Source organism: Paramisgurnus dabryanus, chromosome 7, assembly GCF_030506205.2.
Source record: "Paramisgurnus dabryanus chromosome 7, PD_genome_1.1, whole genome shotgun sequence".
Lineage (NCBI taxonomy): Eukaryota > Metazoa > Chordata > Actinopteri > Cypriniformes > Cobitidae > Paramisgurnus > Paramisgurnus dabryanus.
The window spans coordinates 47,796,128-47,857,885 of NC_133343.1; the positions used below are offsets into that span (position 1 = coordinate 47,796,128).

Here is a 61,758-nt window from a genome sequence, read left to right on the forward strand (position 1 = left end):
GGAGGCAGCCTTTTTGGGCTTTACCTAGCTTCCTCTTCTATACGTTGCCTTAGTAATACGTGCAATTATAATATTGAGTCATAGCCGCAGCAAATTTAACTGCTCATGCTATCATGTATTCTGTTGTGCTATCTGTCATTTTCTGTGCTTTTCACTGCTTCTATTTTTGTAAAGCTGCTTTGAAACAATTGACTTTTGTGAAAAGCGCTATATAAATAAAATTGAATTGAATTGAATCCCCCTTATTATTTATTTTATATACAAACTCTTGTGTGAGTTCTTTTAAAAACAGACACATTGTAAAGTATGCAGATGACACCGCTTTAGTGAGTCTTTTAAATGATGGGGAGGATGAACACGGCCCTGTTCTTGACTTCTTTATAAACTGGTGTGAAAATTCAAATCTCTTTCTAAATATTTTAAAAACTAAGGAAATGGTTATCGATTTTAAAGAGAAACAGTTAAGTGAATTTCATCCTACACTAATTAATGGGGAGCAGATACAGTTAGTAACAAATTATAAATACCTTGGTGTAATGCTTGACAGTAAATTAAAGTGGGATGCATGGTCAGACTGTGTAAGTAAAAAGCTACAACAGAGAATGTACTTCTTAAAGAAATTACTGATTTTTAATGTCCATAATAGAATATTGTTGATGTTTTATGAAGCTTTTATTGAAAGTATTGTGTCATTCTGTGTAATCTGCTTGTATGGTAACGCCTCTGAGGCCCAGAAGAGATCATTGGGGAAGGTGGTAGTAACAGCAAGTAAATTATTAGGAATAAAGTTAGAGAGTCTGAGTGAGTGTTTCGCTGCAATTAGTGATGCACCAATCCACATTTTTTCACTTCCGATCCGATCCTGATACCTGAATCTGGATATCGTCCGATACCGATACTATTCCGATATCAGCACTGTATTTGCTGCATTTAATATTATCATTATTGTTGACTTTATATGATACTGAAATAAACTCCTCTCAACAGGCAAGTATGATATGTATGTGTATGTATGCATGCATGTATGTCCCAAAAGGCAACTTGAGGTAAATTTAAGGTCAGAAAAGGAAGTCAGAAAAACAGGGAATCCTGTTAACAGGAAAAATCCCATTCTGAAAACAAATATGCAACTGTAAGGGTTTCAAATTGATTGTCAATATTTATTACATTTCATAAATTACAAATACTTTCGTCTTGAACATTTAGGAATGAAAAGTGCAAGTGTAAACATCTTACACTATCAATAAAACGATGTGCATCTGAACAGTAAAAATCAAGTACACACATCAACAAATTTGATGTCAAAATATCTGAAGAACAGTGCAATAACTGTAAACATCTTACACACACACACACACACACACACACACACACACACACACACACACACATATACATACAAATACTACAGTATATTATACTACAGTACTGTACATAGAAAACACTATAAACATTAACAGAATATACCATATATAAGTAAATAAATTTTTTGCAATGATCACACAAATGTGGTGTTCAAACACTTATTATCGATGTCACAAAGATATGTAATATAGGCAGGGTGTTTAACAATAAACTTTATTATCCAAAATCAGTCTGATATCATTGCACTAAACCGTAAACTTGACTTAATATAAGTGCTGCCTCACAATTAGTTCCGACTAATCATTTGCGGATGAAAAGTTTTTGTTTACATGATTTGGTAATTTTCATATTCGAATATATTTGGATACATTGCATGATATTCGAAATCCGTTCGAATTTGATTTTTCTCTAAAGTGACAGCCCTAGTAGGGTTAGGCCATCTTAGTAGCGTCCGCATTTAGGAAGAGTGCTTACGCAGCCTACGGAGGCTACTCTGCTGCTGCTCTGTGCTCCCGCCCTCCCAATTTGTCATACGTCACTAAGAAAAGTGCGTACACTACGCTAATACTCTCTCCTGAATACAGAGGAGTCTAAGATGACGCCACTACCGGAAGGTAGTTATTTACGTTAATAAAGTTTTAAATATGGATATTTCTACAACAACACTGCGCGTATTACCCTCAGAAGACCTTTGTTTATCATCCTGGAGCCGTTTGGATTTCTTTGGGGAAGGATATATGCTCATTTTTTGGACTTGAAGGAGGTGGACCCTGTAAGGTGCTGTTTACCAGCTGGAAAATATAAGACATTTTCTAAAATAACTGAAAAACTGTTAGTCTGAAAAATGTGGACATATGCATCTCGGACACCATCGGGGTGAGTAAATCATTGGTTTAATATCATTTTTGGCCAAACTATCCCTTTAATAATTTCATTATTAATACAGATAATTTTCTTCTTTATATAAATTTATTTTACTTTACAATACTCTTAACATATATTTGCCTTACTGTAAACCATAAAACATACAATCAACTTTTTTCTTTGTTGTAAAAGCTTTAGACTACTTTAACACAGATTTGATTAAAGAAATCACATTATTGTGCTGTAATCACTACAAAATGTCTCCATACACTCTGAATATATAATTTGGCCAGGACTCTTTTTCCTTTGACAGCCACTTTCTCTGGCATCAGGGGCAGTTTACACTTGGTATTAAAACGCGTTTTCGTCGATCCGATCACAAGTGGACAACTCTAAAGACAGGTGTAAACGATATTCAAAATGTTTTGAGCTCGTTCACTTTCGGCCAAAGTTCAGAGGTAGTCGAATACACATTAGACGGGATGGTTTTTGTGATGTAGACACGCATGTGGTCGAATGTGTTCGAATAGCCACACAAGACCGCTTTCTCTCCGCTTATTTATCTAATCTGAGGTACTGAGCACAATGTTTTTTTCTGACTTCTAGCACGAACACACAGTGTACAGTGCTTTCTTTAAGTATTCATTGAGAAAACGAAAGCAGCTGATCTCCGCGTCTTTCATTAGTTTCATTTTGCGAGCGTGTGGAAGTTGCGGGACCTTCTTTCATCAACTGCGCTGAAATATCAGAGAAAGCTCTTACATGTATATGTACAAAACACTGTGCAGCATGTTTACTTACAAAACAAGCAGCGGACTCTGACATAATATTAGTTTGCATCCATTTAAACCTGTCATCACTCCCACTCGCGTATAAATGACAGCAGAGAGACTTGCCCACAGTCTCCACAGACCACCCCACAAAGTAAGTGGTCAAAAGTGGACAAAAGAGACGGATTCAAAAACCAGGTGTAAATTGTTGGGCACGCTTCAGACCAGCCTTCCATCAAGCGTTAATTCTTTCACACCGTGTTAATTAGGGATGGGCGATATCTTATCGTTTGCGATATACCACCAAAAATTATCCTCGCAATGAAAATCTGTCACCTCACGGTAACTATCTATATCTATATCTAGTTGATGAGGTTTGTGTGCGCCCAGTTCACTGTTCATGTGCGGAGTGAAAACAAACATTGCGGAAGCCGGATGTGGGGCTGAGGAGGTGCTTGTTGTTATTACCATGAATTTACCAGAATGCATTTACCAGTAAATACAAAAACGTGCTGTTCACACATGCAGTGAGGTTCCGTCTTTTTACCAGTAAGACATCATTCACATGTATCAAAATACCAGTAAACTCAGAGAAAAAGCCAAGTTACCTGTGGCGCGCGGCCAGTTAGCTCAGTGTTGTATTTGTAAACAATGGTGGGTTATGACTTAATTTCCACAGTCCGTATTTTGTTGTTCTCACATCTGTGGCAAACGCTGATGGTCGCAAAGTTACTCGTGACCAAACAACATTGCGTAAGCCGGAGTCAAACAGAACGTCTCGGTTACGGATGTAACCCTCGTTCCCTGAAGGAGGGAACGGAGACGTCACGTCGTGACCGACGAATTGGGAACTCGCTTAGAGAGACCAATCTGCTTCGAATACTACTAAAACGCCAATGAACTTGGCATTGAGATATTTGCATAATGCTGGCGCCGCCCCGCCAGGTGCGTATATAAGCAGCAGGTGCAAATAGGGAAATTAGCTTCTTTTTCGCTGAGAAAGCCGGAAAGTGTGACCAGCCGTAACAGCAGGTGGCAGCACCTGTGGCGACGGGACGTGACGTCTCCGTTCCCTCCTTCAGGGAACGAGGGTTACATCCGTAACCGAGACGTTCCCTTTCAGTCGGTCACTACGACGTCACGTCGTGACCGACGAATTGGGAATCCCTACCAAAACGCCACTAGGGGCTGACCTCTTCCAGTGTCTGCAGAAAATCCTCCAAAATCCCCTCGGGGAAATTGGAGAAATAAGATAGAGCAGAAAGGCCGGGCACTAGATGTTCCTTTAACCCACAGAAGTTCCAGCGACTGGGAAGCGCCCTACCTGAGCGGGATAGGAACGCTGCGGAAGCCACCGCCCCTCTTAAGGGCTAATGGTGGACGATAAGAAATAAAGACAGCCGTGGCTGTGTAAGCAAAGCAGTGCTCTGCTAAGGGAAACGTGGGCTGGTAGGATTAACCCCACGGAAAAATACTCACAAAGGAACCCGATGGGACACAATGTGGAGCCCGAGCCAACACGTAGGTTCGCGAGGATACAGCTAGTGAAGGCTGACAGCCAATGCTCCGCAACAAAGGCTGCCAAGGCAGCGGAGGAAGAACAATTCAAACCATTACGCATTTTTGTTCTGAAGGCCTTCCATACTGACACAGTTATGAAGCATCAGTTGGAGGCTGCAAGCCGACCTGCGAGTCTGTTCTCCGTGTCCTCCCTGGTGAGGAAAGAACACGAGAGGATACAGGCTCGATACGAACACTGTAAAATCTAATGAACGTATTAGGTGTCGCCCAACCAGCAGCTCTACAGATGTCTGTTAGCGAGGAACCACGAGCTAAAGCCCAAGATGAGGCAACGCTCCGTGTGGAGTGCGCTCTCAAATTAAAGGGGCAAGGAATACCCTGAAGATTATAAGCCAGGGTGATAGTATCAACTACCCAATGAGACATCCTCTGCTTAGTGACAGCTTTCCCTTTCTGCTGGCCACCATAACAAACAAAGAGCTGGTCTGAGGTCCTGAGGCTTTGCGTGCGCTCCACGTAGAGTCGCAGTGCGCGTACGGGGCACAACAAAGCCATGGTTGGGTCTGCGTCCTCCGGAGGCAGCGCTTGCAAGCTCACCACCTGGTCTCTGAAAGGAGTGGTGGGAACTTTGGGCACGTAGCCTGGTCTGGGCCTCAATGTTACACTCGAGGCGGCAGGACCAAACTGAAGGCACGAGTCGTCAACAGAGAATGCATGTAAATCCCCTACTCTCTTCACTGAGGCCAATGCTAGCAGGGTCAGAGCTTTCATTGATAAAAGCTTCAGACTCGCAGACTGCAAAGGCTCGAACGGGGGGGCCTGAAGGGCTTTCAGCACCATGGACAGGTCCCAGGGAGGAATAGAAGGAGGAGGGCGCGAGGGGTTTAGCCTACGAGCGCCTCTTAAAAATCTAATAACCAAATCATGCTGGCCAACTGTTCTGTCGTTGATAAGTGAGTGATGAGCAGAAATAGCAGCGATATCAACTTTAATGGTGGAGGGTGACAGCCTACCTTCTAACCTATGTTGAAGATATAAAAGCACGATGTTAACAGAGCATTCTCTGGGGTCTTCGCGTTGCGAAGAGCACCAGGTGATGAAAAGGTTCCATTTAAACGCGTAAGCCCGTCTTGTGGACGGAGCTCGAGCCGCGTCGATTGTGTTAGATACTGTGGTAAATCACCTAAACCTTGCGCGCGCTCAACGACCACACATGGAGATCCCACAGGTCGGGGCGCGGGTGCCATAATGTGCCCCCTCCTTGAGAAAGAAGGTCCTTCCTCAGGGGAATCCGCCAGGGAGGGGCTGTCGCGAGGAGCATTAGCTCTGGAAACCAATTCCTGCTCGTCCAATACGGGGCGATCAGTAAAAGGCTCTCCTCGTCCTGCCTGACTTTGCACAGTGTCTGTGCGATTAAGCTCACTGGGGGGAATGCGTATTTGCGCATCCCCCGAGGCCAGCTGTGTGCCAATGCGTCCACGCTGAGGCTGCCCTCGGTTAGTGAATAAAATAGGCGACAGTGGGTATCGTCCGGCGACGCAAACAGGTCTATCTGCGCACGACCGAACTTCTTCCAAATTAGCTGGACCGTCTTGGGGTGGAGTCGCCATTCGCCGGGGCGCGCAGCTCGAGAAAGCGCGTCCGCCGCTGTATTGAGCGAGCCCGGAATGTGAATGGCACGAAGGGACCTCAGATGCTTCTGACTCCAAAGGAGGAGATGACGAGCGAGATGCGACAGGTGACGGGAGCGCAAACCGCCTTGACGGTTGATATACGCAACGGTCGCAGTGTTGTCGGTGCGTACTAGTACATCCTTCCCTCGCAGCTCCGTAGCGAAGCGTACAAGTCCCAGATATACTGCCCACAACTCTCGGCAATTGATATGCCAGTGCAACTGGGGTGCTGTCCACACGCCTGAAGCTGTAAGCTCGTCGTACGTGGCACCCCAGCCCGTGTCGGACGCGTCTGTGTGTACAACAGCATGCCGGGAGATTTGTCTCATGGACACACCGGACCGGAGAAACGCGGGGTCCGACCACGGGGGGAATGTTAGGCGACACGCAGGTGTAATAGCTACACGATGGATGCCGGCGCGCCACGCTCTCCTCGGGACTCGATCGTGAAGCCAACGCTGAAGCGGTCTCATATGGAGCAGTCCGAGCGGTGTCACGGCCGCTGCTGCTGCCATATGCCCCAGGAGCTTCTGAAATTGTTTCAGCGGGACCGCATTCTTCCCTCGAAATGAACCGAGGCAAGTCAGAATTGACTGGACGCGCTCTTCTGTTAAACGCGCCGATAAATCGATCGAGTCCAGTTCCATACCGAGAAAATAGATCCTCTGCGTGGGGCAGAGTTTGCTCTTTTCCCAGTTGACCCAAAGACCCAAACGGGCGAGATGCCGAAGCGTTAAATCTCTGTGTTCGCAAAGCGTCCGTCGAGAATGCGCTATTATAAGCCAATCATCGAGGTAAGCCAATATGCGAACGCCGCTCTCTCGGAGGGGTTTTAACGCCGCCTCTATTACTTTCGTGAACACACGGGGAGAGAGGGATAGCCCGAACGGTAAAACTTTGTACTGGTATGCCCGACCCTCGAATGCAAACCGGAGAAACGGTCTGTGACGAGGGAGAATGGACACATGGAAGTACGCGTCTTTCAGGTCTATAGCCGCAAACCAATCTTGGGGGCGAATTGAATTGAATATTTGCTTCGGTGTTATCATCCTGAAAGACCTCTTCTGCAGAGATTTGTTCAGAACGCGCAAATCCAAGATCGGTCGCAACCCACCGCCTTTTTTGGGTACTATGAAATACGGGCTGTAGAAACCCGCCCTCATCTCGGTTGGAGGGACCGGCTCGATCGCGTCCTTCGCCAGCAGGACTCCGACCTCTGCACGCAGTACATGTGCATCGGACGCTTTCACCGTGGTGAAACGAATGCCCGAGAATTTGGGTGTGTGCCGGTTGAATTGTATTTCGTAACCGAGGCGGACAGTGCGTAAAACCCAACGAGACGGGTTGGGAAGCTGAAGCCAAGCCCCCAGGGACCGTACGAGAGGAATTAACGGCACTACCGGTGTACCCGCGGTGGGGCGGCGAGGCGGGACAGGCGGAACTGCCGGTATGTCTGCTGTGACAGCTTAAGTATCTACAGTATGTGTGTGTGTGACACTGACCTGAGCCCGCTGAGGGTGACGGTCGTCTGGTCTCCTCAGCGGAGAGCACAGACTCCGAAGAGGGTGCTGGTGGTCCCGTCTCCTCAGCGGAGAGCTGGGACTCCTCAGGACACCCGCTGGCGATAGAGGAGAGGGAGGAAGAGCATGTGAATGCCCGCTCACATCTCTCTCGATCCTCTGGAGACCTGGAGAAGGAATAGGAATGCACTCCTTTTGTGGTTTTGTGGGTGCCGGCTGAGAAGCCGGCGGAACAGAAACAAAACGAAACCAAAGATTCTCCACCCGGCCCTCTACCGGTGGAGGGAGCGATGCCATCACCGTCTCCCGTAGAGTGATCTCATCCAAATCCAGGTCGCCCGTCTCAGGGCCGCTTTGATTTCCGTTTACCACGGGAAGCGGGTGGGGCGGGCTGCCGACGGCTGTTCCCCCTCCGTGGCCTGGAAGATGTTCTAGTGGGGGGGGTGGAGGCAGCCGCCGCAGGGCGCCCTCGGCGAGGAGCAGACGGGGCCGCCGGCGCTGGAGGACGAGATGCAGGTCGCTTGCGCCGGGGCATGATCTGAGCGATCGCCTCTGTCTGCTTCTGGGCGGCGGAGAACTGCTGGGCAAAAGACTCCACCGACTCACCGAAGAGGCCAGCCTGGGACACTGGAGCGTCCAAGAACTTGTTCTTCTCCGCATCCGACATGTCCGCCAGACATAGCCATAAGTGGCGTTCCTGGACCACCATCGTGGACATGGCACGACCAATTGCCTGCGCTGTCACCTTCGTAGCGCGAAGAGCCAGAGCAGTGGCAGCCCGGAGCTCCGAAAGGACAGGCGAGTCGTGTCCTCCCTCTTGCAGATCCCTCAAGGCCTTCGCTTGGTGAACCTGCAGCAACACCATAGCGTGCAGGGCTGAAGCCGCCTCTCCACATGCCTGGTGGGCAGCGCCCGTTAAACCGGAGGACTGTCTGCAGGCACGAGAGGGGAGGGTTGGGCGGTCCTTCCAAGAGGGAGCGTTAGCCGGACACAGCTGCATCGCGACCGCGCGCTCCACAGGAGGGATCCCCGTATAACCCTTAGCGGCTCCGCTGGTGAGGGAGGTGAGGGGGGAGGGCTGAAACGGCCGTAATCTCGTAGAAAACGGCGACTTCCAGGTTCTAGTCAGCTCCTCGTGCACCTCGGGGAAGAAAGGCACCGGTGGAGAGGGTTGTGAAACCTGGGCAGCTCCAAAGAACCAATCATCCAGGCGGGACGGCTCGGGCTGAGGGGGGGGAACCCACTCTAACCCGACGGTCTCCGCCGCTCGAGCGAGCACGGCCACCATCTCTGGATCGAACTCCGGCGTCCCAACCCGACCAGAGGGAGGAAGGGCGTCGGGGTCCACGTCAGGGGGAGGAGGCCCACCCTCGGATGCTGCGGCGTCGGTGGACCCGGAGGGCGGCACGATGGATTCTAGAGTCATCGTAGAACATGACGCTGAAGTCTCCATCGGCACATCAACCGGCTGTGGATGAGGAGGCTGAGAGCTGGAGGACGAATCCCCCGACCGGCTCAGCACAGTGATGCGGAGGTCGTCTTTAGAGAGCTTCACAGCCGCACCGTGGCGGCGTTCAGCACTCGCATGACGAGGGTTGCGCTTTTCCCGGAGGAAAGACAACCGTCTCCGCAAATCCACAAGGGACATGATCTCGCAGTGAGAACATTTACCCCCAGCGAACGCTGCCTCTGCGTGCTCGATGCCCAAGCACGAAAGACAACGCTCGTGACCGTCCTTCGGACCCATGTATTTGCCGCACCCAAGATCGCACGGACGAAAAGCCATCCTGAAAAGGACGCTGATGTCCGGATATACGAGAGAGTGGCTGCCTTTAACAAGGCACAAAGCTCTCTCGTATCACTCTTTTAGGGAAATTCACTCAGATGCTCAGTTGATGATGCGCACAGGGAAAGGCAACGCACACACTAAACTCAAAACAACAAACAGATGAAGAGTCGTGGAATTAAGCGAAGCGTCCGCTGTGGTACTGCTAGTCCAACCAACTTCAGCAATCGAATCCCAACAGAGTAAAGTAGCTTCTCAGTAGCAGATACTGCCGGCTTTCGAAGCGATAAAAAGCTAATTTCCCTATTTGCACCTGCTGCTTATATACGCACCTGGCGGGGCGGCGCCAGCATTATGCAAATATCTCAATGCCAAGTTCATTGGCGTTTTAGTAGTATTCGAAGCAGATTGGTCTCTCTAAGCGAGTTCCCAATTCGTCGGTCACGACGTGACGTCGTAGTGACCGACTGAAAGGGAACCTGCGTTTGCACATTAGGCTTCACAGAGGAGCAAGGTAAAGTTAGTTTTAGGTTTGATATTCGCTGCATATCCGCCTATAGGCTGCTTTAGGGGCCGTCTGCAAATCACAGAGGGTGTGCTAAGGACATTGGCAATTTGGCAAATATATGGTAAGCTGTTTGAAACAACTTTGGTGAAGAAATGTGGATGTTAACTTCAGGTGTGCTCGACTTTTAAGCAGCACATGTGTGGAAACGTGCGTAGGTAAACCACTGATCTATATAAATGACTGGATTGCGCATAGAACGCTTGACGTAACTGCGTGAGGTGAAGCCAGCGCAGAGTTCGAGCCGCCATCTTGGTATTCCCAACCGGCAGAGAGCGTCATTGACTTCCATTCATGATCAAAATTTATCCCCCTTAACAGCGTATCAGTTACACACTGGTAATTTTTAGGATATGTGTACGTTAATTAATTGTTAATTCTGGTGTTATTTGCAATGTTTATGTTTTAATCGGGCAGGATAATGGATTTATAAAAACCGTTAAGGTGAGTGTGTCTGTTGCATTTGTTAATGACACGGGTATAAATAAAGTTTTATTTATACCCGGTCAGCGTTATTTCTCTAAATATGTTTAGGTAACTTGTAAGTTTAGATAACATAATTACAAAACTAGCAAATTATTGCATGCACATACGGTACAAAGCATGATTATTTATTTAGATTTCAGAATGAGCACATTTATTGTCATTAATACTAAATATGCTGCCGTCTGTCTGCTGATCTGATACTGTAATAAAGATGAATTAATAGTAACTGATTAAAACGCAAAATGTACAACTTTCAGTAAATAACTATTTACATGCTTTGGACGTTTGTGATGTAATATTGTACATGGTAACTTCACATATAAAAAATGAAGACGAGTAAAGTGATGTTTTATCATTAAAATCTGATAACGTCCATTGATTTAATAGAATGTTTGGGTATACCAACATGGCGGCGCGGTGGCTTCACAAGTGTGACGTCATGTGCAATCCAGTCATTTATATAGATCAGTGGGGTAAACGCGTCATCTATAAAAAAAAAAATGTTCTGATTGGCCCTAAGCCGAAGCTGTCAGCACGATCTGACGTCGTCTGTTCTAAATGCCTATATTTTTGGTTCACAAATAGCACTTACTGGTAAATTACTGGTAATCTTACAACCTGTCTTACTGGTAAATTGGGAGTACAGATTTACCGGAAAGGTTCTGTTCACACATTACCTGTCAACTGCAATTTACCAGTAAATTACCAGTAAAGACTGTATGTGTGAAAGGGACTGTTCCACACAACCCAGTCTCACCCCATTTCGTCAATATTTGACGACACTTGACCATTCGTCATATGTTGACGTGAAGGGTATACCTTTCGCGTCATTTTTTGACGAACTGGGGACTTTAATACTATTACGTCCGTTGCATTCTCTTTCCTATTTTATTACCATTTGCGCGTCGGTTTAGGGTTAGATTTACATAATGACATCCCTACCCAAACCTAACTCTAACCCCAACGCCAGGTGACAACTGTTTCTAACCCCAACGCCAGGTGACAACTGTTTAATTTCGCGTACACTGTTTAATTTCGCGTACACTGTTTAATTTTGCGTAATCTAACCCTAAACCGACGCGCAAATGGTAATAAAATAGGAAAGAGAATGCAACGGACGTAATAGTATTGAAGTCCCCAGTTCGTCAAAAAATGACGCGAAAGGTATACCCTTCACGTCAACATATGACGAATGGTCAAGTGTCGTCAAATATTGACGAAATGGGGTGAGACTGTGTTATTCCACACTAAACTTCTTTACTTTATCAGGTTACTTTAACATGTTTGTTACTTTATCAGGGTTTATTTGCAGTTGTACTCTGTTGTAACACATCTAAAGACATTGTTATTTTTCCTTTTTGCACTATTTTTGCACCATGAGAGTATAAATACAGAATCTGTGTTTACATTTTAAACTTGTAATTGATTTGAATTATTATTGTGTAATTGTTGTTGTGTGATGTTTTTCAGCACAGTCACTGGAATACAACTTAAAGGGGCCGTGAATTGGTCGATTTTATTGATTTATTACGTTGATTAATGTCTACTTATGCATTTCGCGTTGTTTTTACATTTAAAAACATCATAGTTAATTAGTAATAAGCTGTTTTTTACCGTGGTTCTGAGGCAGTCTTGAGAAACAGTCGGATCATGGCACTGGGCGTTACCTTCCTAGTCTTCGACGTGGCCCGCCCCACGTCGAAGACTAGGAAGGTAACGCCCAGTGCCATGATTGGATGACAGTTTTGCAACGTAACCTAACTTTCAACGTCACTACACGCATGGAATTTTTTTGAAAACCACCTACGGTATATTGAAACATGCTAGCCGGCAGGATTCTCCCTTATATGTTCGAGCCAGAGTCTGATCCAGAATATCAAGACGACGAACCCACACCTCAAATAAGGAGGATGCTCCAGCCTGTTACAGCGTGGTAAATCTTTATTACTAACTTTTTATTTTGCAAATATACTCGTGAGGTTGCTGTGCCTCTAATGTAACTGAAGATGTTACTGGAAGTTATTATTCAAAATTCAAATAGTTATCATCAAAGTTAAAGCTATTCTTACTACAAAAGCCTAACAAACCACATAAACCTTATAAACACGTAATGTTGTAATTTTACGTATCTCCGTTATATTATAAAAAATGCGTTGTCTTTTAAGTTCAGCACGATTACGATTGGTTGGTTTTTTTAGTAAATTTTAACAAAGTTACATAGTCAGTTACACTGCATGTAAAAAAATAAAATCACAACTAATCACTTACTATCAATATTCTGTAGGTGTACCTGTGAAAAGTGTGTTGTCATGCCAACAGAGCAAGAAAATATTTGCTGTATGGAGATTCCCAAAGTAAGTCAGATGCACAGAATTATTATTTTCATTAAAAGTGTGTACGTTATGTAATTACTGTTCTTGTTTTTTAGGTCGTTAGAAGGATGAACCAGGTACCAGACACACTTACCTGCATGACCCATCACCCAGGCTTTGAACCAGTATGCCTGAATATGTATTCACTACAGAATGCATTAAATATTTACAGAGCTGATTATGGTCCCCTAAGACTGAGGGGAATAGAACAGTAAGATTCATATTATGTCATAGAAGTCTTACAATTACTGTGTTTTCAGTAAAATAAGTTTTTAATCAAGACACTACAAGTAAAAGTAAACACACTTTATTGTCTTAAAAATATATTAAAAAAGCAGCAATGTTTATTAAGTTTTATAAAAAATTAACAAAATATAAAAACTCTGTAAATTACAACAATAGCTTAAAATAATGCAATGCCTCTGACTTTGTTTATATCTTTTACTGTAGGCGTTACAGGCACTTGGCATACAGAAGTTTGTGAGCTGGTGCTGGGGCTATTTGAGCAGGAGTAACAGGGTTGTTATCCCATCTTGCGTCGTCCAACGTATACGGCAAGAGTTTCCTGACGCGGCAGGCAGTTACGTTGGATTTAGACCTCCCCTTGACTGAACCGCGATTTATGTCTCGAGATGGCTTCTTCCATGGAGGGTCTCTCATACTGGGATGAGAGTGTTTCCGGGACCTTGATTTTGTGAATCTCCTCCATGTAGGGAAGAGGATCCCTTACGAAAATTAACCATGGTTTTACTACAGTAACCATAGTTTTACTATGGTTTTTGTAGTAAAACCATGGTTTTCATTTGGGAACCATGGTTTAATTATGGTTGTTGTAGTAAAACCATGTTTTTTTATAAAGAAACCATGCTTCAACTATGGTTTTTGTGTTAAACCATGGTTTTAATTTGGGAACCATGGTTTAACTATGGTTGTTGTAGTAAAACCATGTTTTATTATACAGAAACCATGCTTCAACTATGGTTTTTGTGTTAAACCATGGTTTTCATTTGGGAACCATGGTTTAACTGTGGCTTTTGTAGTAAAACCATGATTTTTTATACATAAACCATGCTTTAACTATGGTTTTTGTATTAAACCATAGTTTTAATTTGGGAACCATGGTTTTTATATAGATACCATATACGCCTTTTGTAGTAAAACGTCTCGGGTTACGAATGTAACCATTGTTCCCCGAGAAGGGAACGAGACGCTGCGTCGCTGAAGCTACGCTATGGGAACGCCCTCTGCGTGATTGCGTCTGAAGCACGTATGTCAAATCAGTCCAATGGTCAAGTGACACGTCATAGGCGGGTGACGTGGGAACCAGGAAGCTATAAAAAGAGCACCCAGCAAGCCAACTTCAGCTAAATTGTGCCGAAGCAAGGCGAGACAGGGATGCAGGGAGTATGGCAGGGAGACGCAGCGTCTCGTTCCCTTCTCGGGGAACAATGGTTACATTCGTAACCCGAGACGTTCCCCTTCGAGGGAACTCGAGCTGCGTCGCCGAAGCTACGCTATGGGAACGATGTACCAAACACCATACTACCAAATGCCTGTCTGTGTGTAAAAACGCGCACAGCTTAAGACATGAGCACCTGGGCTCCAGGCGTAGCACCAACATCTAACTCGTAAAACCGGACGAATGTGAGCGGAGAGGACCAGCCTGCCGCATCACAGACATCCTGCATTGAAGCCCCTAGCCACAAGGCCTTAGAGGCTGCCATACCCCGGGTAGAATGAGCCCTGACGGCGATAGGTGAAGGCCGTCCAGTGGTCTCATAAGCCAGGGAGATAGTCTCAACTATCCACTTACTGAGTGTCTGCTTGGTCGCCGGCAGGCCTTTCTTGGGCGAGCCAAAGCACACAAACAGTTGCTCAGACCTCCTCCACAAAGAAGATCTGTGAACATAGGCATCCAGTGCTCGCACTGGACACACCAAGTTAAGCTTTTCCTGATTCCTATCCCTAAATGGGGGAGGACAGAGGGCCTGAAGTACGACAGGTCGTGGCACATTAGTCGGTACCTTAGGCACATAGCTGGGCCTTGGGTACAAGAAAGCCTTAACCATCCCCGGTGCGAATTCAAGGCACGTAGGGGAAACCGACAGGGCCTGAAGGTCACCCACTCTCCTCAGAGAAGTGACTTCCAACAGAAGTACTGTCTTAAGTGCCACAAACTTGACTGGAACGGTCTCAATGGGCTCAAACGGAGCCATGGACAGACCTTCCAGCACAACGGCCAGGTCCCAAGCTGGGACCCTGGGTCGGACTACAGGCCTCAGCCTCCGAGTGCCACGAAGGAAGCGAACCACCAGCGGGTCTCTCCCAAGGGATTGCCCGACCAAAGGAACATGGTAAGCCGAGATGGCCGCCACATACACCTTCAGTGTAGAAGGAGATAACCCTGCGGTGAACTTTTCCTGCAGAAACTCCAAGACTGTACCAATTGGGCAGTTCACAGGGTCATGCAGGTGTTTGCTGCACCAGGAAGTAAAGACTCTCCATATAAAGGCATAAAGCTTCCTCGTGGAGGGAGCTCTGGAGTGAAGAATGGTCTCAGCAGCCTCAGCTGAGAGACCAGATTCTATGAGTCTGGCCCCCTCAGAGGCCAGACCCACAGTTTCCATAACTCTGGGCGGGGGTGAAGAATCGAGCCACCCGCCAGAGAGAGAAGATCCCTCCTGACGGGTATTTCCCAAGGTGAGCCGTCGAGGAGGGACACCAGGTCCGAGAACCATATTCGGTTCGGCCAGAGTGGGGCTACCAACAACAAGCGGACGTTGTTGCGACGAACCCTCTCCAGAACTCCCGGGAGCAGAGCGATCGGGGGAAAAGCATACAGCCGTAGCCTCGGCCATGGCTGAACCATGGCATCCAGTCCCAGCGGTGCTGGATGTGTGAGAGAAAACCATAGCGGACAGTGTGTCGTCTCTCTGGACGCAAACAGATCCACTTCCGCCTGGTAAAATCTCGTCCAGATGGACTCCACCACCTGAGGGTGGAGCCTCCACTCCCCGGGCCTCAGCCCCTGTCTCGACAGGACGTCTGCTCCCTGATTCAGACACCCAGGAATGTATACTGCTCTGAGGGACAGCAACTTCCCCTGTGTCCACAGAAGGATATGCCGCGCCAATTTGTACAAAGGGCGTGAACGCAAACCCCCCTGGTGGTTGATGTACGCGACTACTGACGTGTTGTCTGTCCGGACTAACACGTGATGGCCCCGCAGGTGAGGGATGAAACATCTCAGGGCGTAAAACACTGCCATCATCTCTAGGCAATTTATGTGCCAGCTGAGCTGTCTGGCCCCCCATAATCCATGAGCCAGATGGCTCCCCATAGTTGCTCCCCAGCCTGTGAGGGAAGCATCCGTTGTCAGTGTAACTCGACGGTACTGAGCCCCCAACATCAGTCCTTGGGAGAGAAACCATGGTCTCTTCCAAAGATCTAAGGCACGAAGACATCTGCGCGTGACCTTGATCAGACGGAACGGGTTGCCCCTCGGGGAAAACCCTTTGGTTTTGAGCCACCACTGTAGCGGTCTCATGTGAAGCAGCCCAAGGGGTATCACATTGGACGCTGCTGCCATGAGCCCCAACAACCTCTGAAATTGTTTTACAGTGTGTGACTGGCCTAACTTCACTCTGCCTACAGCCAAAAGAATGGATTCCACACGAGCAGGGGACAGATGTGCCTGCATTGTTGTTGAATCCCATATAACGCCAAGAAAAGCTGTCCTCTGTACTGGAGAGAGCATGCTTTTCTTTGCATTTAGCCTTAACCCCAGTTCTCTCATGTGGGTCAGCACAGCATCTCGATGCTGCGCTGCCATACTCTCTGATTGGGCTAAAATTAGCCAATCGTCTATGTAGTTTAAGACACGGATGCCCCGGAGTCGTAATGGAGCCAGCGCTGCATCCATGCACTTTGTAAATGTACGGGGTGACAGAGATAGACCGAAAGGGAGAACCCGATATTGGTAAGCCACGCCCCCGAAGGCGAACCTCAGGAATCTCCTTTGTTGTGTTGCGGGAGGATAGATATGTGAAAATAGTCCTCGGATCTGATTTGTGTGACGATCAGCTTTATAGTTAACATCTTGAACTTTCGTTTTGCAACAGACCGGTTCAGATGACGTAGATCTAAAATCGGACGTAACCCCCCGTCTTTCTTTGGAACTATGAAATAGCGGCTGTAAAACCCTGACTCCCTGTTGTGAGGAGGAACACATTCTATGGCTTCCTTGCACAAGAGAGTTTCTACTTCTTGTTCCATTGTTAGAGTCTGCCCAGCACCCACTATGGTAGATAACACGCCGTTGAATTGGGGTGGCTGGTTGCAAAACTGAATTTTGTAGCCCTTTTCTATTATTTGCAGAACCCACTGAGACACGTTTGGCAGGAGTTTCCACGCTGCCAAATTTTCTATAAGGGGGACCAGCCTCTCGAGACTGGCTTTTTGTGTACTGCTTAAACTTTTCCCGGTGCCCTGAACCAAACTGGCAGGGTTCAACCTGGGTGATATTAATGCCTCCCTCCTCGGAGAGAGGTGTTGCGTGCCCCGCGCACGAGGCACACAAGAATATGAAGCCGCTGTGCCCCGAAACACACACTGCGGCGGGGTTAACACACTGGCATCCCGAGGGCATCGAGGAGAGCCGGGCACCGTGTTGTGAGGTGACTGCCGGCTCTCCCCGATTGGGGGCTGCCCTCGGAAATATGACACTACGTCCCTCAGGACTTCTTTTTAGCCGACGCCTTCCTCGCCATAATAACAGCCCTCAGGTCTGTTTTCTGCTTGGATGATGTCTGAGCGCGACCGCCCGAACCCCAGTTTTTTTGAGGGGGACCACGAGTGGCAACACTATGCTTTTGTGATGCTCTATATGATGTCGATGGCTGCTCCCGCCCAGCAGCCCTATAATCAAGAGCACGGCGGGGGAGATAGCGTTCGAACGCCGCCGACTGCTTACGAGCCTCCGCAAATCTCTCGACGACAGTATTAACGGCATCGCCGAAGAGACCGGAGGGCGCAACGGGCGCGTCTAAGAGAAAAGCCCTATCTGAGGTTTTAAGCTCGGACAGATTAAGCCATAAATGGCGTTCCGTGGCTACGAGAGCTCCCATCGATCTACCCACGGCTTTCGCAGTTTCTTTAATCGCCCTGAGTGACACATCAGTGACTCGACGAAGCTCTTTAAATACATCAGACGTACCCCCCGCCTCGGTATCTAAATCTTTAAGCAGTTCTGCTTGGTACGCCTGTAAGACAGCTAGGGTATGCAGTGAAGCCCCAGCCTGCCCTGCAGATTTATAAGCTTTACCCACTAAAGATGAGGTTAACCTAACCGGTTTCGTGGGAAGCGAAGGCGATTTTAATGATGACGCCGCAGCGGGGGAGAGATAGCTCGCAAGCGTCTGCTCCACCCGGGGCATCGTTAAATATCCGTGCTCACCCATCCCCACAATGTTGGAATACATGGTGGCGTGAGGGGTATGAACACGGGCTGAATACGGAGCTTTCCATGATCTCGACAGCTCGCTGTGGAGATCAGGAAAGAAAGGCATGTTGCGCCGCGAAGGTTGAGGTTTCTGTTTTAAAAAGCGCTCATCTAACATACTCTGAGGACGCGCGCTCTGAGTCTCCGCCGGCCAGTCTAATTTTAAGCGAGCCACGGCATTAGTAACAACCTCCATCAAATCATCAAACGCGGGGGACGAATGAGAAGGCTCCTCAGCGTCCACCACGTCGACAGACATAATATCGACTTCCTCGGACGACGATAAATGCAAATCTGGGCTCCCGCCCTGGGCGAAAGAAACCGCAGCGCGTGCTTCCGAATCCAGAGACGGGGCACTAGATCCCGCGGGTGAAGGCTGAGAAAGGGGGAGACCCGTCTCAAGCTCGTCCGCGAGATCTAGTTGTGATCCCCACGATCGCAGCTTCCGCTCTGCCTCGGCAGCAGCGGGGCCAGAACCGTGGGGAACACGCGGCTCACCACCCTCCTCGAAGAGTGCGAGCCGCGAGCGCAACGTACGGAGCGGCATCCTATCACAATGTGCACAACCACCCCTCTCATGAGATGATCGTGCGTGTTGTGCCCCGAGGCACATAACACAGAGATGATGCGAGTCCTCGCTCGTAATGAAACGAGGACACGGGGAAGCAAACTCCTTAAAACTTTGTTTGGACTTAGACATGATAATGACACACACTCGCTTGCTGAGGCACAAAGAGCTGAAGTTGGCTTGCTGGGTGCTCTTTTTATAGCTTCCTGGTTCCCACGTCACCCGCCTATGACGTGTCACTTGACCATTGGACTGATTTGACATACGTGCTTCAGACGCAATCACGCAGAGGGCGTTCCCATAGCGTAGCTTCGGCGACGCAGCTCGAGTTCCCTCGAAGGGGAACCATGGTTTTCACAAATTGAGCATGGTTTAACTATGGCTTCTGTAGTAAAACCATGGTTTTCACTGTGGTTTTTGTAGTAGTTTATGTTGTATTAATACAGGAATGTAGTACAACTTTATGTATCAAAGAGAATCATAGGTAAGGACACCTATTTAATCTGTACAAATGAAATTTTTTAATTCCATGTCAACAATACATTACTTAAAATACATAAAAATAGTCCTATACATTCTCATAATACATATGTAAACTACAAGGTCTATATTCAATATAGTAAATCAAGAAACATTACATCACATTATCAATTAAAGTCCACATGTGATATTATCATATGCGTTAGGGTACACATGAACAAGCTGTAATAAACATATTTATTACAACTCAATCTGTTTCAGTTGTGTTTACAATGGGGATCACATATCTCTTTTCTCTGACCTTAATGAAGACACATTTTTTTCGAAGAAATGAAAAAGGAACAGCAATTGTTTCAAAGCTTTCTGTTACTTCTGTCACAAAATCCATACACAGGTTTAGCTGTCTGTCTCTAAAAGGTTCTTGGGCTTTCTTGTGTAGGGGATGTCCAAGAATTACAGGCACTTCTGTACAAGAACAATTACTAGATGCACAGTGACACTGACTCCTAAGCAGGACTAAATGGTGAATTTGCAAAAAATTTCCATCTTGAAGCATTGCAACTGAATTAATACGTTTTTGTGTCTGTGTGTGTGCTGCAGAAGTGTATAAAGTGCCTGCATGTAAAAATCTTTTGTAAAAATGCACAGGGCCTAATACCATGATATTAAAAGTTTGGTTAATAGCTGCAAGTTGCCTTGGTGTCAGTGCTTGAAATGTAGGTGCACCAAATATATGTACATCATTTAAAATTATCATTTTTTTCACCCGTCTCATCCTTGTAATCCTCATGCAGTAATCGAATGCCAGACTGCACTGCTCTGTAATTGTCTGTTTAAAGATATAACGCCAAAGCAGAAATGTGCGGCATACCTGTTCAGAAACACACTGGGTGCCATGAAAATACAGCATGAGATTGTGATTGTTACTTTCAAATGTAAATGCAGATATACACCACAATGGACCCCATAACTTCACAGAATCTGCTAAATGTGTTAGCTGATGAACATTAAAGCTGATGTGTTCTCTACCATATAATGCTGCAGCCTGTATCACAAATTTATGTAAAGCAAGATCAGCCTTCTGTATAGCCTGCCGTGAGATGTTATCCATAAGGAGCACATACAGGGAAAAAACCAAAAGCAACCAGTGGTTTAGGTATTGTGTGGGTAAGACACCTTGAAGAACAGCAAATGAGTAGTACAAAAGCCAGTTTTTAAATTCTGAAGCTTTCCAAAATTTTAACTTGTCCAATGATGAAGGAGTGCGTGTGACCTCCTTGGGTGGCTTAAGTGACAGCAACCGACTATTAAGGACTTGTTTTCTTGTTCCAATATACCAAGGCTTGCAATGATATGAGCTGTCTAACCACAGGGTCATGAACTGACGAACAACACCTAATAAGACAGCATGCATGTACTCCGGCACGAAACCAGTTATAATATTAAAACATGGCAAAAACGGAAGTGGTGAGATTCCTTTTACTCCCCTCACAGGACAGCCCTCATGTGAGGCCTTTATTGCATCATCCTCCCATTGTTGTTGCTGCCTTGTTGCAGGGGAATCTTCTTTACAAGGGTAAATGTTCACAAAGCCATTTCCTTTTGCTGTACGCTCACCAGGGTGAAGGCACCAGTCACATCCATACTTGCCATTAAACTGTATGCTGTCTTTTAGTATTGGTCTGGCAATAGCATCACAAGCACTTACAACTGCAAAAACTCTGCTAGTGCGAATGTCATCACCATCAGTCCATTGTAGTCCAATGTCTTTTAAAGCTCCCATCTCTTCAACAAATGGTTTTAAAAAGGTCTGAATGACTGGCTTTGACTTGCCGAACCAAAGTGAGGACAATAGGACATGTTCTTTTCTCACAGCTGGTGGCAGCTCATTAATAGTTACTTGTATTGGCCAGAGAGAACATTGAGATGATTCAAAAACCGGAATTCCGTCACAATTCCATAGTAATGTCAAATCCCACTGGCCAATTGTGTTGTTCTGAATATGATCTCTCATGATGTCACCATCAAAAATATCACGAATTGTGTCATCCCATACCCATTCAGCTTTGTTAATGAGATGTTGCGAGTTGTTTTTTAGACTTTCCAGGACATCTTTAAGTGAGGAAGACAAAGGCAAATAGATCATGAAGGACCCATTTTTAAGGTTAGATGCAATGCTGAATGCCAGATCACAGTGAGGACATTTGGTGAGATTTGTCTCTTCCTTACAAATGTATCCTTTGCAGGACTCACAGTAAAAGTGAATTTCAAATTGGTTTGTAATGGATATAAAGTACTTATCAAATAAGTATTTTGTTGCTGGCAGGATGCTTGGAAATAAGATGTGCAGGGTTTACACCATCCGGTTTGTGACGTCACGCTGAACAGATCGTGCATCGTAGCTCCGTCGAGTTCATCTTCTAAAAGCTTTTTTTTACCATCTTATTCCTATTTATATAATATAACTTATTAGTTTTACATAGGAATACTTTACCGTGACGATTATTGAGCAGTACTACCACGTGAAACTATTTATCACTAATAAACACCCAGTGTTGTTAGCATATAGCCCGCTAGCATCCACACGGTGGAGGCTGAAGCTAGCATTTTCCGATCTAATGGCGGATTCATCTGATATATGCTTTTCTGACCTATCCTCACCTGAGCGGGAAGCTGTGGAGGAGTTGTTTCCCGGTTTTAGCAGATCCAAGGCGAGGTACAGCGCCCACTTCACCCTGCCTTCCGACGTCCACAAGCGAGCAACAAACATGCATTCCACGCGATGCAGCTTCACGGACCGTGAACGACATGAAAGCGATCGGGAAGCTGTGGAGGAACCGCTGCCCGGCCTTCGCAGATTCGGCAAGCCAAACATCACCCTGGCCCCAGACGTTCGCAGGCGACCGTGGCGTGTCACAACCGAACACCCCACGCGATGCAGCTCCGGGGACCGCGTTCGGGTAAACGAAGACGCCATCGCTCAGCATGAAAGCGGTAAGACTCCGCTTGTTATTGTAACATGTACTACTTGCCACATGTATAGTTTAGCTTCTGCTGTTAGCATAGAGGGGTTTACATGCACTAAGTGTATTGAAGTATTAAGGTTAACTGAGAAGGTTGCTGAACTAGAATCGCGCATCCGAACGCTAGTTGAGGATAGCAAAACCGCTAATGTTACTGTCGCAAATAATCTATCGAGCGAAAAGACTAATGGCTCGGTTCCGACATCAGATGCTAATATAAATATTACAAATACTGTATCGAGCGCGCATAGTGTTTATCAAAATACACATGGCTCGGTTCCGTCATCAGAGTCAAGTCGGCGGTCAAACTGGGTGACTGTTAGGCGCATAGTCATATAAGGCGTCCTTCTAAGACCCATAACGTAACGACAATTTCTAACAGATTCGATCCCCTAAGGAGTATACCAGCTGAAACACCTTTTAAAAGTGCCCTGGTCATTGGAGATTCTATACTCAGGAACACTAACATTGAGGCTCCAAACACCATAGTCGACTGTATACCGGGAGCCAGAACGTCTGACATTAGATCCAAACTTAAAGTGCTGGCTAATGCTAAGCGGAAGTTTTCTAAGATTGTTATTCACGCCGGCACGAATGACACTAGGCTCCGCCAGTCGGAAATCACCAAAGATAATATTAAGGAGATGTGTGAAATTGCAAAAACAATGTCAGACAATGTAATATGCTCTGGTCCCCTCCCCGCCTACCGGGGAGATGAAACACATAGTAGATTAGTGTCTCTCAATGGATGGATGTCAAAGTGGTGCCCTCAGCATAACGTAGGGTTTATAGACAATTGGAAGCATTTCTGGGGAAGACCATTTCTCCTAACCCGAGATGGCCTTCATCCGTCATCGGAAGGAAGTGCTATACTCACTAAAAATCTGATCAATAGTCTTAATTCTGATATAGTATGACTATCCAGGGCCCAGGTCAGGAAACAGACGGATCGGCTTAACCGTCCATCTGTTAGCTGCCGTGATATGTCAAGATCACATATATCCCAGCACTTCGAGTCAATCTTACCGAAATATCAGCACATTACAACTGTATCTGTTCCCCGAACAAATAAATACAGGGCACCGCTTGTTACATCTGGTACAAATCTGATTAAAATAAAATTAGAAAACAATACATTAACAGATGAATCTCGAATCTTAAAATTCGGCCTTCTTAACATTAGATCGCTTACCAATAAAGAACCTATTGTCAATGAAATAATTACAGACCAAAACTTAGATGTACTCTGTTTAACAGAAACCTGGCTTAAAGCAGACGACTACATTAGTTTAAATGAATCCACCCCACAAGACTATTATTATAAACACAAACCTCGATTAAAGGGGAGAGGGGGTGGTGTAGCTACAATATACAACACAATGTTTAAAGTAAACCAAAAATCTGAGCTAAAATTTAAATCATTTGAAGTAATGTTGTTAAATATGGAAATAACTGATCGTAACCACAAACAGCTTTCTTTTGCTTTAGCGACAATCTATAGACCACCGGGCCACCATGCAGATTTCCTTAATGAAATAGCAGATTTCCTATCTGAGCTTGTAGTCACTGTAGATAAAGCTCTTATTGTTGGTGATTTTAATGTCCTTGTGGACAACCCAAAAGACGCATTAGGACGTGCGTTTATAGATGTTCTAAATTCTCTCAATATTAGACAAAACGTGACAGGGCCAACGCATACTCGTAATCACACATTAGACTTAATTCTGTCACTCGGACTCAATATTAATGACGTCGAAATATCACCTCAGAGTGATGCAGTTTCTGACCATTACCTTGTGTCATACACTGTACTTCTAGATAGGATCACTCAATCTACAAAATGCTACCGACTAGCCAGAACAATAATTTCCACCACTAAAGATAGCTTTATTAGCACTCTTCCAGACCTGTCCCAAATGAAACATGTAGCAGATAACTGTGACGATCTAGATATTGAAATAGAAAACCTAAACAATGTCTGTTCTAACACATTGGATGCCGTTGCTCCCATTCGAAAAAAGAGATTCAAAGAAAAACCGCCAGCTCCATGGTATGACCATCACACAGCAGCCCTTAAAAAGGCAGCTAGAAAAATGGAAAGAAATTATAGAAGCACAAAGTTAGAAGTATGGCGCGCAGCATGGAAACAGAGTGTTAAACACTACAGACAGGCTATTAAAACCGCCAGATCTACATATCTTAGCAAGCTTATAAATGAGAATCATAATAACCCTCGTTTCCTCTTTAGCACAGTTGCGAAACTGACTAGAAACAAAGAACAAACAGAAACCAATAGTAAACTTCAACACAATAGTAACGACTTCATGAACTTCTTTTCTAACAAAATTTCGGCTATTAGGGAAAACATCGTAGCTACCCAGGCAGCCACCACTCTACCCATTAGTTCACTTAACACTAGACTACCATACGAACATCTTGATTCCTTTAAACCTACTACAATAGATGAGCTCTCTAAACTAGTCACATCATCCAAATCATCGTCCTGTATATTAGACCCAGTTCCCACAAAACTACTTAAAGAAGTATTCCCTGTAGTGTCAACCCCGGTTCTAAATATCTTTAACTCATCGCTAGAAATAGGATACGTTCCAACAGCTTTCAAACTAGCAGGTATTAAACCGCTGATTAAAAAACCACAGCTTGACCAAGGAGAACTTAATAACTTTAGACCAATCTCAAATCTCCCTTTTCTTTCTAAAATATTAGAAAAGGTAGTGGCAAGCCAGTTACGCACATTCTTGACAAATAATAGTACATATGAAAAGTTCCAATCAGGATTCAGGCCCCACCATAGCACAGAGACAGCGTTGCTTAGAGTTACAAATGACCTCCTATTAACATCCGATCGTGGTGAAATCTCAATTCTTATATTACTAGACCTTAGTGCAGCATTTGACACAATAGACCACAGAATCCTACTCAATAGACTAGAAAACTATGTTGGTATCAGTGGTCAGGCGCTAGCCTGGTTTAGGTCATATCTAACCAATCGCTATCACTTTGTTTATGTAAATGAGGAAGAGTCATATCACTCCCTGGTTAAATACGGTGTACCGCAGGGATCAGTTTTAGGTCCTATCCTGTTCTCGTTATACATGTTACCCCTAGGAGACATTATCAGGAAACATAACATAAGTTTTCACTGCTATGCGGATGATACCCAGCTTTACATCTCCTCGCATCCCAGCGAAACACACACGTTTTCTAAGCTAAAAGACTGCATTAGCGATGTTAGTGACTGGATGGCACATAACTTTCTTAAGCTCAACTCCAATAAGACAGAGATACTTATTATTGAACCAAATCGCTACAAACATAATATGTCAGATTACAAATTGCACATAGATGGCTGTACTGTGGTGCCATCTTCCACGGTTAGGAACTTAGGTGTGATGTTCGACAGCAACTTATCCTTTGATAGTCATATCGCCAACGTCTGCCGCACAGCATTCTTCCATCTTAGAAATATCTCAAAAATACGCCATATACTGTCTACATCTGACGCAGAGAAGCTTATTCATGCTTTTATGACCTCTAGAATAGACTATTGTAACTCGCTACTCGGGGGATGCCATTCAAATCAGGTCAACAAGCTTCAGCTAGTTCAAAACGCTTCTGCAAGGGTACTTACTCGATCTAAGAAGTATGACCACATAAGCCCAATTCTGGCATCTTTACACTGGCTACCAGTTAAATATCGCATCCAATTTAAAATATCACTAATCACCTACAAAGCTTTAAATGGCTTAGCACCCTCATATCTTAGAGAATTACTATCAGAATACAATCCATCACGCACACTACGGTCGCAAAATTCTGGCCTATTGATTATCCCTAGACTATCAAAAGTGTCTAAAAGTGGAAGATCCTTTTCCTACTTAGCCCCTAAGCTCTGGAATGATTTACCAACCGATGTCCGAGAATCAGACACAGTCGATCATTTTAAATCTAGACTTAAAACTTTTCTCTTCAACAAAGCATTCGCATAATTTGTCTAGTAAAGGTTCTTAACTCGCAATAGCTATTTTCACGGAACAAAGCACTCACGGTCATAACACAGACCAACCAAATAAATAAATAAAAACCTTTTCTGCATGAACACTTAAAATGAATTGCATTAAATAGTTTGCCACCGTTTGCCACTGAACCTGCATTAACGACGACAGTGGGGCTTCCGGCCTTAGTCAAACGGTTTGGCACGTATGGTCGGGTTGCGATTTTGGTGCTTTCGTGTGTCTTGTGAATAGTATGCCATACAGACCCGTTTGCCACTGAACCTGCATTAACGACGACAGTGGGGCTTCCGGCCTTAGTCAAACGGGTTAACACGTATGGTCGGGTTGCGATGTTTTTGGCGTTTTCTCCTGGTCCTGTAAATGGTATACAATATAGACCCGTTTGCCACTGAACCTGCATTAACGACGACAGTGGGGCTTTAGGCCTTAGTCAAACGGGTCGTCAGGTTTCATTTTCTCTTAAAGATCGGAAGGTGACCCTTATTTACCATATATACCCTCGCATTGGGCCCCCAATTTGCTAAATCCTCAACTGTGGATAACATAATTATGCCGCAATATTTAGTCTGTCTGGAACTAAGCTGAGTTAAACCACATCACTGTGTGACACTTCAATACATATGAACGGCCGCTACGCTAATACGATTTTGTTTTTCTCTCCCACCCGAGGACGAGACAAACAGACCCAGTCCCGGTAGATGTGAAAGTCGGCACACCTCTGATCTACTGGCTGTCCTTCAACGTTATGCCCAGCTGATACCTGACCAACGATCACCGGCAGAACCGCTTAATCTCCGCTAAATCTCCATTTCCGTTCTCCCAAGGGTTTTTCCCTCCTAGGACTTATTTTTCCTCGGATAAAAGCCCGGGGTTTTTTTTTCTCCTAGGGGGTTTTTCACCCCGGGGAGGCAGCCTTTTTGGGCTTTACCTAGCTTCCTCTTCTATACGTTGCTTTAGTAATACGTGCAATTATAATATTGAGTCATAGCCGCAGCAAATTTAACTGCTCATGCTATCATGTATTCTGTTGTGCTATCTGTCGTTTTCTGTGCTTTTCACTGCTTCTATTTATGTAAAGCTGCTTTGAAACAATTGACTTTTGTGAAAAGCGCTATATAAATAAAATTGAATTGAAAAAATTGAATTGAAGTAGTGACAGGAAGTCTTTCAAACCCTCTCCGCTTATTTTGTGACGCAGGACAAATGTAAGAATCATCAAAATAGTCTCAGCCTTGGTGACATCACTTCCTGGATATATAGGCTCATCTCCATCGTCCAAGTTTAACGGATCCTTGAAAAAAGACAGTAACAAACAATTAAAAAGTTTAAATGTGTATGTGCAAATTTTTTATATTGTGTGACCCTCTTTAAGACTTTTCCTTTCACTACTTAATAATGACTAATAGTTAACACCTTGTCCCACGCATACAATATATTATGTTCAAACAGAAACACACCATAGGGGCAGTCTCAGGATGTACATCTTTGTTCCACTCAGCATTCTCGAGGTTAATGAGGTCCTACAACAACATAAACATTGCATTTTTCTTGTTAGCATCTTTAGTTGCTATAGTGTTTCATTTATGTGCTGTGCCCATGTGTAATTAGGGTGACCATACGTGCCATTCTTCCCGGACGCATCCCATCCAGGATTTCGGTGCGTCTTCCGGAAGTCGTATTTGTTGACCGCATACGCCATTCAGTTAAAAACATAAGATATAGCCTACAATCGTAGTTTCATTCTTACCTTAAAATGTAACGGTTGCTTTTCTGTAATAATAATAATAATTCTCTATGACATATGCGGTCAACAAATACGACTTACGGAAGACGAACACAAAATCCTGGACGGGATGCGTCCGGGAAGAATGGTACGTATGGTCACCCTATGTGTAATGCAAATTTGAGGTGTGCATCAAATTCATGGCTTAAGTCAACATAACAATCATTTTGCGTCACAACAGGCAATTTATGTAAAAACAGTTAATGACAAAAACATTATGATTTTACAAATTGCTATAACAAACTTTAAACAATAAATTTCTTACTTAATATTATGCTGTGCCAAGTGCACAAATTAGATCACCACCTACCCACTCCCATTTTATTCCAAACCTGTATGACTTGTACTCCCAGAGACCACAAAATAACCCATTTCAAAGAGTTTCCAAGCAAGTAGTTTCAATTCACATTGGTAAATATGACATGTTCATTATTCTGTCATATAGCAATGTTGGTTGATGTCATGCCACACATGATGCAAGAGAGAAAATGTTGAGATGAATGCTTTTAACCAACATGATCTCACAAAGTTCCGTGGGATAGTCACGGAATTTTGTGCTCATTTTTCCGTGGCATTCTCACGGATCTCTGCATTTTTCCGTGGCCCTGCTACGGACTGTCTTTTTCCGTGGCATTCTCACGGATTGGTTACTCAACTGCTTTTTCCTATTTTCAAACCATTTTCGCTTCGGTTTAGGGTTAGATTTGGTGTTTGCATTAGTATGTCACTTTAACTATTGGTTTATATAATTTTTTCTGATTTATTCTTTTATATTTTCTAAACTTTAAACAATTGTCGCCTGGCGTTGGGGTTAGAGTTGGGTTTGGGTAGGGATGTCATTTCATGTAAATCTAACCCTAAACCGAAGCGAAAATGGTAAGAAAATAGGACAAAACAGTTGAGTAACCAATCCGTGAGAATGCCACGGAAAAATGAGCACAAAATTCCGTGACTATGCCACGGAAATTCGTGAGATCAGGTTGCTTTTAACTTAGCTGTACTGTAAGTGATATTGGACCATAATAAATATTAAATATTTGCAACTTGATAGGCTAATAACTTAAAACAAATAATAATAATAATGCAAAAGAAAGCATCAGTATTCTTAAAATTTAAGAAAATTTAAGATTTCTTGTAAACCAGTGTGTAATCTTTTTGCATCAAAAAATAATGCAGGTACGGAACAATATGAGAGTAAATAAAAGATTACAATTCATTCTACACACCTCAGATTCCTCATCTGAACTGTTACTTTGCTCAGGGTCCAATAAAATGTTGCTTTCCTGTAATATTACACATGCAAAACAAACACAAAAGATAAAGTAAGACACAGCAGAAAGGTGAAGTGTGCCATGGCTATGTCATTAGAAAAACAAAACAAAACAAAATTTTGTAAGACAGATTGTATGCCTTTGTTCAAACAAGAACACTAATGCAAACGTTGTTGTGTGGCTGACCCTAGCCAGTGTAATACACATCATATTTTTGCAAACCTCCTGTTCAGCTTCCGGATAGTCATCCACATCATCAATCACCTCTGTGTCTGAGTATTGCTATAGACCACATTAATGTTATTGCATGGCTAAGACTTTTTATTTAACAAAACAATACTGTGAAACTAAATCAAACATTTAATACTGACCTCACATAGTGTTTCTGTACATTCCAGAATATCTTCTACATCTGACTCATTTGCTGGTTCCTAAGAAATATTGTAAGAGAAAGGTATCGTTCTGTAACCTTAATCATTTATGTCAGATCAAACATTTACAAAAATGTTTAAATAGATGAACACATTAAAGTATGGCGAATTAGTAGGGGTGTGACGACACACTTAATACATGAGACGAGACACAAGATTGGGTTCACGAGAACGATACAAGACGAGATTTTTACATGTTTTTAAGAAATCCTCAATGATAAAATAAATGAATGGGAAACTGAAATCACATTATTTTGAAATGTTTTAACTAATCTAGGACTGTCCCTAAAAATTATTTTCCTAATTGATAATGAAGTAATTTGATATTTTTTGGCAATAACCTTTAAAATTAAAGAATGCATCATAATGACGATGCAATAATAATTGGTTCAAAACAAACCCTTTAAACAAGTAAACACATTACAGTTATATAGCCTTGTATAAAAACCAGCATTATGTATTATAACAAATGCCGGCAGGGTGTGCCAACCATAGACATTATATACGTAGACATCTCATGACGTGCTGGAGCGCATCAAGTGTCGGCGCCATATTGGATGGGTCTCCTCCCTGTACGCTAGCACCAGAGTCAATGTGAGTTAACGGAAAGAAAGCCATACTATGGCTGTATTTTGTGCAGCTTACGGTTGCAATAACCGGCGCAGTATTGATTCCAGATCACATGGGATTACATTTCACAAGTAAGATTGAACAATCATTTTGGTTATTTAACGTTATTATTTATAATATTATGTCAATGTTCAGCAGGAACTGGTACTCTCTCTCATGATCTATCGCTGTTTTTTCTTCACATTTGAAGGTTTCCCAGTGATACAGGCATGAGGAGGCAATGGGAAGTTGCTATTCCAATATGTCGATCGCGATCGCAAAGGCAATGCCGGTAGATCGCACATAAGTTAACTGTGTATCCTCATGGTGCTCCATGCCTCCAAGAGTAATTGTGAAACACGTAAGTCTTTTTTGCATTGTTGTGCCTTTCTTCTCAAATGTGTTTTTATAAATCTTATGCCTGCCCGCTGCAGCTCAGTCGTGTAAACTTCCGAAATTTACCAGGATGCAATCGCATCGCATTCGCGCAGGCACTGATGCACGTACCCAGTGTGTGTTTGTGTCTGTGTGTTTGTGTGTGCGCGCGCGCGCGAGCGAGCGAGGGAGAGAGAGCGGCAGAGTTGTGCTGATTTATATGCTTCTAATACTATTGTCATTTTACTTCTAGTTTGTTTCACTAAACCGTATCTCCGCTATTTTAAACAGTACTCGACATGTACTCCAGGAAACTCCTAAAAAAATAGAGTAATGGTGACAGCCCTAAATCCAATGTAGAGATATATGCAGTATAGTCCACGCATTTAAAGTGTTTTTTAGCATGTAGATCCTGTCGGCTTTATCATTTTAAAAGTAGATCACCACACAAAAAAGTCTGGACACCCCTGCTGCTGTATGCAATGAGAGTGAGGGCTGGGTGATGCGAGGGGGAGTTCAAAATTGTTTAATACAACCAATTTAATCACCCACTTAAAAAATAAGCATCCCGAAGCTTACAAAGAATATGGGAAATCAGCTAATTGATGACATTTTGCACATGGGTAAAGGTGCCCAATCAGTCATTTCTGGAAATAAATTACAAAAGTTTAAAAAAAGCGTTTTGGAAAATAGCTCTTTATTTGATTATCATAAAAAATTTGTTTTCTATATCGGCATCGGCAAATATCGGCATCGGCCATAACAGACAAGAGTCATATCGGTTATCGGTATCGGCCAAAATTTTCACATCGGTGCATCACTATTCCAACCATAATCAAACACACCTGAACAAGCTAATCAATGTCTTTAGGATTTAGACATCGGGTTAGATTATTAGTGTTTAGGCTAAAATATGCAGGACTGCGGCTCTCTAGAACCGAACTTGCCTACCCCTGGTATAGATGAACAAGAGGGGAAACTCTGATTCGTTTTTAGCAACAGCCACTAGATGGCGCTTCAGTAGCGCGGCCGCTATTTGGAATGAAAATTCTTACAGCCAATTCATTGTCAATTCATTCATATTAAAATGTATTTAATACCTAATTACATAAAATACCTAATTACCTAAAAATTACATAAAAATTGTGTACTAAAGTACTTTTAAGTAAAAGTAAAAAAATAGTAGATGTTTAATGACCTTAAATATAAACCAAAAACTTTATATTATGAAATGTAGTAGAGTAAAAATTCTGATAATATGCTTTGGAATATAAGTTTTCCAAAGACAAACACTGATAAAATACAGATATTTGAAAATGTACTTTTATGTAGAAACTAAAATACTTAAGTAGTGTCTGCCTCTGTCAATATGCCATACTTAAAGAGCATAATACAAAGTATTTTAGCATGAAACCAGTATTTTTCAATGTGTGACAGCATCCTGTATCAGAACTAAATCTCTGCCGCTTATAAAAACTCAAACCGTGTGAAAATCCGGAAAAAATTAGGGGAGTTATGATTATTCCTCATTAGAAATGAATGCAAGGGAGCACACTGGAGACCCATCCAAGATGGCGGCCGCGCGATACGTCAGCTCGAATAGGCAGCTCAGTCTACGAGGTGTCTACGTATATAATGTCTATGGTGCCAACGGACCCGCTTCTGTTACTTTCCAAACAAACAACGTTTAAATCTTTAATATTTGTCAAATTCTTTACAATAAAAATGATACAGCCACTGTTATTCTTGAGATAAAACATGAAGAAATTAAGGGGTGGTTTCCTGGTAAGGGATTATTTTAAACCAGGACTAGGTTTTAGTTTAAAGGTTTTGCGGAGGATTTTCGTTTTCCGGGTGGATCATCAAGCCTATTGGTCCTCCTAGTTGTCAATCAGGAGTGTTGCGCAATTGCATTTTTTAAAAAAGTGAAGAAGGCGGTTCTTTTCTAAAATTCGAGAAAATCCTCCGCTATATCTTTAAGTAAGATATATAACTAATTTTAACAAACATGCCTTACTAAAAACATTACTTTTTCGCAAGTCATAAGTATATTGCAACAATTTATGAATAACTACATATTATAGTAAATTGTTAATATTCTGTAATAAGATCGTCTTTATGTGTGCAGTCTACAAATGCGACCTCCAAAGGATGCAGCCTTTTGTTTGATAAACGGCCAGCATTTCACCTCCACGAGAAAGCTTGTGACATAATTAATTTCGCGAGATCTCGTCACAGCCCTATGAATTAGCTTCTCTGAATTAATTCTTAGCACAATAAAGGTAAAAAAAGTGCAACAAACCTGAGATTCCAATTCAGAACATGTACTGTCATGTAGTGCTTCTGCATCTGTTGCCTGTTCCTATAAAGTAAGAGAGTGACACGTATTTGTCCACCGTAAATTAAGACAATGCAAGGTTATGACCATATTAAAGATTATAATATAAAAGCCCAAAAATTTATGTAAAATTAATGCCTAGACGACATATAACCTCAAGCGTTAAGACAAATATTAATCTCTTGGGCTTTTGAGAGTAGGTGGCCATTTCGCATTTTCAGATTTCTAGGCTGCATACGTCATCAAGATATTTCAGAACAATTAAATTTGACTTTTATTCTTAGTTAATCGTAAATTGTTGTGATATGCATATGACTATGCATATGGAGTGGAACTTGATGTGGTCTCAGAATTTAAATATCTCGGGGTAGTTCGTGATTCGACATTTAGTTTAAAAAGTCATGTTAAAAAAATAGCACAGATAGTTAAATTCAATATTAGAAATTTTCAACATATTCGAAATAATTTAAACATGGATGCTGCAAAAACTTATTTTTATTCTACGATTACTTTTCATTTTGACTATTGCTTGACCACCTGGTCTCTTGCTTGCCCCACAACTCTTGCAAAAATGAAAAGTCTTTATAAAAAATTTTAGATAAAAAACGCTATCCCATCACAGACTATTGGATTTTGATAATATGATTAAATTGAAAATGGCCTGCTTGATATATAAGGTTTTAAACTCTTTAGCCCCACCACCTTTAAAAGACTTTATTAAGTCTAACGACAATATGCATAGAACCACTCGTGCCTCCACTAGAGGAGATTTGATAATACCCCACAGGTGCACCACTTTTGGTCAGACGGTTCCGTCTGTCCGTGGTGGGAAGCTATGGAATAGTCTGCCATTAACACTGAGAGAATGCCCCATCTATAGTTCTTTTAAGGTCCAGTTGAAAAAATGGTTGTGGGAAAACCAAAGTTGTACACATTAGTGGTTATGATGTATCTTTATTGCAATCTCTATTTTTTTTCTTTTTTTTTTCTTTCTTTCTCTTATGTCTTTCTTTTCCTGTATATGTGTATATGGACCTCTGAAGTTGTATGAGTTTTTAAGTCATATGTTTATATTGTATAGGTTTTAGCTAATATTATTAAATGATGTATAATTGTAGATGTAAATTATATCATGTAACGTTTTGAAACTAGTGTGATCTTAGTTCTTGGGACTACGGATGGAAATTAGCGTTTCGCTACAATCCGGCATGTTTACATGTATGATTGTCATGCTTGTTCATTAACATGCACTGTCCCAATCAAATAAATAAATTATTATTATTACTTGAGAATGTAATGCTTAACTTAAATCAGGCTTGATGATGACGCATGCAGAGCCTGCATATGCGACCTCAGACATCCCAAGTCTCCCGGAAGTTCCGGGAGTCTCCCGCATTTTGATAGCGGCTCCCTGATGCCCGCAAATGAGTTAAAATCTCCCGGAATCTAGAGCGAGCAAGAAAGAGTAGCATGCGCACGGCAGAGAGGGAGGGGGAGATTTTGCGTGTGTGTGCTAGAGTGCCTCATTAAGCGCATGTAAGACAGAGAGCATCCTGATTGGCCTGCTCCGGTAAATCAACCAATCAATTGTCAGTGTGGGCGGGCTTTTATCTCTTCTCCCGAACTGACATTGAGGTGAGTTCAACAAGTTTAATATCATGTGCATATTTTTCAGGCTGGCTATTAGTTGCCAAGGCTACATCAAAACAACAAACTCCTTAGACCTGTTTAAAGTTGCAATAGAATATAAATAAAACAGTTTATATAAATATTATAAGCAGCTTATATAAATAATCAAAGTAATCTACATATTGTAAAATAATTAACAAATAATTGGGTAACACTTTAAAATAAGGTTCATTAGCTAACATTAGTTTACTACATTAGTTAACATATAATAATGAACTGCATTTATAAAGCATTTTTTATCTTTGTTAATGTTAATTTAAACATTTACTAATACATTATTCAAATCTTGTTAACATTAGTTAATGCACTGTGAACTTACACGAACAAACCATGAACAGCTGTATTTTTATTAACTAACGTTAACAAAGATTAGCAAATACAGTAACAAATGTACTGCTCATTGTTAGTTCATGTTAGTTAATACATTTACTAATGTTAACAAATGAGACCTAGTAATGTGTTACCAATAATTGCATAGGCCTCTAGAAATTAATATTATGCTTTTATATCTTGAAATGTCATATCCTTTTCCTCCTTTATTTTTTATTTTTTAGAGGGGGGGGGGGGTAGGGGGCTTCGGGATACCTCCCTGAAATGACTTTTTGCAGGTTGGGATGTCTGCGACCTCCTTATTTTTCCTTTAACTTAGCTGTAACGACTTTTCGTCTGGGACCCCTAATCGGCCATTGAATTAAACAATCGCTATCAACCTTAAATATTATGCCACCTGCAGTGGAATGGATTACTTTTGTATGGTGGACGTATGCGCTGTTTTGCTTAAACGTTACACCAACAGGACCTCGCTGCGCCATTTCAGGCCAATTTGATATAGCAACTCCTTACAATGAAAATAAATAAAACAAATGTTTTAAGCAAAGGCTTTCGTCAGTAAACAACAGTTAACCTAAAATGTCATCATTTACATACCCTGAAGTCGATGTGAATTCCGTGAAAGACTCCACCGTTAAGCCCATATTAGTTGAACACGGTTAACGTCAGCTTTTTGGTAAATGAGGAGTTGTAAAAATTCCTTGTGTTATCCTGTACTTTATATACGAGTAACACAAAATTAAAAGTTCATGAATTGATGAAATTCCGCTTGTTCGAAACAATCCACCAGCAACGCTGGGAAACTATCATGCACGGTAGGGTTGCCAGATATGCGCCAGGACAAAACCAGCTCCGACCATGTCACCATGTGCAACAAAAAGTAATAAAATAAAATAAAAAACAGCAACTCGATCAATGCAATATACATATAAGGCAACCAACAAGCAATATACACACTGTTAACGATTTCCCTGTATTTTTACAGTACGGTACTGGCAGCACGGTTGCCAGTAAGTTACTGTATTTTGGTTTTACAGTACTGTACTGTAATGCCATTTTACAGTACACAAACTAGTACTGTATAGTTACAAAGCAGTATTTTTACAGTAATTTACTGTAATGTCTATATTGACCCATAAATACTATTTATTACTTATTACAGTTAATACAATAATATTATATATAATAGCTAGATATTTAGGTTTAAATCTATAGTTATTAATATGGTAAAAATGCTACATTAAAACATAATGAATTAAAAGGCAATCCAAGCAATGTATGTATCAAAATTTTATTTAAAAAAAAACATTTAATTGAAACAAAACATATTTAAAACAAGATTTTAAACAATAATAAACATATAAACAAGTTAAATAAAATAAAATCAACAAGTATAAACAAGTTTGGAGACACCTGCTGTAACATATTTAACTCTGACAAATAGAACACTGGTCCATAGTTTGAAGTTTTCAGTTTAAAGTCCATCATCGACTAAAAGGTAACATTTCACTGTGGTAAAAAGAACACTGGCCCATAGTTTTAAATATTCTACTTGAATTTCATTGAACACTAAAAATAAATTAAAAATTAAACTGTGGCAGACAGACCACAGTGGCCTTTACTTTGAAGTCGTCCATTCGAACTCAATCAGGGACTGCATGAAGCTGTTCACATGGGGGTTAATGGCCACAGCTTTTCTCTGCACCAAGTTCCTTGTCTTTTTGCTTGCTCCTTGTCTGGATGTGCACTTTTTCCCATCTTTGGAATTAATTCTATCCAGAAACCTGTTAGAAAAATCATAAACATTAAGTCAACAAATATAAGATAGAAAAAGATTTTTAAAAAACTAAACTCAGCCTTGAACTTACTCCTATTCTGAAACCTTTTGCTCTTATTCTAATGTTCCAAACCTAATTACATTAAAATACAGAAGATTCACTTACCTCGGAACAAACTCTTTCCTCAATGGACAGCATCCACATGGATCATGTCATGATTGAATGTCCTGAACAGAAAGTACAATTGTTACTGATTTGGACACAACTTTTTATTCTGAAAACAAAATCTTTTGTCAATAAAGTCCAGGGACACCTCTGCTAAATAAATACAATTATTAAATTACATTTCTTATAACCAAAGTCTGAATATTTCTGTTTGTATATTTCTACATGGCAAACTAAGACAATTGTGTACATGTTGTGTATGGTCGTGTTACAGTGTTGTGTGTGAATGAGTGAATGAGTGTATACATGGGTATTTAAAGAAACTGTAGTGGTAAAGTGCAAACTTACCGAACATAATGTGCTTGGTGTGTGTGTGGTATCACCCGTTGTGCCTCCACATCTGCCTTAACTCCTGAAAAGTGCAATGACACTCATGTAAACTACAAATAAAAAGTGATTACCCAGATAGCACATGTACATCTCAGATACGTCTTGTAAAGATCTTTACATCTGCTGACGATCGTCCTTGAATAATACGTCTTCCATATCTCTACAAGACGTATTTAAGATCTTAAAAAATTCTAAATCCTACCTGCCTGCAATGCATCTCCGTTTGGTCTTGAATCCGATCAAACGCAGACGAATCAGCAAAGACCTCCAACTTATTTCATTTTTTAAATAAATGTCTTGTTTAATTGTTTTAAAAATATAGTGAACAGGTTTTTAAGGGTTCGCATTAATTTTGAAGCAAAAATATAATTAAATATAATTAATAAAAGCCCATATCACGTATAATAAAAAAGCAATATAGACATTTTGCGTTTAGTCCAAAACGTTAAAAAGGCACTTAGATAAAGCACCATGCCCAAGAAAAGGTGATCTCATACTCTTTCTGACTACAAAATATTAACAAATACAAAACACACAAGAACATCATTGCCAACAGCCACTGCCCCTCTGACTGTTGTATCAGTCTGACATGAAAAAAGTTATACATTTAATTAAATAAAACAATTGCCAACAAGCTGATTATCTTAAGGTGACCCTGCTTACTGCAATTCCTGCTTATTATAATTACTGGGTGTGCCTCACATTAAGTGTTTGTCAACAGTTATATATCTAAGGTTTAAACTTTTGATAGTTTTGACCCCACGCCACCCATTGAAATTGTGTAACACACCTTGCATTTTCACAGCATTTAGTTTTAAAAATCATCTGAACAAACTCTGAGCAAACCAAAGGTGATATTGAGAATGTTTATATAGATGAAGAAACCTCATAAAAAAATTGAAAACACAATACACAATCATTTGACCAGGTTTAATCCAGCATCACAGCATGAATTATATTGACTAGTTTGTTTACCAAATTTTGAATAAAATGTTTAACCTATGTGTTAATATGATTACAGCCACAGTGTAACAAAAATACTGCAAAGCTATTGATCACATTTTCATTAGATTACTTCACAAGACCCAAAGCTGATCAGGACACTTTAAGAGCACTGTAACGTAGTAACTGCTGAAAGAACCATGTAATACGGTGAATATAATGACAAACTGCTCCATAACACTTAGATGTGACTTTAATTACAATACAACATACTCTTTCTCATACTCAGGGTTTTTAAACTGTGGGTGAAGACCCACTTGTGGGTCGCACCGTAAGATAGTGAGTGTTGCATTGTAGAGATGGTTTGTCCAATTAATTATTAGCAATGGTTTTGATATACTATAAGATTACACCTGTCTAAAGCCCATAACACACGGCACGATTTTTGGCTGTCCCAGATGAAAGATTACCAATCGTGAAACAATCGTGGAGATTTCTGTGATCGTGGCTCTTAATTGGTGGTCCTACGATAGTTTTATGACAGTGTAAGAAGTTCAGCATGATCAACGCACATCAACAACGTGTTTGCTTCTACGACCTGCATACCTGTATTTGTTTACCACTAGCGCATGTTGATGACAGATGTCGCAGCTTCAGATGCAATAGGTGTCTTCATCGACAGTCTACTGCTGAAGTTTAAACAATCCTTGTCACACAGTGTGATAAGGTCTTATTGGATAGCAAAAATCCTGCTGTGTATCCTGGGCTTAATATGTTGTGGAATTTAAAGTTTGGAAACCCCTGCTTAACACAAAGTCTCATTTAAAATTTATAAGAACTTTTGCAATAGACCAACACTAAACGAAACTGATGGCAGATGAGGTGTTGGGATGGCAAAGGGCCAGAGTTGAATCTGTGCATCTTAGCAGATCACAGGCAGGTTTCTCCTGAAGTGCTGCATTAAGAAAAGAAAGGAAAAAGATGTTAGAACATTTTTAAGGAAATTGAAATAATTCTCACAATCAATATTGGACTATAAACAATAAATTATTACCAATGCAATAACATGCAAACAGACCTGTCAACCACCTAAATAATAGATACTACACGGTAGGCATGGACTGGTTACCGGTTTAAGGTATACCGAGGTTTGAACAGTCAAGGTTACAAAACTACTAAAATGGTCTGTGATACCATCTCCAAGGTATGAACTGTATTTATACAAAATTCATTAAATCATTAAGTCATGTGATTGATTTGATGTTTACATGTAACATACATTAAGAAAATATTATATATAATATAATTTAAAGGCTTTATTTTTACCTGGCATTTAAAAATAACAAATTTTAGTGTAGCAATGGCAATACCGCAAAACTGTAAAACCATGGTATTTTTGCTAAAGGTAATCATACCGCCAGAATCTTATACCGGCCCATGCCTACTACGCTCAATCAACTATCTTAATCTGACTGAACTCAACTCTTGTGGTCTATAAAGTGGGAGTTTATCTGTGTTGAATTCAACCATCATGTTAGACTGAATGAGTTGCAGTTATTTGCAGATTTCACGACAGCACTGGACAAATGACTTCTCACACTCAGTGTGACTTGAGACAAAGGATAAACAAAGACATTGAGTATGTTTACATGCACATAATAAGAGGACAATTATCTTATTATGATATTATAAAAATCAGCTTATTACATTAACATGTTTCAAGTGTTTTAATTTACTTTCATTTGTGAAGTTTATCTATCACAGGTGGAGACATGCGCACATCTGAAATGGCAAAAAAGACGTTAAGACATGCAATGTTAAAATCTGGGTTAAGAGCAAATAACTACCTGTGGCAATCAGTTTTTGCCATTTATGACCTTTTTTAAATGACACGTTATCAGTTTATTAAGCGTTTAGACTATGTAGACACACTCACTGTGCACTAAGATAAAAAATTGGTTAACACGACCACTCGTGGTGGCTTCACTCAGAGGTTGGAGAAGACAATCGGTGGACTAAACATCAAGCCAGAATTCTGCACGATTCAGGTCAGTGGAATAAAATACATTGTAAATAAACATTATTAAAACAGATTGTGAAGTCATTCATTCAAAACTTGCTATGACTTAAGCCTTTCATATTCAGATAAATGACTTTTAGAATTAAGACAACCTTTAGACAACCTTACCAGGAGAGCCCCAGCAGTAACTTTCTCTCAAGCAGAAGAGCAATAAGTTGCTTTGTATGAACACCACCCTAACAATCAAGGTAAAAGAGCATTAAACATTAAAGGGACTGCGGAAAATTTTCTTTTTCCGGGTGGATCAACTATTGGTCCTCCTAGTTGTCAATCTGGAATGTTGCGCAATAGGCTTTATGCCCAGCTGCACTACTTCCTGAACTTCAGCCAGCTCCTTGTTTCCTGTCTACCATTATTGGACAAACTGATTAATCCAGGTGTGTCTGATTATTGTTGTTGTGACTACTGAGGTCAGGCACACCTGGATTAATCAGTTTGTCCAATAATGGCAGACAGGAAACAAGGGGCTGGCTGAAGTTCAGGAAGTAGTGCAGCTGGGCATAAAGCCTATTGCATTTTTTTTTAAAGTGGAGAAGGCATTTATTTTCTAAAATTCGAGAAAATCCTCCTCTACACCTTTAAGTGGAACATTTATATAGCATGCTGCTTATAGATAGTGAGGAAGATAATCTAATTGATCTACCATGCATATCCTTCAAATAACTTAACAGAACAACTGAACATGTATAATATGTAATTTAATATGTACATCATTAATACTAATTGTAAATAATATTTAATATTTGTGAAATTATATACTTGTGAATTCATTATATTTGCAATGTTTATACATTACCTGTTTTTAGGTAAACAGATTATCCATCAGTGGGTGCCTCAAGGTCGGCTCTGTAAATACTGTAATCTGCATGTTTCCGAGCACACGTTTACCAGGACACACTAATATTAAACAGAAAAACAACATAAATCAGTGTTAAACACAAACAAATTTAGGTAAATTAAATAAGGTTTTCATTTTCAATTAATATAAAAGAAATAAACGCAATAAAAAACCAATGTCAGTGACGTAATAAATATGTATAAATTTACACGCATCATTTATTAAGCATTATAAAAAAAATCCAGCAATATTATTAAACTTTGGTTATTTGTTATTATCCCTGCATTCAAATTGCAGGTTGGAGCAGGAAGTTGACCCTTATTCTGTCGCGCAAGCGCCAGCTGGTCGCGAGGCCATTCGTACGTCACGTGACCGCCATTTTCATCATATGACCGTTATTCCCTCAGGCACCCTTCAACATTTTCTTCGCATTTAACATCATTATTTACATGTAAATAATATAATTAGTAAACATAACGTTTATGTTCATTTATAATATGTTTTTTTTATTGTCGGCTTTAAGTTAATTTGTCTGTCAGTTTTTTTTTTGTTGGTAAGTAACTTAACGTTAGTAACGTTACGTTAGCCTTTTGTCATGTATGTGTTGTTAGAAACTGATAAAATACGAATTAATTCACAGATATAAATAACTTTATAGCTAACGTTAATACAACTGATAAAATATATTAACTCAATTATCAAACCACTTCGCTATAAAAGGCTTCTTGTGAATACAGGTCGTTTACATAACGTTAACTTACTCCAAGAAAGTCGGTGCGGGAAGACACATTTTATAACTCAAGTAACTTAACTTTAAGTTAAACAGGGGTTGGTCTCTAGGCTAGCTAATGTTTACCCCACCACCACTGAGAAAAGTTACTTAACGTTACATGTTCAACGTGCCTTGCCTTCAGGATTTGCAGCTCGATATTGCCTTGCATTGATAAACGTTACAAACAAACAAACCAAAAAAATAATGATCATATACGACAATCAATCTGTAGATCCACTAACGTTACATGCATAACATATAGTTAGTTACTTACCTCTACTGATGAAACTCCTTCGTCAGCGTTGTTACTTCACATGTTGGTTTTGGTAAATCACAAGAGGCCAAAATCGAGGTGAAAAAGAGAAATAAATCGTTCTGCGATCGTTTAACGCGACGACACACGGAAGCCTCAAAAACCACAGGCTACTCCAGCCCAAAGATTAGTGCAGCCCTTGTGTCCGGCTTCACGTGGCTAAGCGTTAACCAGTATGACATCACAGTACCGCGTGATTACACTGTTTCCTGGGCTTTTGAACCACTCTCGCGGTACTTCGATTTCTGCGGATGTCTGCATGAAGTCAAAAACTCATGCTTGTAACTGGGGTAGCTAATGATTTAGGGTGTAACAAAACAAGATTAGTACATTAATATTATCAATTAGTATTGTAATAAACCTTTTTAAATGTTTGTTAATGATTAAGTGTCATTAACAAACTCTGATTTAAAACATCAATATATGCTACGTACATTTTCCTTAAATCATCAAAACATCCAAATTGAATGAAAAAAAAAACAACAACAATGTATTTAAGATAAGACACATTCAGCATTTATAATTTTTTCTCTTTTTTTGTTTGACTTTGTTCAAAGTTTGCTACAGTAGCCTGTTAACAGTAGACCAAAGGTATGATGATCAATTATAAATGCAATATGGTTGAAAGGTCAGTAAACAAACAACAAAAAGGTAATTTCTTAATAGAATATCTATACATTTTTTGCTTTTGTTACATATTTCATACATCAAAATCATTAAACGTTAATAATTATGTATTCCAACTTGTTGCAGCTTGACAAAAATGTAGTTTGAAGGAGAAGGGACAGCTGAATAACAAAGTCCTGGTACGCAGACGACGATACTATTACAGTGACAAGAGTGTAATGATGATGGAGACACAAGCCAGAGAACGGGGGGACCAAACACCAGGCCAGAATTCTGCATGAGTCAGGTAAGCATAATGAGTTACAGCAGTGGTTCTCAACTCTGTTCATGGAGTCCCACTGCTCTGTGCATTCTGTTTGTCTTTTTGATCTGACAGACTGAGGCTGCGTCCAAATATCACTTTGTGCATCCCATCGTGCATCATGTTCTGGATGTAAAGCATGAGACTTTTAATTGTATGTTAACATTTCTATTTTTCAATTCAATTCAATTTATTTATATAGCGCTTTTCACAAAAGTCAATTGTTTCAAAGCAGCTTTACATAAATAGAAGCAGTGAAAAGCACAGAAAACGACAGATAGCACAACAAAATACATGAAAGCATGAGCAGTTAAATTTGCTGCGGCTATGACTCAATATTATAATTGCACGTATTACTAAAGCAACGTATAGAAGAGGAAGCTAGGTAAAGCCCAAAAAGGCTGCCTCCCCGGGGTGAAAAACCCCCTAGGAGAAAAAAAACCCCCGTGCTTTTATCCGAGGAAAAATAAGTCCTAGGAGGGAAAAACCCTTGGGAGAACGGAAATGGAGATTTAGCGGAGATTAAGCGGTTCTGCCGGTGATCGTTGGTCAGGTATCAGCTGGGCATAACGTTGAAGGACAGCCAGTAGATCAGAGGTGTGCCGACTTTCACATCTACCGGGACTGGGTCTGTTTGTCTCGTCCTCGGGTCGAGGACGAGACAGGGAGAGAAAAACAAAATCGTATTAGCGTAGCGGCCGTTCATATGTATTGAAGTGTCACACAGTGATGTGGTTTAACTCAGCTTAGTTCCAGACAGACTAAATATTGCGGCATAATTATGTTATCCATAGTTGAGGATTTAGCAAATTGGGGGCCCAATGCGAGGGTATATATGGTAAATAAGGGTCACCTTCCGATCTTTAAGAGAAAATGAAACCTGACGACCCGTTTGACTAAGGCCTAAAGCCCCACTGTCGTCGTTAATGCAGGTTCAGTGGCAAACGGGTCTATATTGTATACCATTTACAGGACCAGGAGAAAACGCCAAAAACATCGCAACCCGACCATACGTGTTAACCCGTTTGACTAAGGCCGGAAGCCCCACTGTCGTCGTTAATGCAGGTTCAGTGGCAAACGGGTCTGTATGGCATACTATTCATAAGACTTACGATAGCGCCAAAATCGCAACCCGACCATACGTGCCAACCCGTTTGACTAAGGCTGAGAGGCCCCACTGTCGTCGTTAATGCAGGTTCAGTGGCAAACGGGTCTGTATGGCATACTATTCGCAAGACACACGAAAGTGCGAAAAACGCAACCCGACCATACATACCAACCCGTTTGACTAAGGCTGGAGGCCCCACTGTCGTCGTTAATGCAGGTTCAGTGGCAAACGGGTCTGTATGGCATACTATTCATAAGACTTACGATAGCGCCAAAATCGCAACCCGACCATACGTGCCAACCCGTTTGACTAAGGCTGGAGGCCCCACTGTCGTCGTTAATGCAGGTTCAGTGGCAAACGGGTATGTATGGCTTGATTGCAAAAACTTTTATCGAAGTACATATACAATTGTTTAAGTGTCATAATTAAAACATGCCTAAATTGGCAGTGACCCTGGCTTAAGTCGATACAAAACTCAAGTGCAAATCATGACACTCATATTAACTGCAGTTTTGGAAATTATTGTTAACAGATATTCAATATGAATCGTGTCTTATGTAAATATAAAAAGAGCAGAACAAAAAATGAATATAGTCAAAAAAATCTGATCTGTGCATTAAGATTTGCAATGTAAATGCAGTCTTATTGTGACGAGAAAACTTGGTTATTGCTGAAATCATGAATGGTCTGAATAGGATTTGAGTTTGTTTACTTGTGAAACTTACCTGCACCACCATTTACAGATCCAGTGGGTGCAGATCATCATACAGATGGTTCAAGTGTGGATCCACCTAATATTCAAGGTAAAAGAGCATTTGTTCACAGCATTATCTAAGAAAACATATCACTAGATATTACATATTAGATGTTAATGTCTGACTCTGATCCATACGAAACAGATTTTCTGTCCTGGGACACTCCGCTAACCATCAAGAAAGAACACAGTAGGTTAACAAGAATCTGACCTCACGTTTGATCATTACAAAATTATTGCAGTACATTACACATTTAAGGACTGTTATTCCTCTGGCTGATTTAAAAATACCCAAAAGTTCTTAAAAAGAAGCAGCCCTATTTATTTTGGCTTGTCAAACATAAACTATATAGACATAACTATTGAGACGCCTCCTTTTAATAAACAGGTTTAAATACTTTACTTATTTCCATGAGCACAAATCTTAATGCTACAGCATATGATATTCTAGAAAAACAGTTTGATGCTAAATTTATAGCAAGAGTTTTGGCAGGGCCCTTTTCAATACCAACTTAAGAATGACCCTACAAACAAAGTAAGGTTCAAACAGAAAATTAGTGATTCAGTCTGGTGTGGAAGAACTTTGACTGGTCTGAATAAACCCCAGACCTTAACTCAGCTAACACCTTTGATATGACTCAAAGGTTTTTAGCCCAAAACTCATCACCTAAACCTATCAATAACTTGTACAAGAAGCTGTAGTCATTTCGGAAAAGAAAAAGGCACTTACAAAACTGTTGCAACAAAAATCAAAACAAAACTCTTTGAAGTGGTATTATATGGCATGGCATTTATATTTGTTTTGATTGGACATACTGGAATAAATAAACATGTTTATTAGAATGAGGCCTCCCAATACTTTTGTCTAGTGTATTTGCCACAGACAGGGTAACGCAAGCCTTAAGAGTGTGCTTCTTTGTAAATGTGACAAATGAAAATGACCTGATCCATCATTTCCAGCTCCAGGGGGCATCCTTTTTCCAGACCCTCATACAGATGGTTGGAGTTTTGATTCACCTAAAGTACCATGCAAGGTAAAAGAGCATATGTTTTAGGAAGAACGCATTGTTCATGGCATTTAAATACAACATAACACTGTGTAATACTACCTTTTCTGTTCAATCCATAGAGCACTCATTTTCACTCGTGAGACCATGGTGTGACCTGCAAGGTCGAATGGAGAGTAAGTTATTTTATTTATTTTTTTAGGTAAATGTATTAAAATCTTCATTAGCTAAACATCAACATGTCCGAGGCAGATGCAGGTCTGATGGTCCGTCCAACATTCAAAACCTCACAGTAAATCTACAGTCTTGAGTACTGTTTTAAATCAATGTATACATATGCTCATTATGAATTTTAATAAAAAATACTAAATGTATATAAAAAGCCTCAATTCAATTATTTTTTGATATTGCAGCTGTAGACGAGACAATCTAGGAGTCACCTGCATTCACTGGTCCAGTTGTTAGTCCAATTACAGATGGAGATTATAGAAGAGGATGATGTCTTTTCTCCAACATCTTTCTAGACTGATAAAAGATCTAGACAGGCTCGAACAAAAGTTAACAGAGGGGCTTATATAGAGAATGGTAAGAACCATTTTATCCGTCAAACTTTTTACCAATTATTGTAAACATAAACAATATTATAGGGCTTAATTTGTGTTAAAACATTACTTCAATGTACTGTATCTGTTTAAGGTGAGCAGCTCCACATAAAAGAAGAACATGGAGAATCTGCCCAGAGGTGTTAACCAGCAATGCAGCTATACAACTAAATTGATGCAGGCGGAAACACAAGCAAGGTATGCATGTTCAATGTGTGTATGTTATGTCCAAATGTTGTTTTGTTCAAATGTTTTACAATATACTTAAACTAAACTGGTGGACCTGTCATTATTGCATTAGTCAAGTACAACTGAGTAGGTTAAGTTTACATATCAACGTCAATAAATATATATAAATAAATATCAGTCTTGACAGCAAACATAATAATGTTAAATAAAATAATAATTACAGCTTTTTAAGAAATTTACACGAGGCTCAAACTATTAGTGAAATTAACTATCAACAACCTAAAATTACCACAGACACGTGCATAAAATATCTAACGTGAACCAGCTAGTTACTGTACATACATTGCTTATTATCAACGAAATTTTTAGTTAACTGATCCCACACTCAGCATTATTAAAATGTATTATTACTACATACTGTACCTTAAACAAATGTTCCCTTAAATCGCCAGACCAGGACAGGTTTCTATCTTGCCCTTCTTCTTTTGCATTGCGACGTCGATATAAGTGCATGGTGTGGTGTAGCACGAATTTAACGCAAAGACGCTCATATTAATAATATACACGATATTGACGATTAATACGGATGATTTTATCTTTGTTTGACATTCTAATCAGAGTTATATTGAGGAAACAAAGAAAACATATGACATAGTTTGTAAAATTAATTTTTCCTTATTTTTGTAATGGTTTCTTTTAGAATGCAGCTGCTGCAGATGAAGAATCTGTCCGTCTACCACTGAAGGAGACGCGGAAAATCGGGAAAAGATGTTCTTTGCCCGAGGAAGCATTTGATTATTTTAAAGATATTGTGTTTCTTTGTATGTTATAGAAAAACGTTGCTTTTTTGCATACACTCGTGTAAATATGCATCTTATGAATGTTTGCCTTTGTCTAATTTTAATAAATTTTACGCAATCAACTGCCTGTTTTATTGAAAATACTGTTTTAATTGTTGTCAATTATATTTTGTAATAATATGTGTGTATAACTGTGTAGATGTAGTTTAGAGAAATTTATTTTTAATGATCTTTTAAAGCTCTCAGAAACATCTTAGAAAGAGCTCGATTAAAGCTCTTATAAAGATCTTTTAAAGATCTAAGAAACATCTTGGAAATATCTTAGAAACATCTGCTAACCATCATTCTAAATATCAAGCGTCTTGAAAAGATCTTAAAAGCGTCTTCAAAACGGCTGGGCTCGCACGTCTCAGATACGTAATTCATATGGGCAAACGACCTTTATAATACGTTTTCCAGACGGAATGGAAATCTGAGTGATAACCTCGCAGACACGTATCTGAGACGTACGTGTGCTATCTGGGTAGCCACATTCCTGTGTACTTTTACATGTGACGTGAAAGCATTTAATATTGCAGTCGAAAAAATACATGACTTGTAACTGTACATCATGTACTTGCCTGGTGCCTTTAAAGATGATCCATCTTACCCAATCCGGCTTACAAGCAATGACTGTAAAAAATACAAATGTTACAAAATCTGTTAGCCATAGAAATAAGTAGACATTGTGAAGGAAATGGTAAAAAAAATTTAGTAACACTTTACTACAATAGTTTATTCCTTAACATTTGGTAATGCCTTAGCTAATATGAACTTACAATGAACAATATATTTTACAACATTAATAATATTTGATAATGTTCATTGTGCAGAGACAAAGTGATTGATTTAAAAATGTTTTAAGTGTTTAAATCTAATATCATGCTATGCTAACAAATAAAACCTTTCTGTAAGTGTTTAGTCAGTTGTAAAACAAATATATATATATATATTAGTTGTTATATTATATATTACATATAAATATCTAAATAAGTCTTTTTTTATTATTATTCTATAACATCTTGTCTACAGAAAATCTCTGAAAATGTCTCGTTTAGTGCAGAAAATAGCGATTTATAGTGACAAGGTAAAAAGACTGCCCCTAATGTTTAACCCGGACCGGCTGCGGTGTAACACGCTATTTCACGCAAAGTTTTTTAACTAAGTTAGTAGCTAGCTGGCTGCTCACTTTAAAGATAAACATGATCGCCTAAATCTGAGCAATCCTGGTGATGCCAGTTTCCTACACGATGTTATTATGGACTATTTTACATCCAGAGATGAAGGATCAGATGACAGAGACGAGAAGACAAAGGTACGTAAATGCGGAGCCCATTCTCTTTTCGTGCATTGATTTGATGTGTTTTGGAAACTTATATATACTGCATGTAATGCATCTGAAGTGGTGGAAACAATATGCCATAAAAATGTATTGGACAACTTACTGGGCGTGTAAAACGCTTAAGAGAAGATATTCTCTGCTTTTGCTGATATAACGTTATCGTAATATAATAACAACAACAATAAGCGCGGCAATCCCTTTCGTTCATCTGATATTAAGATGAGCCCAGGTCTGAATGATATTTGGTCGAAGTTAAAGCTGCCATGAGTTCGATGCATGTATCCAGTTAAATATGAGGTTTCTTGTTTTCACTTCTGTGGAGGAGTTCGGTACTACAGTATGCTGTGTACGGTGTGACAAGTCCTGACTGTTTACAACCACGAGTCAGCCTTGCCAAACAGTCGAACTTAATACTTTTCTCTGACACTAACTGAACGGATGAAACGCCGAGATAAACGACCATTATGCTGGGACCGCAAGATCGCGCTGGCGGGTGGTCTTTGTCCATTTCGTTAAAAATAGTTTCATTGTCACCACACTTTCAACACAATATAAACTCACCAAAACCCTCATAATTTAGTTAAAACAATCCTATATTCATTAATAAAGGTGTAAAGCGAGTAAAAGCAGCGGTAGACATCTGTGTGTAACGTTAGCTTACTTTCTGAGGGAGATTGAAACTTTGTTGGCGACCGTTTTTCTCTCTCATTGCACGTTTAAAACAATATTGTGACAAACTATTGACAACATTCTTAAACTAAAAATTAAGTTTTCATGAAACAGAAATATTTCAAACTTACCGAACTGCCAGAAATCAATCGTCCTCCTTCAGCTGCAGCCAGGAGTTGTGCTGTCTGTGTGATTTGACTCTGGCGCACTTTCTCTGATTATTGCAAGTACACCTGGCACATTACAGCAATGGCTACAGCAAGGTTACATCAAGACCAAAATATACTGTAAAATTTTCCCGCTTAAACAAATTTACCCAGAATGCATTATGAACTGCAGTACTGTACTGTAATGTACACATACAGTATAGTACTGTGGATTTTTACAGTAATGTACTGCTAAATCTACAGCGACATCTAACAGTGCATTTAAGGAAAATATCCTAAATACATTAAGTAAAAACAATAATAGTTTTAAATAATTTCAAACTAGCAAAAAAACGTGGGTCTGGCAACACTTTGTGAAAAGACCGCGAAATATATTTTAAATACTCACGCTTGTAAACCAGGAACCGGAGGGACTGACAGCAGCAAGGTGTTTAACCGGCAAAAAAATGGATGTTCCAAATCTCCACTGCCTTTTTAACTTTTTTGAGGAGGGGTCGTTTGCAGTCGGGGAGCTCTCGTGTGTAAATTTGAGCGGTTGTGGGGTGGCTGTGGACAAATTAAACCCGCGAGACTGGAACACAGAAACCGTTATAATGGTAAGATGGCCGACCAAAAAGGGCCAGTCTCAGCTGTATCCTGCAAAAATTCTTAAAATGTCAGGTAAGTTTTTTTATGATATTTCATTCTATTAACGAAAATCATTACACACACACACACACACACACACACACACACACACACACACACACACACACACACACACACACACACATATATATATATATATATATATATATATATATATATATATATATTTGTTTTCAAACGCCTTGCTGGTAATGTTATTTATTTAACTTTGGTGAGGAGTGCAGATTGTTTACTGGTTAAAAACAGCTTGCTTAGTCGTGACCATTATAGACTGTAAAAGTTTCAGGGTTGCCAACTCTCACGCATCTGGCGTGAGACTCACGCATTCAGCCTCAATCTCACGCTCTCACGCTCAAAAAAGAAATCTCACGCTAAATAGACTGTATTTTTTTTCACTCGTTTAGCTTCTTGCGCCGCCAGCCCGCCACGCAGACCGATCTGCATGTGACGTCTCAGCACCGCGAGACCGATTCAACAGTAAATGACTCAGTATCCATTTAAATCGATCTCGCGTTCGTATGATGTCACAAGCCAACAGGTCTGCGCCCCATAAAGTAAGAAACAGTCAAATTGACCCCCAAATGACGAATCAAATCACAGACAGAGGTGCAACTCAAAGGATGACAGCTGGGCGATTCCTCAGAGTGAAAGTGCAAGAAAGATGTAAGTAATTAAACACAGACTATTATACAGCGGTTTAATGATTAGATTCACAGCCTTGAACTTGTATATCCGATGCATCGTGCGCGGCACAACGCTTAAATAAGCACATGTTCGTCTTTTTGCTTAAACGGACAAATTCATATAACATTTGTGAATGTAGCTGTCTTAATTAGTATCATGGTAAACAACTGATTAATATGTCTTAACCGAATGTAAACATTTTATTGCATTCTGTCTAAAGCCTGCCTAATAAACACTATCCATTTTGAAGTCATAAACAAAAGAAGAGGAAATCACTCACTTGTCTGTAACTTCTGTAATTTTGTAAAAAAAAAAAAAGAAGGATTAATCCATATTTAATTTTAAATAAATTACTTTTTTTGCCAAAAAATCTTAGTGTTGAGCTCTTCTATTGAAGTAAGTTTAAGGTTTTTAGATTTCCTGAACAACTTTTACTAAAATTACTTCTTCATTAACAGACAGTAAATCAAATGTGAGAAGTTTAAAATGCCGCCTTGCATTATATCTTAAAGCAGTTAAGCTCAAAAATGATTATTTGTTACACCTGACCTAGATTATAAACATGTGAATATTAGCCAAAGCAAAATTCTTATGACAGACAGGAGGCTGATGGACCATTCTAAGGGCCCAATATATAGTAATTTCCTGAATATAAGCACCATGCATTGTTTTATTCACCGTGTTTTATGCAAACAAACAATGCCATGTATAGTCCTCACGGATGCATTAACCTCAGAGATTATGACCTTAGTTAATCAACCATACTTTATTCAGGGGAGCTTGATGAACTTGCAGCTCTCTTTCAGCAAAGCCCTGGTCATAACAATCACATAATAAATCAAATAGTCAAAGTAACATTTAACAAAAAGAAACTTATCAAAACAAAAAGAAACTTGCCAGAAACACAAAGAAACTTATCAAAACAAAAACATCAAACATTTGGAAATGAATGTAGTCGGTGTAGGTTTAGATGTTAAGAGGCTTGTGGTGTCCACTGGCCAAAATTTCCAGTAGGCCGATACAAGCGCATGTTATGGGAGAAATCTCACTCCAGACAAATCACCAAAGTTGGCAACCCTGGTAAAAGGTCGTGACATAAGCAATCCAAGCCCTCCACTGGTTTTATAAGCATGTTCATATTAACTTACACATTTAAGATAAATGTATAAAACTAACGTTATGTCCTTAACCAAATCTTAAAACAAAATATTGTATTGTGCATGCTGTTGATTAAACAAAACTCTGAATATTCCATGTTCTTTAACATTCAGTGTCAGATATTTTAAAATATACTTTATTTTTAGAAATATAAATATAATTTTTATACACTCTTTCTAACAGATGACAAGCGCAGTCTAATAAAGTTACGAGAGCAACTTATACAGGGCTGTGAGAGTGAAGGGGAAAGTGGTCGAGGAAAAAGGAAGAGGAAGCCTCTGCACATCTCTTCCTCAGATGAAGAGCTTGAGGACACACAAAAAATGAAGAAAAGGGTATGCAGCATATTTGTAAAGTAGTATTTAATGTGATACTATTTCTTAAGCAAAAATCAAAGAACATTAAGAACTCTGCTTTGCTTTATTTAAGACTGAAAGAAGGCCTAGTCTCTTATCCAAGTTATTGGATAAACGAAAGGAGCAATTAAGTGTAAGTGAATACATTATTGTTTACTGTACAATTGTTTAAGCTGCAGTTCATACAAACTTATCGGGCTGTGGTAAAATATGTCTTAAGGATAGTACAGCTGAAAAGAAATGCACAACATGCAGCGATTTAAAAGAAAAACTAAAGCAGCTGGAAGAAGAGAACAGGACACTGGTTCGTCGCCTGGATGCAATACATGGTAAACCACGTGATTTTGGCTTTTTTGTTCTTTTCTTAATGTTTCGTTTTATACAATTTCTAAGGGGCGGTTTCACGGACCGGGATCACAGTCCTACATTAAAATAAATGTGAGAGCTGTCCGAACTGAAAACAACTTGCCCTGACATATCTTAAAAATACACTAGTGCCCTTTGTTTTGCCTCAAAATGCACACAAGTAATGTTTTCAGTAAGGCATGTTTGTTGAAACTAGTCATATTTCCTAGTTAAAGTAAGGCCTAGTCCTGTTTTAAGATAATCCCTTTCTGGAAAACCACCCCTATATGTATAAAGAGCTCTGATTTTTATTTCAACTATGTACTATTCTTATCAAAATAGTGCATGTGTGTGTGTGTGTGTGCGCGTGTGTGTGTGTGTGTGTGTGTGTTTGCGTGTGTGTGTGTGTGTAACTTTCAGAGTTGAAAACGATGATGTGTGAGCTTAAGGAGGGCTTGGAAGTAAGATTCCCCTCTTCTAAGCATCACAATCTGGTCATACCTTCACATCCAAACATTCAGTGTAAGCCTAAGGAGGGCTTCGAGGCCAAATGTACTTCAAAGCATCAAAATCCAGTCATGTCCACATCACCTGCATATCCACACCCTAAGCCCAACCAAGAGAATTCTTGTGAGGATGCTGTAAGTTTAGTTGTTGTTTATGTATAGATATTTTACTGTTAAACCAGGTTTAAATATTAAATCTAGTTATTTTGAAACATAAATAACTTAGATAATGCATAGATAATCCACTAAATACTTCTGGCCCCATACACAATTTGAACAATAACAGTTCATGCTTTAATTTTCTTATGGCATAAAACTTTCTATGCGTGCACGCGTGCACACTGCCAACAACTTCACTGCTGTGTCGCTAGTTTCTTTCAATTAGGTTGTAAGGAGGCGTTCCTAATAAGTGGTCCTACTTACAACAGTTCTATCAGTACATGACAAAGATTGATGATGTGAACTCCACCGTTCCCGAAAATCGCTACTCTGCAAACATGAGACGTCTGCCTGACGTGCAGATCGTGTCTATATTGGGTCAGTTGGTCCAGGACCTTATCTGTATGTCTATCCAACGTGCAAATCTGGTACAGTATCTGGACGTCTGACTACGACCCCTCTTGGACATCAGATAGACATCCAAAAGGGGTTCGGGAAATCATTACAAAAACACTTTATACAAATTTGGTCTATGAGTTCTGAGTCAAAAAACATAAACATCAAATGTATTTTGTAGAAAATATTTCTTAAGCTGTTAAAATAATGTTATCTATATTAGGATCGACCGATATGGATTTTTCAGTGCCGATACAGATTTTTTTTCTTCATCAGCATTAGCCGATGACCGATACACATAAAACATAAAAAAAATATCGGCTGGCCAATATATTGATCTATCACTAATCTATATATATACATGAGTGTTCAAAAACATCGCACTGCTCATAGATAAAGTTCCACATTAAATTCTCTCTCTCTCTCTCTCTCTCTATAGTGCACGCACTATATAATTGTTAAATGTGCCTCATCTCTGTTAAACTAAACAGTTTAATCTCTGTTACAATCAACTACAATGTTTTGATGTAGGACCAGAGAAACTAGACTTAACAAAGATTTATATGCTGACGTTCTATTGAAAATGTTTTGTCACCATTATGACGAACAGTGATTCCTTTAGTTGAGTAGTTTGACTTTTCATATTAGTATCTGGTCTTTGTAAGTGTGGTTGCTGAAACACGTTATTTGTTGCAAAGAAAGCTCACACACTTCACTAAAGTTTACCAACAGTAATATCACATATGTAATGTCTGTAAATTCATTTTATAAACAGTGAGATGCTTATATAAAACTACGAGTCTAGATTTTTTTATAATAGTTTTTATAATAAGCCCACTTCTTCATGACAACGGTCGCTGTCGCTTGTGTCACTGGAAATCTGCTAGCTTCCATTAAAATAAATGAGATTGCATGGTTTAACAGTTGTCGCTGGTGCCTGGGGATGTTTGTGCAGCTTTACTCTTTAGTAATTGTACAAATTATTACTTTTACTTTAGGTGACCATCGCTGATGGCGTTACAATCAGCAAAGTTAAGCTTTTGAGATGCAATCATCAGCAGCCCACAAAACTTGTCTGCGATTTGCTTGGGGTTGTCTTCACACGCGAGGAGTTGTCAACACATTCCCTAACAGGACAAAAAGGAAGCCAGCTGGAGGCTGTGAAGCCATCTCTGGATAAAAAGCTTGTGAATGCAATTTTTGGTACGCTTTAGTTTTTTTTTGTGTGTGTGTATTTGGTACTCTTTTTCTAAATGTACCAAAACTAACTGCATTTGTCTTAATACATTTTTCTTTATGAATAAATTTTTTTATTTTATTTAGATTACACTTTAAAAAAAATTCCTGCTGCCAGTCTTAAGGATCTGAGAGGAGCAGTTCGAAACAAACTGAACAATGAAAGCAAACTATTCAAGAAAGGGTAGGTTAAGGAATGTGTATGTACAGTCTACTTTACTATATGGGTTGTCTGTGTATCTGTTTGTTTGAAATATAAAAGTAGTGGGGAGTTTGAATAACCTTTGCAAACATTTATTATTTTGTCAGTTTTTTATTTTTTTAAAGAGCACCTATTATGGGATACACGTTTTTAAACATCCTTTTGTGTGTAAGTGTGCATTAGTACATGCTAACGATATTCAAAAAGTACATACCTCAAAGAAAACGATGACGCGAGTTATCGTCTCTAACGTTCGAGGACTACAAAAAACACTCGTGCTGCGTCCGAAACCGCCTACTACATAATATATAGTACGCGAAAAGCAGTAGGCGAGGCGAGTAGTATGTCCGAATACATAGTATTCGAAAAACAGTATGCGAAAAGTACCCGGATGACCTACTACTTCCGGTTAGATTTTGCAGTGTGCATACGATGGACGCTTCACTATCCCATGATGCCCCGGACGAGGAGTTATCCAACGAAGAAGAAGAGGCACGCGGCTGTTTTCGCGCTGAAATGACATGACGTGATGACGACGTATGTCACGTGATGTAGCAACATGGCGGATGTAGTACGTCCGAATCTCATTCATACTACCAGGATTCATACTGTACAGTGCCTACTGTTTTAACGCCAAGTAAGTAGGTACTTCATCTTATTCAGTACCTACTATACAGTATGCGGTTTCGGACGCAGCCTCGGATTGTAGGCAACAGTTTACTTCCTGGGATTGGTGACGTAGATAAGACCAACATTATCATAGTTCAGCCCTCTCTGCTTTGCTTGGGTACGCCCTCAAAGACGGGGGTGGGGAGCGCCGAGTCAGAAGAGAGCTAAAATGACGGAGGTTGTGAGTCCCTGCTGTGACTCTGTTTGCAAACTCTTGTTTCATTGTTTAAGCGATTAAATCTCTCGAGTAGACGCTGTCTCTTTAGATGCGAGGGCAAAATAGCACTTTATGGACTTCCACAGAGGACATCATGTTTAATACGGTTCCGGAAAAATCCAGTCAGAAGTTGTTCACGGAGTTTTCACAATAACTGCTTCTCATGAACCGAAGCTGGATTTGCGCGAAGTCTCCTCTTAAAAGTTGGATTACTGTGCACTTCTGGATCACAGGCTGTAAGTATTCACGTTTATTATTTGCCTTTTACTGTACATTACGTAACCGGTAACCGGAGATTAACATAATGTGCGTGTAGAGCTAAGCTTGCAAGCTAATTGTTTTGTGTTGTAATACTGTATTTCATAAACAACGTACCATATTTACACACGTGTATGTTGAATTATGCAGACTATCGTTTTTTTTATCTATGTTGGTTTAGACATGTTTACAAACTTGCTAAGTTGCTAAGCTAAATACAAATACAAATGCCAGCTAAACTGTTACCGGTAAAATTTGTTCTCATGATCAAACTCAAGAAACTCTAAGTACAGATGATTTGTTTAAAGTTATATGTATTTTACTGTTGTATTTACTTGAAGCTTTCTTAGATTTTGAAACGAAGTAAACACGTAATGTGTGTTGCTAATGTTGGGCCATGTAATATGTAATACATTAACGTTTTAATGAATAGTCTAACGAGTTATAGTCGTTGTACTCTATTGTTATAATATGTCTTTTTGACTGAATACATGTTTGTTTTATTTGTCTATATCCTAGATTCGCAGCTGGACACATCCTTCTACACTGTATGCAAACATGCAACATCATTACACACAGTACAAGGAGTCAGACTGGCATATGAGGAGCAAAGGTGTGTAACACATATGATGTATTTAGCTAGTGAAACCACTACCAGTCTTAGATGTATAAAGTTTTTTTTCTCTGCATAATAATAGGAACCCAGGCAGTAGCATCGTTTCACAATGTTTCCATCACCATCATCAGTGGATGCCTTTGCTGTCCGTAGCCTGAGATTTCAGATTTGCAGCAAAAAAAATTTATTTTCTCATTTATTGGAATGCTGTGCAGGTTTTTAAGTATTTTAGTAACTGTGTTAAATAAAGTAGTATTTACTTTTACAATAAATTAATTGCTTGTTTATATTTTACAGGTATTTGTACCTTGCAGCCATCCATTACAATGTCACCAAGCCGTAACAAAAGCAGGAGAGGGAAAGTACAAGGCTATGTTCCCAAAACACACAAGTGACATACCGTAAGCAGTAATGTTTTATTTCAAATACATTCATAATTAAAAACTTAATGTATGAAGCAGGGAAATAAATGATCAAAACAAAAGATTTATTGACTGCAATACTTCTACAGTTATGTGGAGGATGTGATCAGGCTTGTGTTTGATGAGGTATTTGAAGATAAGCTGAAGGAAGCCCTGATTCCAATGGACCTGGCATCACAGTTTGAGAGACCTTCAAAGGAGGACGTGATTGCATGCCATCTTCAGTGCAGGGGTCGTCGAAAGCCAAAATTGTGACCGATCTGATCAGGAAGCTCCAAGCGTATCTGGAGAACAACACACGACAGGATGATAACCTTATAGTGTCGTCTTAAATAGCACCAGCTGACAAGCTTTGATATGCCATTTATCTGAATAGATAGCTGTAAGAAATGAATTGAACCATTTTTGAAACAAGAGCACAATATGGTTACTAAAGTATGTTTATTTATATATTGTTTAACATTTAAATATATATTTGTAATAAATAAAAAAAACTTTTGACTGACTATTATATTTTCTTTAAAGTTAAATCTTTTGTTCTTTTGGGAACTTTGTTACTATAATGATACTTTAGTGTTATTGGTTTAAAAATGTAATACAACTTACTCTAGTCCTGCACCTCAAAGGCTTATAGTCGGTACAATTAATGTTCTGTGTGTAGGGATTTAGACAATTTGTGCAAAACCTGGATGATGAATCACGCAGGTAAGAGGCCCTGGAACATGTTGCATTCTCCTTAAAACCTAGTAAGTAAAAACATAGCACAGTCTTTCATAATAAAGTTTACCATAGTAAAATAATGTAGAACTAACATTCATTTCAATTAATACTTTCTTTGTGCTACATTTGGTGTTTCCATATAGTTTGCACAGTAAAATAGTATGTAAGCAGTATTTTATAATTAAGTTTACTATAGTAAAATAATGTAGAAATTACCAAGTGAAATCGTTTTATAATCATTTCAACAAATACTTTCTATGTGCTACATTTGGTGTTTCCATATAGTTTGCACAGTAAAATAGTATGTAAGCAGTATTTTATAATTAAGTTTACTATAGTAAAATAATGTAGAAATTACCAAGTGAAATCGTTTTATAATCATTTTAACAAATACTTTATATGTGCTACATTTGGTGTTTCCATATAGTTTGCACAGTAATAGAGTATGTAAGCAGTCTTTTATAATAAATTTTACTAGAGTAAAATAATGTAGAAATTACCAAGTGAAATCGTTTTATAATCATTTCAACAAATACTTTCTATGTGCTACATTTGGTGTTTCCATATAGTTATGTAGTACGTTATAATTACCTTTTGGATGTCTTTGCAACACATTTTCGTCTTCGTTTAGCATTCTGGCAGAGCTAAGGACACCTAAAAAAGTTAAATCCAATCGCGTTCATTGAAGGAGATCGTTTATATCGTAACGGCCGTATGAACTCTCTGAATCGAGCTCGAAGTGGTAAGGCAGTACAGACACCATCGTTTATAGAGAAATATAGCGCTTGTTTACGTTGCCTGTGACTCTCAGTCAGAACCGGAAAACCCACGCGTAGTCAGGGGCGTAACCTTTCAAACACACGCTGAACCCAGCTGACCAATAACAGTTGAGTAGTCATCTGACCAATCCGATTACACTAGACATTTTGGGAGGCGGAGACAGGAACTAAACCGAGCGTTTTCCAGACAGTGGGAAATCGGTGAGGTATGTAAGCAATTTATAAGACTCACAATGCATTAGTTCAAGTTTTAATAACATGTGTGTACTATGGGATATTGTAATAACGTGCTAACGTGCCAATTTATTAGCATAATTGGTGCTCTTTAATGTAAACAAATCTGGAAAATTCTAAAAAAATTGTTGCCTGACTTTTGCTTTAAACTAACATATTTTGTTTTTTGTTTTCTTTACAGATGTTATCATACTTTAGTTGAGGACTAAAGGATGCATGGATGAGTTCTCAAACTTAATCTAGTGTTTTATTGTTTTCCAAACACATTTTCATTGTCTATCTGTGACAGAATTGACACATGGTGGGGAAAAAGGGGATGTTATGAATTTTGCACATGTCTGTTTAATATTTCTGCCCAGTGGATTTCATTAGTTTGTTTGTTCAATCAGAAAACAAATGTTGTAAATCGAAAATTATTAACTATCTGACTAAATTTACAGTAGTACAGTTGTATTATCCCAGACAGCACACGTACGTCTGCCCGACGTCGGCTCAAGAGCGTACGTCGGCCTCCTTATCTGAAACATCTAATAAGTATCGGCCAGGCATCGGCCAAATCTTCAGTCAAGTCAACGGTATTTCCCGCTCATCAAGCTTGTCTGTTACGTCGGCTTTGGGTCGGATAACTATACCGGAGGCCGATGCCGCGCTTCTCTCTGTTGGTGCGTGTCCAGTTACTCCTCCCTTTGCAATACAACCCACCAGAGCAAAGGCGACATCATGGGTGTATCAAGTATGTACAAGAACTAAGTAAATGATAATAAGTGAAGAAAAATGGAATCCGTTAAGTAAATGTAAATGTTTAAATATAATATACATGTTGCGAATTCTTTATGGTTTATCTATTATTGTACGTAACTTATCTCGTTAATGTGTTGGGTTACGTGAAATGCGCAGTGCATAGTTTAAAGCATATACGTTTCTAGCGTAAGTGTGGTATTCTCTGTTACGAAAGTATACTAGCTGGAGTTTTCGTAGAGTTCGCAAGCTTTTCACTCGTGTGCAGCATCCTTCAGTGCAAGTTAAAGTTTATGACACAGGAAGTTCATATCATTATACTATGTTTAATGATTAATGTTTGTGTGCACCGTAACTATTTCTGGCATTACGCCAGTTTTGCCGCTGTTTCGTGATCTGTATAATTATCAGTGTAATCGCGCTAACACTTGCGTTAGCACGGGTGCTTATAACACTAATACCTGCAATATATGTTTAGTTCTTCTTATTATGGGCATAATCCTGTATTCTACAGTTTGTTATCTGTTGCTATAATAATGCTGCATAACGTGATTTATGCTATTATATTTCTTTCCGTAGTTTATATCCTTGCTTAGTGTATATATGAGAGTTCATGATGTTTCATTTGTAATACGGTTGAATCCGTATGTAGACAGGTTATTTTTTATGTCTTATTTGTTTATTACAGAAACTACCTCAGTTGAATACTGGCATGTGTACAAGGTTGAAACTTGCATAAATAAAAGCGAAATCTGATGACTCCTCCCTAATCAGAGTACTGAAGTGGTTAACAGCCTTTAAAACTAGCAATCAGTGGGGTAATTCTCAACAATAAAAGTAAAAATAAATAAAATAGCAGCGCTTTCTTTGCTTTTAATGACACACAGCTGCTAAGTTCCATTAATCCGAAGCAGGAGGGGGTAGTAATGTACATACGCTGGTTGCCAGCCGCCGTTAATACTCAAGTAAGATAGAGAAAAGGCAACTCGGGAAAGTTAGTACAAATAAGGGATTATTGGCTTGTTTTACACGTATCATTGTTTTGTGTTCCCCTCCTTCGTAAAAAAACAGACAATTCCACGTCAACTCGAACACGCAAAACCCCGGTATGAAGCATTGTCATGAGCATGCCAAACCAACAGATGGCGATATATTCCTTAACCCAGAGAAGCCACT

At 40.2% G+C, this 61,758-nt stretch overlaps 5 long non-coding RNA genes across 12 annotated transcripts; 2 read left to right on the forward strand and 3 right to left on the reverse strand.

Annotated features, from left to right (window-relative positions):
* Positions 1–36,775: 36,775 nt before the first annotated feature.
* Positions 36,776–37,714, reverse strand: LOC141282427 (uncharacterized). Its single transcript, XR_012337084.1, has 3 exons — positions 37,648–37,714; positions 37,300–37,361; positions 36,776–37,140 (listed from the first exon to the last, which is right to left on the reverse strand). It is a non-coding gene; the product is annotated as an uncharacterized lncRNA (long non-coding RNA).
* An 827-nt stretch (positions 37,715–38,541) lies between these two features.
* On the reverse strand, positions 38,542–47,010 carry LOC135735412 (uncharacterized). 7 transcript variants are annotated; one of them, XR_010527576.1, is made up of 8 exons: positions 46,872–47,010; positions 46,534–46,588; positions 46,367–46,441; positions 42,596–45,461; positions 41,508–41,608; positions 40,368–40,887; positions 40,115–40,240; positions 38,542–39,586 (listed from the first exon to the last, which is right to left on the reverse strand). It is a non-coding gene; the product is annotated as an uncharacterized lncRNA (long non-coding RNA). The 7 variants fall into 7 exon arrangements; XR_010527577.1 differs by having other exon boundaries at positions 38,542–40,666; positions 40,820–40,887; XR_010527578.1 differs by having other exon boundaries at positions 38,542–40,413; positions 40,568–40,887.
* Positions 43,416–48,182, forward strand: LOC135735413 (uncharacterized). Its single transcript, XR_010527579.2, has 8 exons — positions 43,416–43,547; positions 45,414–45,473; positions 45,570–45,614; positions 46,385–46,458; positions 46,554–46,607; positions 46,845–47,016; positions 47,128–47,231; positions 47,923–48,182. It is a non-coding gene; the product is annotated as an uncharacterized lncRNA (long non-coding RNA).
* An 8,595-nt stretch (positions 48,183–56,777) lies between these two features.
* On the forward strand, positions 56,778–58,341 carry LOC135735401 (uncharacterized). 2 transcript variants are annotated; one of them, XR_010527555.1, is made up of 5 exons: positions 56,778–57,051; positions 57,593–57,686; positions 57,772–57,904; positions 57,987–58,090; positions 58,201–58,341. It is a non-coding gene; the product is annotated as an uncharacterized lncRNA (long non-coding RNA). The 2 variants fall into 2 exon arrangements; XR_010527554.2 differs by having other exon boundaries at positions 56,778–57,686.
* Positions 58,257–59,810, reverse strand: LOC141282428 (uncharacterized). The gene is made up of 3 exons (XR_012337085.1): positions 59,423–59,810; positions 58,718–58,854; positions 58,257–58,395 (listed from the first exon to the last, which is right to left on the reverse strand). It is a non-coding gene; the product is annotated as an uncharacterized lncRNA (long non-coding RNA).
* Positions 59,811–61,758: the final 1,948 nt, after the last annotated feature.